The 72,089-nt window shown below is 45.3% G+C and overlaps 1 long non-coding RNA gene across 1 annotated transcript; it reads right to left on the bottom strand.

Moving 5' to 3' along the window:
• Positions 1-35,399: 35,399 nt before the first annotated feature.
• LOC132538968 (uncharacterized) lies at positions 35,400-71,277 on the bottom strand. Its single transcript, XR_009550300.1, has 5 exons — positions 71,259-71,277; positions 67,233-67,296; positions 62,666-62,803; positions 41,308-41,412; positions 35,400-35,918 (listed from the first exon to the last, which is right to left on the bottom strand). It is a non-coding gene; the product is annotated as an uncharacterized LOC132538968 (long non-coding RNA).
• Positions 71,278-72,089: the final 812 nt, after the last annotated feature.

The following is a 72,089-nucleotide window of genomic DNA, read 5'->3' as shown; positions in this document are numbered from 1 at the left end:
GAGAGAAAGATAGACCCCCTGAAGATCTGCTTCACTCCCTGTAAAGTGACTCCCCTGCAGGTGGGGGTCTGGGGGCTATTCCCGGGATTCTTCCTCCTGTCCCCTTGTTTCGTGCCACCACCACTTAACCCTCTGTGATACTGCCCAACCTCCCTGGATTTCCTTTTGACAGCAATATGACCTGTCTATTTTTTGAATCCTCATTATCCTGAGGATCAGTCCTGGAAATAGTGTCATGAGAAGACACAGGGGGATCTCTGGAATCAGAGAGCGCCTGGAACAGCAGCTGGGGCTCTGGAGCCAGGGCATGGGGCACCTACCCATCCACCCTCCACGGAGTCCACCTGCCTGCATCTTGGTCCTGCTCCCTCCCAAAAAGATGTTTTCCCTTGTTTCACTGAGAATCAGGCATCACACAGGAGAGTCAGGCAGCACTAATTAAAAAAAAAAAAATAAATAAATAAATAATTGCGTTTTTTTTTGTTTTGTTTTGTTTTTACCCTTACTGAAGGACCAGCTTCTGGGAAGTACAGGTTTTGAACCTGAAAACTCTGTCTGCCTGTCTCTGAGTCCACAGGAGGAGCCACTGCCCCAGCCAGACCTTGTGTTCAGAGTGGGGTGTTTTCGCCAGTCCTAGGCTTGCACAGAGCACTTGGGACTGGGTGGCTTGAGGCCCAAATGTTACAATGTAGATGGTTTGTTTACAGTTCCGGCTCCCCAGGACATTGGCCAGACCCAACTCCCTCTGGGACACCCAGAGGAAAAGATTCTTCCCATCCTTAGTGCAAATGGAGTGGAGGGGGAGGGGAGAGAGGTGCATGTGTGGGCTGCTCATGCCCAGGTGTGTGTGTGGGGCCATGGCAGGGGTCAGAAGGGGGTTGAGGGGCAGAAGGAGACTGTTTGGGGGGCAGGCTGCAGGCAGGGGAGCCCCTAAATAGGTGCAGAGTTGTGTGTGTGTGTGTGTGTGGGTGTGGTGGCAGGGGGTTAGGGCTGGTCCCCTTGCTGGATGGTGAGATGGCAGCTGGGCTGGCCCAGGGTCCCCAGGGCTGGAGGGCAGCAGCAGGCTGGCAGGAAAGGAGCACAGGGAGGCACACAGTAGATGACTGTTGGGGAGCTGGGGGACAGGGGGCAAGGGGAAAAGGGGGCATCCTTGCGGAGGGGGAGGGGGCTGGACTGGAGAGTGGGTGGAGCTGGAGGCACGCAGGTCCTCCGAAGAATCAGGGACTGACAGGACCAGATACCTGCACCCACCCAATGGATAGCAGCTGCAGCAGCCAGAGCCAGCAGCCCTGAGTGAGTCCCTCTGAGGATGAGGAAGGGGAGGGGGATGGGGGGGAGGAGGGCCGCTGTCAGCAGGCAACTGGGTCCACAGGGGCATCCACTATGGAGGCCTGTGTCTACGTGGCCGCCCGCCAAACCCGGGGCAGCTCGGGGCAGCTCAGGGCTCCCAGGGCCCTGGGGGGTGTCTGTGGGGCGGGGGCTGTCAGTCAGTCAGTGTGTCTGTGTGTCAGTGCACTTGCTTGGACAGGGGCTTGAAGGCCCTTGGCCCCCAGCCCTGGGCTGTCAGATGCTGGCCCCGCCCCCGGACACACCCCCACCGCGCCCCTTACCCCCGAGCCCTGCCCACCTGCACTGGCTTTGGCTTGGGGCTCTGGCTCTGGTGGCTGGCCACCATCCCTCAGATCAAGTTCAGGGTGGGTGTCATTGCAGCCGCCTCCCTAGGGGTCAACTGGGTGGGCGGGGTCCTCGTGACCTAGCAACCTCTGGAGCCCTCTGTGATGTGCACCCCCCCAGGATTCTGTGCGCAGGCGCACTGACACTGGGCAGACCAACTGCCCTGCCACTAGGTCAGGCTGCAGCGCCCAGACCCCTGGGCCCTGGCACAGAGGGACGGAAGGACTGGAGGACAGCGCTGACCAACGACAGACCTCGGGGCTGGCAGCCAAGGGAGCAAAGGAGGAAGTGCACCAGGGAGCCAGGGAGCCCAGGCCACAGCTGCCTGCATGCCTGCCTGCCTTGCTGGATGCCTGTATGCTACCTCTGTCCAGGTGGGTTTCTCAGTTCCTCTCCTCTCCTCTCCCCTGCTCTCCTCTCCTCTCCTCTCGTCTCCTATCCTCTCCTCTCCTGGCCTCTCCTCGCCTCGCCTCGCCTTGCCTCTCCTCTTGTCTCTCCTCTCTTCTGGGTACCCTGCTCACCAGCTTGATCGCTTCTGACATTTTGCTTATAACAGCTGCCCGCACCCCCCCCCTCCGCGCACCTGATGTGACCCAGCTCACAGGCTCACCTGCTCACCCCACCCACACCCTCATCCCCCACCACATTCCCTGGATCAGCTCCTCTGCCCTTTTCAGACGAACTGGCCACTTGGGAATGTATCTGTGCTGGCTTGACTGTCTTTATCATTCAAGGTTATATCTCCTTTTGGACTTAGCTTGGTTGATTGGTGGATGGATAGTTGGATGGATGGATGGATAGATGGATGGATAGATGGATGGATGGATGGATGAAATGATGCACGGGTTGATTGATTGGTTTGGTAGAGGCAGAGAGCCATCTAGGGGTACTTGAGACCTTTGGCATCAGAGCCCTAGTCTGCTGTCGAATGTAAAACATTAACTGCTCAATAAATAAATGAATAAATCAATAAAATAAACTGGGTCAACAAAAAACACGGTGTCTTTGCGCTTTCTGGATATGGTATGCTGTGAGGATCTTAATAAGGAAAGCATTGTCCAAAGCAGCCCCTTGAAATGTTGGGATATTTCATTTTCCCATTTTCTTCTTCTTCTTCTTCTTCTTCTTCTTCTTCTTCTTCTTCTTCTTCTTCTTCTTCTTCTTCTTTTTGTTTCTTTGCTTTCTATTATCTTGATTTATTTTTTGGAATGGACAGTCAGGAATTGAGAGGGAAGGGAGGGATAGAGATTTTGAGAACCAGAGAGACACGTGCAGCACTTCGGCACCACTTGTAAAGATTTCCCCCTGCAGGTGGGGACCAGGGTCTTGAACCCGGGTCCTCCTACAGTGTAACATGAGTGTTTAACCAGGTGAGGCACCACCTGCTACCCTTAGTGTGACATTTGTTTTAGCGATGAAAAGAAATTCTCTTGGCTAGGGAAGAAATAAATAAAATATAAATAAATAAATAAAAGTGCTTTTACATTTACACAGTGGATACACACACTCCGACATATTCATGTATATTACCTGTACTATTTATTTATTTATTTATTTATTTATTTATTGCCACAAGGGGTTATTGCCACAGCTCAGTGCCAGCACCTCGAATCCGCTGCTCCTATGTTCCATTTTTTCCCCTTTTTGCTGCCCTTGTTGCTTGATTATTGTGGTTATTAACATTATTATTGTTGTTGTTGTTGTTGTTGTTGTTGTTGTGATGGTTACTGTCCTTGCGGAGGACAGAGAAAAGGGGAAAGAGAGATGGGGGAGAGAAAGATAGGCCCCCTGAAGATCTGCTTCACTAAATAAATAAAGCGCTGACATTTTACTCAGTAGAAACACAGAGAAACGTATACATGTATATTCCCTGTATTTTTATTTATGTGTTCTTTATATGTTTATTTATTTACTTATTTATGTATTTATCCATTTATTGCCTCCAGGGCTATTGTCAGGGTTAGGGGCCTGCACCAGGAATCCACTGATCCTGCAGACCACTTTTTCCCCTTTGGCTGCCCTTGTTGCCTGATCTTTGATGTGGTTATTATTATTATTTTTGTTGTTGCTGTTACTGTCCTTGCATAGGACAGAGAGAAAGGGAGAGAGGAGTGGAAAGGCAGAGGGGGGAGAGAAAGGTAGACCCCTGCAGGTCTGCTTCACTAGATAAACAAAACATGCATGTATATTTATTTACAAAGTGGATACAGGGACGCATGTATACATATATATTACCTGTATATTTTCTCTATGAGTTTATATATATATATATATATATATATATATTTATTTATTGCTTCCAGGGTTATTGCCAGTGCTCCGTGCCTGTACCAGGAATCCACTGCTCCTGCAGACCATTTATTCTCCTTTTGCTGCCCTTGTTGCTTGATCATTGTTGTGGTTCTTCTTCTTATTGTTGTTGTTGTTACTGTCCTTGCATAGGACAGAGAGAAAGGGAGAGGGGAGGGGAAAGGCAGAGGGGGGAGAGAAAGATAGACCCCCTGAAGATCTGCTTCACTCCCTGTAAAGTGACTCCCCTGCAGGTGGGGGTCTGGGGGCTATTCCCGGGATTCTTCCTCCTGTCCCCTTGTTTCGTGCCACCACCACTTAACCCTCTGTGATACCGCCCAACCTCCCTGGATTTCCTTTTGACAGCAATATGACCTGTCTATTTTTTGAATCCTCATTATCCTGAGGATCAGTCCTGGAAATAGTGTCATGAGAAGACACAGGGGGATCTCTGGAATCAGAGAGCGCCTGGAACAGCAGCTGGGGCTCTGGAGCCAGGGCATGGGGCACCTACCCATCCACCCTCCACGGAGTCCACCTGCCTGCATCTTGGTCCTGCTCCCTCCCAAAAAGATGTTTTCCCTTGTTTCACTGAGAATCAGGCATCACACAGGAGAGTCAGGCAGCACTAATTAAAAAAAAATAAATAAATAAATAAATAATTGCGTTTTTTTTTGTTTTGTTTTGTTTTTACCCTTACTGAAGGACCAGCTTCTGGGAAGTACAGGTTTTGAACCTGAAAACTCTGTCTGCCTGTCTCTGAGTCCACAGGAGGAGCCACTGCCCCAGCCAGACCTTGTGTTCAGAGTGGGGTGTTTTCGCCAGTCCTAGGCTTGCACAGAGCACTTGGGACTGGGTGGCTTGAGGCCCAAATGTTACAATGTAGATGGTTTGTTTACAGTTCCGGCTCCCCAGGACATTGGCCAGACCCAACTCCCTCTGGGACACCCAGAGGAAAAGATTCTTCCCATCCTTAGTGCAAATGGAGTGGAGGGGGAGGGGAGAGAGGTGCATGTGTGGGCTGCTCATGCCCAGGTGTGTGTGTGGGGCCATGGCAGGGGTCAGAAGGGGGTTGAGGGGCAGAAGGAGACTGTTTGGGGGGCAGGCTGCAGGCAGGGGAGCCCCTAAATAGGTGCAGAGTTGTGTGTGTGTGTGTGTGTGGGTGTGGTGGCAGGGGGTTAGGGCTGGTCCCCTTGCTGGATGGTGAGATGGCAGCTGGGCTGGCCCAGGGTCCCCAGGGCTGGAGGGCAGCAGCAGGCTGGCAGGAAAGGAGCACAGGGAGGCACACAGTAGATGACTGTTGGGGAGCTGGGGGACAGGGGGCAAGGGGAAAAGGGGGCATCCTTGCGGAGGGGGAGGGGGCTGGACTGGAGAGTGGGTGGAGCTGGAGGCACGCAGGTTCTCCGAAGAATCAGGGACTGACAGGACCAGATACCTGCACCCACCCAATGGATAGCAGCTGCAGCAGCCAGAGCCAGCAGCCCTGAGTGAGTCCCTCTGAGGATGAGGAAGGGGAGGGGGATGGGGGGGAGGAGGGCCGCTGTCAGCAGGCAACTGGGTCCACAGGGGCATCCACTATGGAGGCCTGTGTCTACGTGGCCGCCCGCCAAACCCGGGGCAGCTCGGGGCAGCTCAGGGCTCCCAGGGCCCTGGGGGGTGTCTGTGGGGCGGGGGCTGTCAGTCAGTCAGTGTGTCTGTGTGTCAGTGCACTTGCTTGGACAGGGGCTTGAAGGCCCTTGGCCCCCAGCCCTGGGCTGTCAGATGCTGGCCCCGCCCCCGGACACACCCCCACCGCGCCCCTTACCCCCGAGCCCTGCCCACCTGCACTGGCTTTGGCTTGGGGCTCTGGCTCTGGTGGCTGGCCACCATCCCTCAGATCAAGTTCAGGGTGGGTGTCATTGCAGCCGCCTCCCTAGGGGTCAACTGGGTGGGCGGGGTCCTCGTGACCTAGCAACCTCTGGAGCCCTCTGTGATGTGCACCCCCCCAGGATTCTGTGCGCAGGCGCACTGACACTGGGCAGACCAACTGCCCTGCCACTAGGTCAGGCTGCAGCGCCCAGACCCCTGGGCCCTGGCACAGAGGGACGGAAGGACTGGAGGACAGCGCTGACCAACGACAGACCTCGGGGCTGGCAGCCAAGGGAGCAAAGGAGGAAGTGCACCAGGGAGCCAGGGAGCCCAGGCCACAGCTGCCTGCATGCCTGCCTGCCTTGCTGGATGCCTGTATGCTACCTCTGTCCAGGTGGGTTTCTCAGTTCCTCTCCTCTCCTCTCCCCTGCTCTCCTCTCCTCTCCTCTCGTCTCCTATCCTCTCCTCTCCTGGCCTCTCCTCGCCTCGCCTCGCCTTGCCTCTCCTCTTGTCTCTCCTCTCTTCTGGGTACCCTGCTCACCAGCTTGATCGCTTCTGACATTTTGCTTATAACAGCTGCCCGCACCCCCCCCCTCCGCGCACCTGATGTGACCCAGCTCACAGGCTCACCTGCTCACCCCACCCACACCCTCATCCCCCACCACATTCCCTGGATCAGCTCCTCTGCCCTTTTCAGACAAACTGGCCACTTGGGAATGTATCTGTGCTGGCTTGACTGTCTTTATCATTCAAGGTTATATCTCCTTTTGGACTTAGCTTGGTTGATTGGTGGATGGATAGTTGGATGGATGGATGGATAGATGGATGGATAGATGGATGGATGGATGGATGAAATGATGCACGGGTTGATTGATTGGTTTGGTAGAGGCAGAGAGCCATCTAGGGGTACTTGAGACCTTTGGCATCAGAGCCCTAGTCTGCTGTCGAATGTAAAACATTAACTGCTCAATAAATAAATGAATAAATCAATAAAATAAACTGGGTCAACAAAAAACACGGTGTCTTTGCGCTTTCTGGATATGGTATGCTGTGAGGATCTTAATAAGGAAAGCATTGTCCAAAGCAGCCCCTTGAAATGTTGGGATATTTCATTTTCCCATTTTCTTCTTCTTCTTCTTCTTCTTCTTCTTCTTCTTCTTCTTCTTCTTCTTCTTCTTCTTCTTTTTGTTTCTTTGCTTTCTATTATCTTGATTTATTTTTTGGAATGGACACTCAGGAATTGAGAGGGAAGGGAGGGATAGAGATTTTGAGAACCAGAGAGACACGTGCAGCACTTCGGCACCACTTGTAAAGATTTCCCCCTGCAGGTGGGGACCAGGGTCTTGAACCCGGGTCCTCCTACAGTGTAACATGAGTGTTTAACCAGGTGAGGCACCACCTGCTACCCTTAGTGTGACATTTGTTTTAGCGATGAAAAGAAATTCTCTTGGCTAGGGAAGAAATAAATAAAATATAAATAAATAAATAAATAAAAGTGCTTTTACATTTACACAGTGGATACACACACTCCGACATATTCATGTATATTACCTGTACTATTTATTTATTTATTTATTTATTTATTGCCACAAGGGGTTATTGCCACAGCTCAGTGCCAGCACCTCGAATCCACTGCTCCTATGTTCCATTTTTTCCCCTTTTTGCTGCCCTTGTTGCTTGATTATTGTGGTTATTAACATTATTATTGTTGTTGTTGTTGTTGTTGTTGTTGTGATGGTTACTGTCCTTGCGGAGGACAGAGAAAAGGGGAAAGAGAGATGGGGGAGAGAAAGATAGGCCCCCTGAAGATCTGCTTCACTAAATAAATAAAGCGCTGACATTTTACTCAGTAGAAACACAGAGAAACGTATACATGTATATTCCCTGTATTTTTATTTATGTGTTCTTTATATGTTTATTTATTTACTTATTTATGTATTTATCCATTTATTGCCTCCAGGGCTATTGTCAGGGTTAGGGGCCTGCACCAGGAATCCACTGATCCTGCAGACCACTTTTTCCCCTTTGGCTGCCCTTGTTGCCTGATCTTTGATGTGGTTATTATTATTATTTTTGTTGTTGCTGTTACTGTCCTTGCATAGGACAGAGAGAAAGGGAGAGAGGAGTGGAAAGGCAGAGGGGGGAGAGAAAGGTAGACCCCTGCAGGTCTGCTTCACTAGATAAACAAAACATGCATGTATATTTATTTACAAAGTGGATACAGGGACGCATGTATACATATATATTACCTGTATATTTTCTCTATGAGTTTATATATATATATATATATATATATATATATATATATATATATTTATTGCTTCCAGGGTTATTGCCAGTGCTCCGTGCCTGTACCAGGAATCCACTGCTCCTGCAGACCATTTATTCTCCTTTTGCTGCCCTTGTTGCTTGATCATTGTTGTGGTTCTTCTTCTTATTGTTGTTGTTGTTACTGTCCTTGCATAGGACAGAGAGAAAGGGAGAGGGGAGGGGAAAGGCAGAGGGGGGAGAGAAAGATAGACCCCCTGAAGATCTGCTTCACTCCCTGTAAAGTGACTCCCCTGCAGGTGGGGGTCTGGGGGCTATTCCCGGGATTCTTCCTCCTGTCCCCTTGTTTCGTGCCACCACCACTTAACCCTCTGTGATACCGCCCAACCTCCCTGGATTTCCTTTTGACAGCAATATGACCTGTCTATTTTTTGAATCCTCATTATCCTGAGGATCAGTCCTGGAAATAGTGTCATGAGAAGACACAGGGGGATCTCTGGAATCAGAGAGCGCCTGGAACAGCAGCTGGGGCTCTGGAGCCAGGGCATGGGGCACCTACCCATCCACCCTCCACGGAGTCCACCTGCCTGCATCTTGGTCCTGCTCCCTCCCAAAGAGATGTTTTCCCTTGTTTCACTGAGAATCAGGCATCACACAGGAGAGTCAGGCAGCACTAATTAAAAAAATAAAGAAATAAATAAATAATTGCGTTTTTTTTTGTTTTGTTTTGTTTTGTTTTGTTTTTACCCTTACTGAAGGACCAGCTTCTGGGAAGTACAGGTTTTGAACCTGAAAACTCTGTCTGCCTGTCTCTGAGTCCACAGGAGGAGCCACTGCCCCAGCCAGACCTTGTGTTCAGAGTGGGGTGTTTTCGCCAGTCCTAGGCTTGCACAGAGCACTTGGGACTGGGTGGCTTGAGGCCCAAATGTTACAATGTAGATGGTTTGTTTACAGTTCCGGCTCCCCAGGACATTGGCCAGACCCAACTCCCTCTGGGACACCCAGAGGAAAAGATTCTTCCCATCCTTAGTGCAAATGGAGTGGAGGGGGAGGGGAGAGAGGTGCATGTGTGGGCTGCTCATGCCCAGGTGTGTGTGTGGGGCCATGGCAGGGGTCAGAAGGGGGTTGAGGGGCAGAAGGAGACTGTTTGGGGGGCAGGCTGCAGGCAGGGGAGCCCCTAAATAGGTGCAGAGTTGTGTGTGTGTGTGTGTGTGGGTGTGGTGGCAGGGGGTTAGGGCTGGTCCCCTTGCTGGATGGTGAGATGGCAGCTGGGCTGGCCCAGGGTCCCCAGGGCTGGAGGGCAGCAGCAGGCTGGCAGGAAAGGAGCACAGGGAGGCACACAGTAGATGACTGTTGGGGAGCTGGGGGACAGGGGGCATCCTTGCGGAGGGGGAGGGGGCTGGACTGGAGAGTGGGTGGAGCTGGAGGCACGCAGGTCCTCGGAAGAATCAGGGACTGACAGGACCAGATACCTGCACCCACCCAATGGATAGCAGCTGCAGCAGCCAGAGCCAGCAGCCCTGAGTGAGTCCCTCTGAGGATGAGGAAGGGGAGGGGGATGGGGGGGAGGAGGGCCGCTGTCAGCAGGCAACTGGGTCCACAGGGGCATCCACTATGGAGGCCTGTGTCTACGTGGCCGCCCGCCAAACCCGGGGCAGCTCGGGGCAGCTCAGGGCTCCCAGGGCCCTGGGGGGTGTCTGTGGGGCGGGGGCTGTCAGTCAGTCAGTGTGTCTGTGTGTCAGTGCACTTGCTTGGACAGGGGCTTGAAGGCCCTTGGCCCCCAGCCCTGGGCTGTCAGATGCTGGCCCCGCCCCCGGACACACCCCCACCGCGCCCCTTACCCCCGAGCCCTGCCCACCTGCACTGGCTTTGGCTTGGGGCTCTGGCTCTGGTGGCTGGCCACCATCCCTCAGATCAAGTTCAGGGTGGGTGTCATTGCAGCCGCCTCCCTAGGGGTCAACTGGGTGGGCGGGGTCCTCGTGACCTAGCAACCTCTGGAGCCCTCTGTGATGTGCACCCCCCCAGGATTCTGTGCGCAGGCGCACTGACACTGGGCAGACCAACTGCCCTGCCACTAGGTCAGGCTGCAGCGCCCAGACCCCTGGGCCCTGGCACAGAGGGACGGAAGGACTGGAGGACAGCGCTGACCAACGACAGACCTCGGGGCTGGCAGCCAAGGGAGCAAAGGAGGAAGTGCACCAGGGAGCCAGGGAGCCCAGGCCACAGCTGCCTGCATGCCTGCCTGCCTTGCTGGATGCCTGTATGCTACCTCTGTCCAGGTGGGTTTCTCAGTTCCTCTCCTCTCCTCTCCCCTGCTCTCCTCTCCTCTCCTCTCGTCTCCTATCCTCTCCTCTCCTGGCCTCTCCTCGCCTCGCCTCGCCTTGCCTCTCCTCTTGTCTCTCCTCTCTTCTGGGTACCCTGCTCACCAGCTTGATCGCTTCTGACATTTTGCTTATAACAGCTGCCCGCACCCCCCCCTCCGCGCACCTGATGTGACCCAGCTCACAGGCTCACCTGCTCACCCCACCCACACCCTCATCCCCCACCACATTCCCTGGATCAGCTCCTCTGCCCTTTTCAGACAAACTGGCCACTTGGGAATGTATCTGTGCTGGCTTGACTGTCTTTATCATTCAAGGTTATATCTCCTTTTGGACTTAGCTTGGTTGATTGGTGGATGGATAGTTGGATGGATGGATGGATAGATGGATGGATAGATGGATGGATGGATGGATGAAATGATGCACGGGTTGATTGATTGGTTTGGTAGAGGCAGAGAGCCATCTAGGGGTACTTGAGACCTTTGGCATCAGAGCCCTAGTCTGCTGTCGAATGTAAAACATTAACTGCTCAATAAATAAATGAATAAATCAATAAAATAAACTGGGTCAACAAAAAACACGGTGTCTTTGCGCTTTCTGGATATGGTATGCTGTGAGGATCTTAATAAGGAAAGCATTGTCCAAAGCAGCCCCTTGAAATGTTGGGATATTTCATTTTCCCATTTTCTTCTTCTTCTTCTTCTTTTTTTTGTTTCTTTGCTTTCTATTATCTTGATTTATTTTTTGGAATGGACAGTCAGGAATTGAGAGGGAAGGGAGGGATAGAGATTTTGAGAACCAGAGAGACACGTGCAGCACTTCGGCACCACTTGTGAAGATTTCCCCCTGCAGGTGGGGACCAGGGTCTTGAACCCGGGTCCTCCTACAGTGTAACATGAGTGTTTAACCAGGTGAGGCACCACCTGCTACCCTTAGTGTGACATTTGTTTTAGCGATGAAAAGAAATTCTCTTGGCTAGGGAAGAAATAAATAAAATATAAATAAATAAATAAAAGTGCTTTTACATTTACACAGTGGATACACACACTCCGACATATTCATGTATATTACCTGTACTATTTATTTATTTATTTATTTATTGCCACAAGGGGTTATTGCCACAGCTCAGTGCCAGCACCTCGAATCCACTGCTCCTATGTTCCATTTTTTCCCCTTTTTGCTGCCCTTGTTGCTTGATTATTGTGGTTATTAACATTATTATTGTTGTTGTTGTTGTTGTTGTTGTTGTGATGGTTACTGTCCTTGCGGAGGACAGAGAAAAGGGGAAAGAGAGATGGGGGAGAGAAAGATAGGCCCCCTGAAGATCTGCTTCACTAAATAAATAAAGCGCTGACATTTTACTCAGTAGAAACACAGAGAAACGTATACATGTATATTCCCTGTATTTTTATTTATGTGTTCTTTATATGTTTATTTATTTACTTATTTATGTATTTATCCATTTATTGCCTCCAGGGCTATTGTCAGGGTTAGGGGCCTGCACCAGGAATCCACTGATCCTGCAGACCACTTTTTCCCCTTTGGCTGCCCTTGTTGCCTGATCTTTGATGTGGTTATTATTATTATTTTTGTTGTTGCTGTTACTGTCCTTGCATAGGACAGAGAGAAAGGGAGAGAGGAGTGGAAAGGCAGAGGGGGGAGAGAAAGGTAGACCCCTGCAGGTCTGCTTCACTAGATAAACAAAACATGCATGTATATTTATTTACAAAGTGGATACAGGGACGCATGTATACATATATATTACCTGTATATTTTCTCTATGAGTTTATATATATATATTTATTTATTTATTTATTGCTTCCAGGGTTATTGGCAGTGTTTGGTGCCTGTACCAGGAATCCACTGCTCCTGCAGACCATTTATTCTCCTTTTGCTGCCCTTGTTGCTTGATCATTGTTGTGGTTCTTCTTCTTATTGTTGTTGTTGTTACTGTCCTTGCATAGGACAGAGAGAAAGGGAGAGGGGAGGGGAAAGGCAGAGGGGGGAGAGAAAGATAGACCCCTTGAAGATCTGCTTCACTCCCTGTAAAGCGACTCCCCTGCAGGTGGGGGTCTGGGGGCTATTCCCCGGATTCTTCCTCCTGTCCCCTTGTTTCGTGCCACCACCACTTAACCCTCTGAGATACCGCCCAACCTCCCTGGATTTCCTTTTGACAGCAATATGACCTGTCTATTTTTTGAATCCTCATTATCCTGAGGATCAGTCCTGGAAATAGTGTCATGAGAAGACACAGGGGGATCTCTGGAATCAGAGAGCGCCTGGAACAGCAGCTGGGGCTCTGGAGCCAGGGCATGGGGCACCTACCCATCTACCCTCCACGGAGTCCACCTGCCTGCATCTTGGTCCTGCTCCCTCCCAAAAAGATTTTTTCCCTTGTTTCACTGAGAATCAGGCATCACACAGGAGAGTCAGGCAGCACTAATTAAATAAATAAATAAATAAATAATTGCATTTTTGTTTTGTTTTGTTTTGTTTTTACCCTTACTGAAGGACCAGCTTCTGGGAAGTACAGGTTTTGAACCTGAAAACTCTGTCTGCCTGTCTCTGAGTCCACAGCAGGTGCCACTGCCCCAGCCAGACCTTGTGTTCAGAGTGGGGTGTTTTAGCCAGTCCTAGGCTTGCACAGAGCACTTGGGACTGGGTGGCCTGAGGCCCAAATGTTACAATGTAGATGGTTTGTTTACAGTTCCGGCTCCCCAGGACATTGGCCAGACCCAACTCCCTCTGGGACACCCAGAGGAAAAGATTCTTCCCATCCTTAGTGCAAATGGAGTGGAGGGGGAGGGGAGAGAGGTGCATGTGTGGGCTGCTCATGCCCAGGTGTGTGTGTGGGGCCATGGCAGGGGTCAGAAGGGGGTTGAGGGGCAGAAGGAGACTGTTTGGGGGGCAGGCTGCAGGCAGGGGAGCCCCTAAATAGGTGCAGAGTTGTGTGTGTGTGTGTGTGTGGGTGTGGTGGCAGGGGGTTAGGGCTGGTCCCCTTGCTGGATGGTGAGATGGCAGCTGGGCTGGCCCAGGGTCCCCAGGGCTGGAGGGCAGCAGCAGGCTGGCAGGAAAGGAGCACAGGGAGGCACACAGTAGATGACTGTTGGGGAGCTGGGGGACAGGGGGCAAGGGGAAAAGGGGGCATCCTTGCGGAGGGGGAGGGGGCTGGACTGGAGAGTGGGTGGAGCTGGAGGCAAGCAGGTCCTCTGAAGAATCAGGGACTGACAGGACCAGATACCTGCACCCACCCACTGGATAGCAGCTGCAGCAGCCAGAGCCAGCAGCCCTGAGTGAGTCCCTCTGAGGGACTTATCTTTTAATTACTAACTCTAGCTCAATTCCCACACTGGCCATAGGTTTTACTGCTAATGCGAAAGGAGTATAGTAAAGCCAGCAGTCCCTCACTCCTGTGACTTGCCTTTGGGACCCATGAGCAGCTCTCGGGTTGCTTTAGGGGCACCCTCTTCCCATGAGTCTTGAATCCGTGTCTCACCTCCTTGAGGCTTGAACTCGGGTCCTGGCCCCTCTATGCTTGATTGAAACTGGGTCTCACTACAGCTAGCTTGAAACCACCCTTCCAGCCATAAAAGTCAGGTGGATATAGGCTGTGTATTTTATATGTGGACTCTCTCAAAACCCTAGACCAAGTAGATAAGAAGCAACCAATAGCACAGCTATATACAAGATACTGGGTACTGTACAGCAAACCCTAACAAAAGGAATTTTCAAAGTTAACCCAATTACCAAATAATGTGATGATAACATTAACTATCCATTGTCTTTTTGAACCCTAAGACAGCAGGAACCTCACAGCTCCACTATAGAGCCTCTACTTCCCCCAGTCCTTGAACCCTTGGATAGGGCCCACTTTACTAATCCATATCAAATAATATTGCATCTCCCAATCCATATCAAATAATATTGCATCTGCCAATCTCAACCTAATCAACACAACAATTGCCACCTCAACATGCTTCACTTCAGACTGTGTCCAGAGACTTCACTTGTGGAATGACAACCTTTCAGCTTCATTACTTGGGTGAGACCTTTCCTTTCATAGTATACTCTAATTCCTTTCATAGTATACTCTAATTCCACTCAGGTGGTTCACTTTCTAACAAAGTCCCAAAACCTAGATATACACCAGTTTCTGTGAAAGAGAGCCTATGTTCACATGTATCCATAAACTACTGCAAAATATATACCTGAAAGCAGAAGTACACTAGAGTTTGCAGTGAGTATCCCCCTAACACTTCCTCTCCACTATTCCAAGCTTTGGGTCCATGATTGCTCAACAATTTGTTTGGCTTTGTATGTTAACTCTCATTTCAGTCACCAGGTTCCAGATGTCATCAGGATGCCAGACAGGCTTCCCTGGACTGAAGACCCCACCAATGTGTCCTGGAGCTCCAATTCCCCAGAGACCCACCCTACTAGGGAAAGAGAGAGGCAGACTTGGAGTATGGACCGACCAGTCAACGCCCATGTTCAGCGGGGAAGCAATTACAGAAGCCAGACCTTCTACCTTCTGCAACCCACAATGACCCTGGGTCCATGCTCCCAGAGGGATAGAGAATGGGAAAGTTATCAGGGCAGAGGGTGGGTTATGGAGATTGGGTGGTGGTAATTGTGTGGAGTTGTACCTCTCCTACCCTATGGTTTTGTTAATCCTTTCTGAAATAAAAAAAAAGTAAAAGAGTTGTATACTGAAAATTATGAGTCACTACTCAAGGAAATTGAAAAAGACACAAAGAAGTGGAAAGATATTCCATGCTCATGGGTTGGAAGAATTAATACCATTAAAACGAATATACTACCCACAGCCATATACAACCTTAATGCTATTCCTATCAAGATCCCAAACACATTTTTAGGAGAATAGAACAAATGCTACAAATGTTTATCTGGAGCCAGAAAAGACCTATAATTGCCAAAACAATCTTGAGAAAAAAGAACAGAACCGGAGGCATCACACTCCCTGATCTCAAATTGTATTATAGGGCCCTTGTCATAAAAACTGCTAGGTACTGGAACATGAATAGACACACTGACCAGTGGAATAGAATTGAGAGCCCAGAAGTAAGCCCCCTCACCTATGGACAATTAATGTTTGACAAAGGTGCCCAGACTATTCAATGGGGGAAAGCAAAGTCTCTTCAACAAATGGTGTTGGAAAAAATGGGTTGAAACATGCAGAAGAATGAAATGGAATCACTATATTTCACTAAATACAAAAGTGAATTCCAAGTGGATCAAGGACTTGGATGTTAGATCAGAAACTATCATATACTTAGAGGAAAATATTGGCAGAACCCCTTTCTACATAAATTTTAAAGACATCTTCAATGAAACGAATCCAATTAAAAAGAAGACTAAGGCAAGTATAAACTTATGGGACTACATCAAATTAAAAAGCTTCTGCACAGCTAAAGAAACCACTACCCAAACCAAGAGACCCCTGACAGAATGGGAGAAGATCTTTACATGCCATACCTCAGACAAGAGGCTAATAACCAAAATATATAAAGAACTTGCAAATCTCAACAAGAAAAAAATAACCCCTTACAAAATGGGGGGAGGACATGGACAGAATATTCACCACAGAAGAGATCCAAAAGGTCTAGAAACACATGAAAAAAAATGTTCCAAGTCTCTGATTGTCAGAGAAATGCAAGTAAAGACAACAATGAGATATCACTTCACTCCTCTAAGAATGTCATACATCTGAAAAGGCAACAGCAGCAAATGCTGGAAAGACTGTGGGGTCAAAGGAACCCTCCTAAACTGCTGGTGGGAATGTCAATTGGTCCAACTGTGGAGAACAGTCTGGACAATTCTCAGAAGGCTAGAAATGGACCTACCCTATGATCCTATAATTCCTCTCATGGGGTTATATCCTAAGGAACCCAATACACCCATCCAACAAGCTCTTTGTAAACATATGTTCTTGGCAGCACAATTTGTAATAGCCAAAACCTGGAAGCAACCCAGGTTTCCAACAACAGATGAGTGGCTGAGAAATTTATTATATATATATACATATATATATATATATATATATATATATATATGTATATATATATATATATATATCAGTTATAAAAAATGGTGACTTTACCATTTTCAGCCAATCTTGCGATCTTGGATGGACCTTGAAAAATTCATGTTAAGTGAAATAAGTCAGAAACAAAAGGATGAATATGGTATGATCTCACTGTCAGGCAGAAGTTGAACAAGATCAGAAAGGAAAACACAGGTAGCAAGCACCTGAACTGGGATTGGCATATTGCACCAAAATAAAAGACCCTGGGTTGGGTGGGTGGAGAGAATCCAAGAAGGATGACAGAGGACCTAGTGGGGATTGAATTGTTATATGGAACACTGGGAAATGTTATGCATGTACAAACTATTGTATTTACTATTGAATGTAGAACATTAATTCCCCAATAAAGAAATTAAAAAAAAAAAAAAACCTTCCGCATGCCCCATCCTCCCTCTGTACAGGGCAGGGAGGGTGTCCTGGGGAGTCATTCCAGGCTGGTCCCTGTCAGCAAGAAAGATGCAGCTAATCAAATCCAACAGGGACCCAAAAGAAAGGAGAAAGGATGAGCTATTAGTCTGTTTTTCCCCCAAGTCAGTATTTGTTGCTACTATGTTTAATATCCTGTGCTACTTTTCAAAGTGGATGAACATTCTTATGAAGTCAAGTCTAAATCTCAGGAAAGTAAGGAGTTTTAGTTCAGGCAAGTGAGAGGAGCCCTGGAAAGTATGACATGGTCTGTGAGGCTGGAGCTCCAGATCTGCAACTTCTCTCAACTTCTGACTGAGAACCCATGGCCCAGGGCTCTGGGGAAGGAGGGCAGGAAACTTGTTTTGAGAATCATGCAAAGGGGAAACCTGGGCCTATTGATTCACTCAACAACAGTGTGTGTGTGGGTGCAGGATTAAGGGTGATGGTTTATGGTCTAGTTGATCTCACATGGGTAAAATTTCCCATCTCACCATGATAAGTGTCTGCAGTTTATGGAATTTCAATTCACCTTTGAAAATAGCTGTTGTCTCCAATCACAAGTTGTAAGGAAGGGAAAATAAAGAGTGCTGACCACAAGTCCCTCAGAAATCAATAATGGAGTATGATACATATGTGAAGGAGGGACCAACACCTGCCTGAGTGGCAGGTGGCTCTAAACCAGAACTCACCACCATGGGGCAGGGCAGGAGAGAGGGCCACACTGCTGTACAGATATCTGCATTATTTCATTACACTTGAAAGATAGAAAATATGTACTGGCAAAAATACCTCTCCAGACAGGAATGCCACTCTTGCTTTTGCTGAACAGACCTGCAATGCAAGAAATTGGGAAGAAATAAATCCAACTCCACAAAATACTGATGTCCATATTTTCTTTGTCTGCTGGCCCTCTCATGCATGATTACACTGTCCCAGATGACCCATGCTTTCTTTTGTTTTTCCCTTTTAATGTTCAGAAGAGAATGAGAGAGAAAAATAAAGACTTCATGCTTGAGCAATTGGCTTTACAAACAACCAGATGAAAATGTTTTAGATGTAAAAGTCATGGAAAACCAAGATGGAGGTCTTACGAGAAAGTGACCACGAAGCTGTTCCTGGACCAGCCTACAATGAGTGACCTCCGGTCTCTGCTGGTGGCTCTCCTGGACCTCTCCAGGTAGGCAGACACCCACAGGCTACGCAGGGGCACCGAGTGCTTGATCATGAAGTTGCTTTCAAACCTGGAGAGACAGCAAGAAGACCTCAGTCACTCTGCCCTGTACTCTCAGCCGAGCCCATGAAGACCTGCTCCTGCAGCTCTGTCCTCATCTGGCAGCTTAGCAAGAGTGGGGAGAAGGGCCTGAGCACTGTGTGTGCTGACTGATCCTGGAGACATCTCACCAAAGGCAGGAAGCAGCCAGCCCTCAGAGCTGAGGCTCCAGTGTGGCCGCACTCTGTACTTCAGTGTTTACAGATGCCACTCAGTGAACAATAAGTGTCCTTTCCTGTTGCTGAAATTCTGAAACTTATATTTTGTTACATTTAATTGTATATAGTATATAATTAAAACTCATAAATTAATAGAAGTGATGCACTTTTTACTTCAGACCTACTAGTTTTAGGACTTCATACAAAAGAACACAATTGGAAAAAAAATCAATTCCTTTTCATAAAGGAATGAAAAAAATTTATTTCCAGTTTTTTTCAAGTATTGATTTAGGATGAGAGGAACAGATCAGCAGGTAGCCTAATTTAAAAATCCATTTGGTGACTGACGAGCGAGACAGAGAGAACAATACATGACACAAGCATATGCAGTGCCACAGACCAGATCTGATATTTATGCTGAGTTGTTTCTACCCAGTGCCAGAAACTTCTCCAGTCACAGAGTCACTCTCCTTCTCCCTCCCCCCCATGTATGTACATTTTTTTTTTGCACTGCTGGGGCCTTGCACATGCAAAACATAACCACTATAGCCAACCAGCCCAGGAGGTGGCACCAGGAGGCAGCATTCAGTGCTGCTTTGGCCCACATGGCCTGCACTGTCCCACCCCCAGGTCATACGTGGAAATGGAGCATCTACAGACTTTGAGCTAGAGATGAGCAAGACGTTGGAGTATAGGTGCAGCTGTCGCGCCTGCCTCCTGCGGCCCCTTTTGACCTTGGCTGTGGTGGCCAGCAGCAGCCTGCCACAGGGCCTCTCCCAAGCATCCTCTCCTTCAGAAGTGGCTGAGTCCTCAGAAGACCGCCTGGAACACATCAACCACAGCCACTAAGGGCTCAAATAGACAGCAGGTTTGTATGCTTAACATCCTCAGTGACATGACAGGCTAGTCATTTACAGAGTGGAAAATAATAAGGTGGGTGGAGTGCACTGTAGTATTGTACATGTGTAAGGCGCTTGGTTAATTCCTCAGCTCAGCACAATAAATAAATAGATAATGCAAACAATATTCTTCATAAGAATGCACCTGTCTCAGGGAAGAGCCAGCTTGTTGGGGACCCTGAAACTTATAATGTCTGATCACTTATGTGATCCATTTCTTTCTTACTGGCAGCTATGTACTAAAAGCAGTTATGTTAGAAATTCTTTTTCATCTTTGTAGTTCTGTTTCCAGCTTCCTCAGTGTTTTGGCCACATCAGGGTAAACTCAGATAGTGGTCAACAGGGCCCTTTCGGCTAAAAGTAAGCCTGTCTTATTTGATAGCCCTGAATTATGCCTACATCATTGGCATAAGGTCAGAATTTGAAAAGTAAACAGAGAATCTGATATAATCACTAAAATGGAGATAACAAGTCTGATATAGAGCAGTTTACAGACTAAGAGTGAGATCATTCTATTGTGTATGCCCTTAAGATGTTTATACTTGACATAGCTACATGCATACACAACCAATATGTCAAGAAAAGAGCTGCCAGTGCAGGACACACACAGGGCAGAATCTATTTTTTTTTTTTTTTGTCTCCGGGGTTATTGCTGAGCGCAGTGCCTACACTATGAATCCACTTCTCCTGAAGGCTATTTTTTCCCTTTTGTTGCCCTTGTTGTTTATCATTGTTGTTGTTGTTGTTGGATAGTTCAGAGAAATGGAGAGAGGAGGGGAAGACAGAGACAGGGAGAGAAAGATATACACACTTGTAGGCCTGCTTCACCTCTTCTGAAGTGACATTCCTGCAGGTGGGGAGCTCAAACCGGGATCCCAATACCCATCCGTGCGCTTCACGCCATGTGCTTCTAACCTGCTGCGCTACCAACTGGACCCCAAGAGTGTTTCTTCAGTAGTTCAAATTCCAATAAAAGCCAAATTATCAGTGTTCTGGGAGGAGGAGGTAGAGTGGATAAAGTACAGGATTCTCAGGCATGAGGTCCCAAGTTCAATCCCCAGTGATCCTTCCTGCTCGTATCTCTCTCCTTAATGAATAAATAAGGTCTTTAGAACAAAACAAAGGAAAACTATCTCTGAAGATGGGTAAGTTGCACAATGGAAGAACTCAGAGCTTCTAAATTGTAGTTCCTGAGTCCAATCCCAAGCACTGCATATGCTAGAGTGCTGCTTCTGTGCCCCTCTACCCCCTTCTGTAGTACATGTAGACCAATGAAAAGAAGCTACTCAGTGTCTTCAAAAAAAAGATTGTATAACTGTTCTCTCCTTTGCCTTGGTTCTAAATTTGTTGATTCTGGATTTTAAGTAGGCCTGGACTACTGTTGAGTCCAGTTACCAGCCTAAATATAGGTGCAGGTTGTCTGTTTCGTAAACAGAAAACACAACATAACATACGTTTCTTAAAAACATAATATAACATAACATAACTTTTTATTCATGAGAGAGAATGAGAGCATCATTCTGGTACATGCAATGCCAGGGATCAAACTCAGGATCTGAAGGCAGCTCAGGGGGTAAAGCACATGCTTTATATAGTATGTGGCTGGGGGTCTGATCCTCGACACTGCAAGTACACACCACAGGCAGGCAATGGGAGGGACTCCGTGCATAGAGGAGCAGTGCTTTGCATGTCTCCCTCTCTTTTTTTAAAAAAAATATTTATTTTATTTATTTATTCCCTTTTGTTGCCCTTGTTGTTTTATTGTTGTAGTTATTATTGTTGTTGTCGTTGTTGGATAGGACAGAGAGAAATGGAGAGAGGAGGGGAAGACAGAGAGGAGGAGAGAAAGACACCTGCAGACCTGCTTCACCACCTGTGAAGCGACTCCCCTGCAGGTGGGGAGCCGGGGTTCGAACCGGGATCCTTATGCCGGTCCTTGTGCTTTGCGCCACCTGCGCTTAACCCGCTGCGCTACAGCCCAACTCCCGTCTCCCTCTCTTAAAGGATACAGAATGGAGACTGGCGGGGAGACTTCTAGCTGTCCCATGCAGGTGCAAGGTTCTGGGTGGGATTGATCCCCAGGCACAATATTTGAGAAAAATTTTTAAAAAGTCTTTGTATTACTTAAAAGATGTACAGTTAAGAGAACAATATTACCATGATTTTTTTCAAAAAAGCCAATCTGCAGCCAGTACTATATTATAATCTTAAATTTTATATCATCTGCAGCTAGTACTATATTATAATCTTATTTAAAAAGTGTTAAGAGATGGAGACAGTTGGAGTTGGGCAGTGGCACAGCTGGTTAAGCACACATGGCGCAAAGCTCAAGGACTAGCGGAAAGATCCTGGTTCGAGTCCCTGGCTCCCTACCTGCCCGGGAGTCCCTTCACAGGTGGTGAAGCAGGTCTGCAGGTGTCTGTCTTTCTCTCCCCCTCTATGTCTTCCCTTCCTCTCCATTTCTCTCTGTCCTATCCAACAACAACGACATTAATAACCACAACAATGTTAAGCAACAAGGGCAACAGAAAGGAAAAATAAATAAAAATAAAGAAAGAGTGGAAAAGAATAGAAAAGAAAAAAAAAGGAAAGGGAGACAATGAGACCTTGATAACAACAACAACAAAAAAATAAAATAACCTATTTATACTCTAGAATTGCAGAATGGCTACGGCAATGGATCTGTCGGCATTAAGTCCTGAATTCAGTCCACAGCATTGCATGTGCCATAGTCATGTTCTGCTTCTCTTTTTTGTATTAATAAGTAACATTTTTTTTTTCCTTTTTAACTTCCTTTGTTTTAAAACCGCGGTTCCTGCCCGGTTCCTACCCAGCTCCAAGATTGGCTCCTGCCTGGCTCTGCCCAGCTCCTAGTGCAGCTCCCACCTGCCAGCGCACTGGCCATCTCATTGTGCACAGGCGGACTGCAGTCCCCCCAGGACTGTCCCAGCAGACACAAGAGCCCCAGGCGCCCCCCGCCCACCCCCACCGCACATGGAGCCCAGCCAGGCCCAAACCTTCCGGAAGGGGTGGGGGGGTAGGGGGGCACTGAGAGTGGCCTCCCTGGACCAGCAGGTTGCAAAGTGCCAGACCCTCAGCCCAGACTCAATTCACAGCCCAGCACAGCTCCACATGGGTTCAAGCCAGCAGGCCTGGGGCACTTCTCTGAAATGCATGTCTCTTCCGAGAGAGACAGAGGCAGAGAAAACACTCCACTTCTAGAAATGCCAGGAGACCCCCAACCTGGACCCACACCCCGAGCCCCAGCCTTCACCCTAGTCTGGGAGCTTGGCTCGCCATGTTGCCCCAGGCCAAACTCGAAGTTCAAGATTCCAAACCATCTTCCCAGAGGACCTCATCGTGGACCACACTGAGAGGAAGGACAGCCGGCACACATTTCGGGTGGGGGGGCGCCCGGAAAGTTCTCTGGGCTTGGCCGCTCCTGAAGCCACAGCAGGCTGGTGGGTTCCTGGGTCCCCTCCTGCCCGGGCGGTTGGGGTGGGCGGGAGGCACACTGTCCGGAATCCTCCTGCGCAGGAGGGTCCTCACCCTCGGGGTGCTGGGAGCTGCTGGCATGGACATGCTGGAGAAGCCCAGGGACCCAAGGACCCCTCTCCCGGCAGGAAGGAAAGGGAAGGCCAGCCTCCCAGACTCTCTGGCGGGGTCCCTGCGCTCCTGCTCCCAGAAGCCAAAAGCAGCTGGATCTGGGGGTGCACAGCCACCCTTCTAGGGTGTCCCTGCCTGGGGACAGGGTCCCGGGGACTCTGGCCCCTCAGCGGCTGCACCCTGACTTCGCCCCTACCCCCACCCAGCACCTTCCCAGGCAGGCACAATACCCAAGCCATTGAGGGCACAGGGCCCCTGGGGCCACTTACTTGGCATTGGAGGAATCCCAGTAGATGGGCTCCAGCAAGATGGACCTGGCCGAGGCTGTCCAGCACAGCACTGTCCCAAGTCCTCAGCAGTACTTCCACGTGGGGGGCCTCCGCACAGTCGTGGCCAGGTGCTCAGGGCACGGGGTCGAGCCCCAGCGCTGGGGCCTATGGGTGCGATGCAATGCAATGCAGCGTGGGGGCAAGGAGGCATTAGGGCGCAGGCCGCTGGGCTCCATGGCGCTGCGCTGGACGCAGCTGGGACAAAGGGAAGAAGAGAAGAAGGGAAGACCAGGAGAGAAAGACACTTGCAGACCTGCTTCACTGACTGTGAAGCCAGACCCCTGCAGGTGGGGAGCTGGGGGCTGGAACCAGGATCCTTATGCTGTACCACTTGCGCTAAACCCGCTGCACTACCTCCGAACTCCCTTTTTTAATTTTTTTATTTATAAAAAGGAAACATTGAGTAAAGCACAGGGGTACAACTCCACACGATTCCCACCACCAGACTCTGTATCCCATCCCTCCCCTGATAGCTTTCTTATTCTTTAACCCTGGGAGTATGGACCCAAGGTCATTGTGGGATGCAGAAGATGGAAGGTCTGGCCTCTGCAATTGCTTCCTCGCTGAACATGGCCGTTGACTGGTTGATCCATACTCCCAGCTTGTCTCTATCTTTCCCTAGTGGGGAAGGGCTCTGGGGAAGCAGAGCTCCAGGACACACTGGTGGTGTTGTCTGTCCTGGGAAGTCTGGTCAGCATCATGCTAGCACCTGGAACCTGGTGGTTGAAAAGAGTTAATACTCAAAGCCAAACAAATCATTGACCAATCATGGACCTAAGCTGGAATAGTGCAGATGATGAGTTGAGGGGATTCTTAAAAAATTGTTTAATAATTTTAAAATAGGCACAGGTGGTGGTGACCTCAGTTGAGCATGCACATAACCATGACTAATGACCCAGGTTCAAGGCCCCAGTGCCTACCTGCTAGGGGGTGGGGTTAAGCTTGACAAGCAAGCAGAGCTGTACGTGTCTTTCTCTCTCTCCATTATCTCCCTTCCTTGTATGAATTGCCTTGTTCTATCAAATCAAAATTTAATTGTAAATAAAAATTCCTTAAAAATAATCTAAGCAAAGTCAGGAGGTAGCACAGTGGGTTAAGTACACTGGCTCTCAAACTGCAGAGGGTTTGCTTCCCAGGCAGTGAAGCAGGTCTGCAGGTGTCTTTCTCTCCCCCTCTCTGTTTTCTCCTCCTCTCTCCATTTCTCTCTGTCCTATCCAAGTACAAGGACATCAATAAGAACAATAATAACTACAACAATAAAATAACAAGGACAACAAAAGGGAAAATAAATATTTTAAAAATTAAAAAATAATTTTAAAATATTTTATTATCTTTATTTATTGGATAGTAACAGCAGAAATCAAAAGGGAAAGGGGAAGAGGGAGAAGAGAGAGAGAGAGAGACCTGCAGCACTGCTTCACCATTCACAAAGCTTTTCCTCTGCAGGTGTGGTGGGGACTCAAATCCAAAACAAATTTTAAGAATCTAACTCAACTCATTTTGTGTTGATGGTGTTAGGGTTTCGAGACAGACTTAAGTTTGAATAAAATCTAGAGACAGGATGTAAAGTTCAAAATCTCAGAGCCAGAAAAAGAAATAGGGCTTTTCCCAGACCCACCCTTGCTACCTGCATGATGAGACTGCCTGAGAGGAGGACAAAGCAGTAGGAACATAATATCCCTTTGGAATATAATATCCCACTGGAATATATAACCCTTTGGAATAGAACTAAAATAGGCCTACTAGCTATCTTCAAAATGGAGAACCCAAATCTTCATCTGCAATATTCCAGCCTTTAGGTTCATGATTGGTCAACAATTTGTTTGGCTCTTCTTTCAGCCACCAGGTTTCAGATGCTACCAAGATGCCTACTGGACTTCCCTGGACAGACGACTCCACCAATGTGTCCTGGAGCCCACTTCCCCAGAGCTCTGCCCCACTAGAGAAAGAGAAAGACAGGCTGAGAGTATGGATCCACTTGTAAACAACCATATTCAGCATGGAAGCAGTTACGGAATCCAGACCTATATTCTGCACACCATAATGTCCCTGAGTCCATACTCCCAGAGGGATAAAGAATAGGAAAGCCATTGGGGAGGGGATGGCATGTGGAGTTCTGGTGGTGGGAACAGTACCCCTCTTATCCTATGGCCTTGTCAATGTTTCCTTTTTATAAATAAAACTTTAAAAGAGAATAGCATATATAGAGAGTTGTATACAAAAAAAATCAGTGGGAGCTTCTTTAAAAGCAAAAAAACAGGGGGGCAGGTGGTGGTGCACCTGGTTAAGTGCATACATCATAGTGCACAAGGACCTGGGTTCAAGGCCCTGGACCCCCACCAGCAGAGGGAAAACTTCACAAGTGGTGAAATGTAGCTATAGGTGTCTCCATCTCTTTCCCTTTCTATATGCTCCTCCCTTATCAATTTCTCTGTTTCTATCTAATCAATCAGTCAATCCAGACATAGATAATTTAAAAAAAAAAGAGGCATCACATGCAGAGAAACTCCCCTCTCCCTCTAAGTTGAGGGGGGACATTTGCAGAGCTTCTTCTGGCCTATACAAAGTGCTGGGTGAAGATTTTGCCTCTTATTTTGTATTTCCTCTCACCTCTAAAGGAATGCAAATGGGACAGTGGGGTAGGTGGGGGTGCACTGGGTTTAGTGCACATAGTATAAAAGCACAAAGACCCATGCAAGGATCTTGGTTGGAGGCCCTGGCTCCTCACCTGCAGAGAGACACTTCACAAGCAGAGAAACAGGTCTCTATCCCTCTCTATGTACCCCCTCCCCTCTCAGTTTCTCTCTGTCTTAGCCAAAATAAATAAATAAATGAATCAATAAATATATGGCTGCCAGGACCAGTGGAATCATAGTGCTGGCCCTGAAACCTGGTGATAAGCCCAAAAGCAAGAAAGAAAGAAAGAAAGGAAAAATAAACAAAGAAAGAAAAGCCAAGAGAAAAAAGGGGGGAGTCAGGCAGTGGTATACTTGGTTAAACACACAACAATGCACAGAGATAGTTTAAAAAGAAAAGGCAATTAAGGAAAGGAAAAAGTTAAGCTACTGAAAACAAGGCTTTCCAGAAGCAGTTTGTTTCCACTCATGTGCTCCGTAACAGGGGACCTCAAAAAAGAGCTTTCTTATTTCAAATGCCAATTTGATGTAGACTTCTATCATGTAAATTAATTTTCTATTATTATCTTTATTTTTATCACAATGTTACTCTACTATACCAGGGTTTCAAGGAAAGTTATTTTATGGTAAGCAGGCAGCCAGTCACCACCACACTCTGAACTGTTGTTGTTGTTATTATTGGATAGAGACACAGAAACTGAGAAGGGAGGGGGAGATAGAGAGACAGAGAGACAGAGACACCTGCAGACTGCTTCACCACTCACAAAGCTTTCCCCCTGAAGGTGGGGACTGGGAGCTTGAACCGGGTCCCTATGCACTATAATGTGAGCACTCAACCAGGCACTCCACCACCTGGCCACCACGGTCTAAATTTAAGGATAACAAATAATAAGGGTAACATGGCACAGAATAACTGGCTCATCAGATGAGAACAAAAGGCAAGATCCACAAATTATCTTCTTCCTTGTGTGCCCTTTCAAGCTCCACAGAGTGCTTCCTAATTTTTTGTTTGTTTGCTTTTTCTTTTCTACTTTTTATTTAATAGGACAGAGAGAAATAGAGAGAGGAGGGAGAGACAGAGAGGGAGAGAGACAGAGAGATACCTGCAGACCTGCTTCACTGCTTGTGAAGCTTCCCCCCTGCAAGTGGGGAGCAGGGCCACAGAGCAGGGGCTCAAACCCGGGTCCTTGCACACAGTACTATGCACTTCACTGGGTGAACCAGCACCTGACCCCTATTATTCATTTTTGTTTGAAAATCAAAGTTGTATTTATTTCTGGTTCTCAAACCATAAGATGACTAATAAACTGACATTTATTTATCTGAACTTTTTTTTTCATATAAATGACTTGAGGTAAAACATTTTCTTTTTTAGTAGATGCACTTCTATATTTATTAGTGAGAGTAAGAAGCAGGTCATCACTCTGGCATACATGGCATCTAGGATCAAGTTTCCTGCCAGCAAGTTCTATGCAGTGTTGCAAGCCACCTCCTACTGTTTCCATAGTTTCTAAACATCACCATAGGTTTATGTTAAAAAAAAAAAAAGCAGAGAGTCTAGCTGTTACACAGTGGGTTAAACACAGGCAGCGCAAAGCACAAGGAGTGGCATAAGGATCCAAGTTGGAGCCCGTGGTTCCCCACCTGTAGTGGGGATGCTTCACAGGCAGTGAAGCAGGTTCTGCAGGTGTCTCTCTTTCTCTCCTCACTCTGTCTTTCCCTCCTCTCTCCATTTCTCTCTGTCCTATCCAACAACAATGACATCAATAACAACAAATAACTACAAAAAAAGGGCAACAAATGGAAAATAAATATATATATAAAAAAGATTTTATAAAAAACCAAACTCATCTATTCTCCAGTCAGATCACCTTTGGAAACTAAAAACTAGGAAGGGTAGATGATAATTTCAGTGTGATAAATAAGTTGTCAATTTAAAATCCAAGGGGTTATATTTTTAATTTTTTAAAATATTTATTTATGTATTCTCTTTTGCTGCCCTTGTTTTTTGTTGTTATTATTATTGTTGTTGTTATTGATGTCATAGTTGTTGGATAGGACAGAGAGAAAGGGAGAGAGGAGGGGAAGACAGAGAGGGGGAGAGAAAGATAGACACCTACAGATCTGCTTCATTGCCTGTGGAGCGACTCCCCTGCAGGTGGGGAGCTGGGGGCACAAACCAGGATCCTTAAGCTGGTCCTTGGGTTTTGCTCCGCTTCCGCTTCACTCACTGTGCTACTGCCCGACTCCCCATTCTTAATGTTTTTTTTTCACAGTTAAAAAAATTTTTTTTGCCTCCAGGCTGGGTGCTGGCACTACATATCCACTGCTCCTGGTGGCTATTTTTTCCATTTTCCATTTTTATTTTTTATTATTGATTTTCCCATTTTTTGTCCTTGTTTTACTGTTGTTGTAGTTATTATTGTTGTTGTTGATGATCTCGTCATTGTTGGATAGGACAGAGAGAAATGGAGAGAGGAGGGAAGACAGAGAGGGGGACAGAAAGAGAGACACCTGCAGACCTGCTTCACCGCCTGTGAAGCGACTCTCCTGTAGGTGGGGAGCCGGAGGCTGGAACAGGAATCCTTCTGCCAGTCCTTGCACTTTGGGCCACGTGTGCTTAACCCACTGCGCTACCGCCCGACACCCACTCTTTTTTTTTCTTTATATGCTATTATTTTTCATTTAATTTGTTTGTTGATTACTAGAATACTGTTTAGTTCTCGCTGATACTGCTGCTGGGAACTGAACCTGGAACTTTGGAGCCTCAGGAGTGAAAGTCTTTTAGCAAAACCACTTAACTGTCTTCCCAGCTCCACCACATATCTTTTAGATGTTTTGATAGTATCAAGAGTTAAACTATAGTGGTATCAACTTGAGAATCATCTGTTTTTTAGGATTGCTTGATAGTGGTCCTTAAAAAATTAAATGTTTTCCCTCACAACTATATGCTTTCAATATTAATTAATTAATTAGAAGATTATATTACCTTTATACAACATGTTAAATTATATTTCTCCTCTAAGAAATGTAAAATACAGGTGGGGTAGATGGCTTAATGGTTATGTAAAGAGACTCTCATGTCTGAGACACTAAAGTACCAGGTTAAATCTCCTGAAGCAGTATCATCCAGAACTGAGCAGTGCTCTGGTAAAAAAAAATGGGAAGAAAGAAAAAAATATATATATATATGGAAAATACTTTGTAAAACTCAGATTATACTTTGATACAATAAAGGAATCTGATTTTAACTGCAAAAAAAAAAAAAACATGAAACAACTTTCCAAGATGACAAATCAGTTGTCAGAATCCAATCCTGAAGATGTTGTGCTGTTATTTACATAACATGAGGTTCTGGTCTCTCTGGGTTTTCTTCTCTGATCTCTGAGAATTGGGCCACCTATTTCCTCTAGTCACAACCACAGATTTCCAGCTCACAGATCTGAATGTCATAAAGCATGTCTTTTTGGGACACTGGCTCAGAACCTCCATGCCCGGTACTTAGTGACCAACCCTACTGGTGCCCTTTGAGGTGAGCCACAGAAGAAGAGAGGGAGAGAGAAAGAGACACCAGCAGCACAGCTCCACCACTTGTGCAGGTGGGAACAGGGTCTTGAGCCCAGTAAACAGAGCATCTATTAGCATCTCTTAGGATGGTAAACGTCACATAAGCACCGCGTACAAGTAGCTCAATAAATATCTCCTAGGTATGCAAAAGTAAACTAGGCCCTTCAGTTCAAACATGCTGGTTTAATATTTCTAATTTTTTATTACTTTTATTTATTGGATAGAGGCAGCTAGAAGTCGAGAGGGTAAGGAGAGGTAGAGAGGGAAAGAGACAGAGACACAAAGCTTTCCCCCTGCAGGTGGGGGATGGGGACTTGAACCACATCCTTGCACCTTGTAACGTGCGCTCAACCAAGTGTGTCACCACCAGCCCCCTCCTTTTTCTGTTTTACCAAAGAACTGTTCAGTTCTGGCTTATGTTGGTGTGGGGTTTTGAACCTGGGACCTAGGAGCCTCAGGAATAAGTCTTTTTGCTGAACCATTATGCTATATGACCCTCTGAAGTTTTTATTAATATTTTTTAAACATGCTGGTATGACTCACCATAGTGTCCAATGTCACAGCAGGTATGTATCACTAGATGAGAAGGTGACCACCTTCTCTCCGGCTCCACATGTGGGTGGGGCGGGGCACTCCCGGGGTCTGCAGTCCACAGACCTGGCAGCCATGCAGGTGCACTGGTGGCAGTTGGCCGTCCATGTGTCTCCAGGCTATGGGTCATGTCAGGTGGACACATGTTATTCAAGTGAGGGGTGACAGCAAGTGTGGACTCAAGCAAAGAGAAATGGGATACTCACCACTTTTTCTTCTCCCAGTGGACCACGGCACACTGTTAATATGAAGTTAATAAAATGGAGGTTACATCTGGCAACATGCAACAGGTTATTTGTGGATAATGATCAGGCAGCGATAGTGGCCAATGGCCTTGGCTTTCAGAGTCCCTGAGTATGTGCTCCCACAGGTGCATAAATGACACCCATCTACCAGGAAGAAACCATCCTAGTCAGCATGCATGAGCACATGTCTTATTTTAATTAATTTTCTTTTTATTTTTACCTCCAGGGTTATTGCTAGGGCTCTCTGCCTGCACTACAAATCCACTGCTCCTAGTGGCCATTTTTATTTGATAGAACAGAGAGACTGGGAGTATGGATCAACCCATGTCAAGGCCCATGTTCAGCGGGGAAGCAATTACAGAAGCCAGACCTTCCACCCTCTGCAACCCACAAGGACCCTGGATCCATACTCCCAGAGAGATAGAGAGTGGGAAGGCTATCAGGGGAGGGGGTGGGATGTGGAGATTAGGTTATGGGAATTGTACCCCTCTTATTCTATGGTTTTGTTAATGTCTCCTTTCTTAAATAAATAAAAAATAAAAAAAAGAACAGAGAGACTGAGAGGAGAGGAAGAGACCAGCAGACCTGCCTCACTGCTTGTGAAGCTTCCCCCTGCAAGTGGGGAGCCAGGGGTTCAATCCCAGATCCTTCACTGGGTTCTTATACTTAGTACTATGTGCACTTAACCAGGTGTACTACTGCCCAGGCCCCTTTATTATTTTCCTTTATATTTTTAAAAATCAGTTTTAAAAATATTTTTATTATTGAATAGAGACAGAGAAATTGAGGGGAGGGAGAGATAAAAAGGGAGAGAGAGATAGAGAGGCACCTGCAGCACTGGCAAAGCTTTCCCCATGCAGGTGGGGACCAGATCCATGTAAATTATAATGTGTGTGCTTAACCAGGTGCACCAACACCTGGCCCCTCATGTCTTATTTTTATACTTCCTTTTTTTCCACTTTATTTATTTATTTACTATTGGACAGAGAAAAAATGAGAAGGGAGAGGGAGGGAGATAGAGAGAGACAGAGACAGAGAGACACCTGCAGCCCTGCTTCACCACTTGTGAAGCTTCCCCCCTGCAGGTGGGGACCAGGGGCTTGGAGCCAGATCATTGTGCACTGTAATGTGTGTTTAACCAGGCACACCACTGCCTGGCCCCCATGTCTTATTCTATAATTTTAAGTAAAGGGAAATTCTTGGTTGCTTCTGGGAGTGGTCACTAGATCTTCTAGCTACCACTTTTTACTGTTTTACAATCCAAATTCTGCCTCTGTAAACCTACAGGTCACCCAAGACTTCTTAAGGATCAGTTCCAAGGGCTTTCTCAGTTTTCAAATTCTGGGCAAGCAGTGAATTTTAAACACTTATGTTGAAACTGTCCTCTTTAGGGGGCCAGGCAGTGGTCCACCTGGTTAAGCACACACACTACTGTGTGCAAGGACCTGGGTTCAAGGCCCTGGTCTCCACCTGCAGGGAAAAGCTTTGTGAATGGTAAAGCAGGGCTGCAGGTGTCTGTCTTTTCTAACTAAATTCTGACCATACAAATGTGTCTTGCTACAATTCAGGGCTTAAAAAGGGGGGGGGGATAAGTTACCTAGTTTTAAAAATATCACTGGGGGTCGGGCGGTGGCGCAGCGGGTTAAGCGCATGTGGCGCAATGCGCAGGGACCGGCGTAAGGATCCCGGTTCGAGCCCCCGGCTCCCCACCTGCAGGGGAGTCGCTTCACAGGAGGTGAAGCAGGTCTGCAGGTGTCTATCTTTCTCTCCCCTTCTCTGTCTTCCCCTCCTCTCTCCATTTCTCTCTGTCCTATCCAACAACGAATTGCATCAACAAGGGCAATAATAATAACCACAACGAAGCTACAACAAGGGCAACAAAAGGCGGGAAAAAAAATGGCCTCCAGGAGTGGTGGATTCATGGTGCAGGCACCGAGCCCAGCAATAACCCTGGAGGAGGAAAAAAATATATATATACATCACTGAGATTTTTTTTCAAGATTTTTGTCGATAGCATCTGATTTCATGAAGCAGTAGTTAAGCTGTATTTTCACTCAAGTCATGAAACCCACTTCTTTTGTCTGACTAGAAAACATAGGACTATAGATAACCCTGCTCAGCTCTGGCTGATGGTGGTGTGGGGGATTGAACCTGGGACCTGTGAGCCTCAAGCATGAGTCTCTTGGTATAGCCATTATGCCATCTACCCCTGTCCACTTTTTCTTTTTTTACACCTTTTTTTTCGAAATTAAAAAAAATTATTTATTTCCTTTTGTTGCCCTTGCTGTAGGACATATATATATATATATATATATATATATATATAAAATATATATATATTATATAAATATAATATATATATATATTTCCTCTGCTAGCAGATAGATAAGGAGAAATTGAGAGAGATGGGGAGATAGAGAGTGAGACAGACCAAGAGTCACCTGCAGACCTGCTTCACCACTCGTGAAGCTTCCCCTGCAGGTGGGGTGCTTGTTCATAGCAACATATGCACTCTACCACAGGCACCATCACCCAGCCCCTGAATACTGACTCTCTATCCTAGCATCCACAGCTCAGATTCCTGGAGTATACAGAGGTCAGAAGCAGCTCTAATAGCAATGGTAACTGAGTCTTAAGTATAGATGGCAGTCCTGTGGTTACAGTGACATATGTATTAATGAAGGGGACCTCAAGGGACAGATACAGAGGGCACAGTATCCCTGTAGCACCCGAGATGGCAGGAATAAACTAGGACCTCAGGTCCACAGGTGAGATGCTCCACCTACCACGCCCACTCCTGGACCACAGCCCTGTTTTAAGGAGAGGCTTCCCGTGTTACATCCTTGATACTCTCACTTTCTGGGAGGGGCATTAACAGACTTTGTGTCTTCAGGTGTGCTGCCCCTTAGAGCTGCTCAGGTCAGAGAATGGATAGGGAGAACCTGGGGAGTATAGACACTCCCTGGAGCACCACTGCCAGAACATGTTTCCCAAGCCAGTGGGGAAGAAAGGAAAGAATGGGGGAGTCTGGCAGTAGTGCAGCAGGTTAAGCACAGGTGGTACAAAGCTCAAGGATTAGTGTCAGGATCCCTGTTCCAGCCCCCAGCTCCCCACCTGCTGGGGTGTCCCTTCCCAGGAGGTGAAGCAGGTCTGCAGGAGTCTATCTTTCCCTCCCCCTCTGTCTTCCCCTCCTCTCTCCATTTCTCTCTGTCCTATCTAACAACGATGATATCAACAACAATAGTAACTACAACAATAAAAAACAAGGACAACAAAGGGAAAATAAATGAATAAATAAAATTGTTAAAAAAGTAAAGAATGCACAGGAAATGGGAGTGGCAACAGGTATGGGCATGGCTTAGAAAGAGGGTGGAGGCAGGGCTTGGGAGTTGATAAGGCTCTGTTACAGGCCCTTTCTAGCTCTGCTAACATGGGGCCCTCAACATATCAGTAACTTACTCCCACACTCATTTCTCGATCTCTCTCTCTCTCTTTCTTTCTCTCTCTCTCTCTTTCTCTCCACACATGTACTCTAAAATGTCTGTTCTCAATTTTCCTGAATAAAGCTTGAAATTTCAGGAGTTGGGCAGTAGCACAGTGGGTTAAGGACACGTGACGCCAAGTGCAAGGTCCAGCGTAAGGATCCCAGTTCCAGTCTCGGTTCCCCATCTGCACGGGAGTCACTTCACAAGCAGTGAAGCAGGTCTGCAGGTGTCTCTCTCCCCCCTCTCTGTCTTCCCCTCCTCTCCCCATTTCTCTCTGTCCTATCCAACAATAATTACATCAATAAAAAATACAACAATAAAACAACAAGGGCAATAAAAGGGAATAAAAATATATATATATTTTTTAAAAAGCTTGAAATTTCTAATTCTTGGTTGAGTTTATGTGTGACAAATCTACACTCATGTAGGTAACAAACTTGGCTATACTCCACCATCACTGAGTAGCAGTGGAAAGGCCAGAAGTGATTAATTGTTTGAAATAGGTGAAAAAAAAAAAAAAAACAGTGATAAGGAGTATGTCATGGACCTACATATTGTAATCTTAATAGATTGTAACCACCATTAATCACAAATGAAAAGGGGAAATAAAGCCTGCAGTATTGATAACACAGTGAACCAAGCTACTAAGTGAGGTCTGTGCTACATCTTATTATTATTAAGCATAAAACAGAGTGGATAGTACATTCTACTTATGGAAGAATAACTGAGTCACATTTAATAATCATTGCTTTTGCACTGCAAGTTCCAGAGGCAGAGTGTGGTTGGATGTATGTGCTATACACAGATTGTTCCTATAGCCACTGGAGTGAGGAGGGTAGGGGCTGAGAACAGGACTGGAGACTAGACAGCCTAAGCTTCAGTCCTCATTAAACCTAAAAATATTATTTCTCGAGAATTCCATTTGAAAGAGGGGGGAAACTAAAGAGCATGTATCACAAGGGTTAGGGTAAAAATAAACTTGTTATGTAGATAAATTATCTGCAAGCATTTAAAATAATTTCATTGTAATGTTGGGTTAAATAAGAACAACTAGCACAATTCTAAATAATATATTGATAAATTAAAAGACCAGAACCTGATGAGCCAGGTCGTGGTGCACCTGGTTGAGCACACATATTACAGTGCTCCAAGACCCAGGTTCAAACCTTTAGTCCATACCTGCAGTAGGGAAGCTTCAGGAGTGGTGAAGTAGAACTGCAGGTGTCTGTCTCTCTCCTCTATGGCCCTCTCCCATCTCAATTTCTTTCTGTTTCTAATAATGAAATTTAAAAAAAGACTAAACAGAACATGATGTATAAATGATGAATATATGATGACCTGACTTAGAATATGAAAGCTTCATTATTTTAAGAAGACTCAGGAAGCCATTAACAGCTCAAAATGGCCTGAAAATACCTAAGAGAGAATGTAAAGGGAAAAAAGACGTTTGTATATACTGTGTGTAGGCTTACCTGCTGGAGCTGTGTCAGCAGAGGATCCCTGAGGAAAAACTCTTGTGGTTGTGACAATGCCCACCGAGGAAGCAGTAGTGCCCAGCAGGGTAGAAGAGAATCCAGTGGTGCCCATGGGTACACCAAGGAGGTTGAAGTGGAATCAGATCCTATGACAGATGAGTCTGTGGATTCAGATCCTTCCTTAGACTGGCTTGAAGTCTAAGAGACAACAGAAGATGGTCCAGTGGTGCCAGAGCCCTGGGATGATGGAGCCGTGGTCTGGCGCCCTGCTCCTGCTGTTCCAGCCCCAGTGGATCCACTGCTACTGCCTGCTGAGCCAGGCTGGGTGGTCCTGGAGTCTTGCACGGATTACCCTGTGGTTCCTGCCTCCATGACAGATAGCCCAGTGGTTCTAGTCTGCACTGCAGCTGGTTGAGAGGTGCCAGGTCGATGGACAGATGAGCTTGTGGACTGACATCCTTACTGAGGCTTGCCTGAGGTCCCAGAGCTTTCTTCAGGTGGCCCTGTTTTTCCAGAGTCATTAGGTGCTGGTCCAGTGGTGCCAGAGCCCTGGGATGATGGAGCCTTGGTGTGTTGCCCTGCCACAGATGATCCAGACACAGTGGAGCCACTGGCACTGCCTGGAGAGCCTGGTCAAGTGGTCCTAGAGCCCTGATTGGACTGTCCTGCTGTGGTGCCCTCTTCTGTGCCTGTGGTCTCTTTCTCAGTTGGTGGAATGGGTGCTGTGGGAGCCCCTGTTCCTCCTGGTTAAGAAACAATGATGTCAGTGCATTGGAATCCTCTGAGCAGGTAATATTCCCACTCCTGGTCAGTACCAATGGCTGGGGGTACTGACACAGGTGTCACAATGAGTTCCATGAAGCTTTCTTTTCTTTGTCACGAGGCCAGGTGGTGGTGCACCTGGTTGGGCACATGTATTACAATGTGAAAGGACCCAGTTTTAGCCCCCAGTCCCCACCTGCAGGGGGAGAGCTTTGGGAGTGGTGAAGCAGTGCTGCAGGTGTCTCTCTGTCTCTCTCCCTCTCTATCACCCCCTTCCCTCTTGACTTCTGGTTGTCTCTACCCAATAAATAAAGATTAAAAGGGCAAAGGGTAGATAGCATAAGGGCTATGCAATCACTCTCATGCCTGAGGCTCCAATGACCCAAGTTCAATCCCCAGCCCCACTGTAAGCAAGAGCTGAATAATGCTCTGGTAAAAATTACATTAAAGAAATAAAATAAAAGGAAGGAAAATTCACTATTAATAAATAAATGCATTTTTAAATTTTTTAAAAAAAATATTAACTATCTGTAACTCTGATGTTTGACTCCTTCCATGAGGGCTTTGGGGTTTGTGCAGAAAATGACCTAAGAATAAACAAATATTTCTTGGAGCATCAAAAAAGTGCATAGTAAGAGAAGACTATCATAAGTAAGGCCAACACATTCTTGGTGTCTCTCCTACCTTGAAAGTAATTTGTACCTTGACAATTGTTCCTGATGTATGTTCAACTAAAAACATCTTTGATCTTCTTGTTCCTTTACATGTGGTTTTATCCATAAAATCTTTGCTGGAGTTCTGATCAGTGATACACTGGATAGTCTTCCATCTCGAGGTATCTGGGAACATCCCTCCAGACTTCCTCAGGCTAGCTATTTGTATGGGTGGGAACTCAGGGTCCTGGCATATGACTAAGGTTCTCCATCTGAGTAGTAGCCATTGCTTCTTGCATTTAATAAGCAAAGTAAAACTTTGAAAGTCTGTGTTTGCATGGGACTACCTAGTTCGTTTCCAGATGGCACATATTCTAACAAAATTACAGATATTAAATACAGGCAAGGGCCTACATGTACCTAGTATAAGCAAGGGACAATTATATACCTCAAAGTAAAAGTGCTTAATAAATAGCCCTTTATGATTAGACTTAGATAGCATAAGCCTGGTATTCTAGTAGAATGTCCTAAAGAAGGCATCATAAATTCTCCAATCACATATTTATTATTTAGGCTTATACACCATCCTCTCCTACCCCTTACTTCACTTCTCTCAATCACTTTATGTAGTTGAGTATCAAATAACTCAAAAAGAATTTAAGTACGATATAGTCTTCCATCTTTTTAAATCTCTTCTGACAGAGCATCAGCATTATTGTTACCCTTAGGTTAATTTTAGAAGAGACACTATACAACTGGCCAAGAGATATACAGGCAAAAATTACACATCAAGTAAAGGACAAGTACTGTCCCTATGACAACCATTATTAGAATCATTAAAAAACGAGGGGGAGATAGCATAATGGTTACATAATCAGACTCTATGCCTGAGGCTCCAATGACCAAAGATCAACCCCCCATACCACCATAAGCCAAAACTGAGCACTGCTCTGGTATTAAAAAAAAAAAAAATCATTAATCAAGTAACTGAAGAAAAACTTGAGGCTAACTAAGACCTCACTAAAATCCTAGGTCTATTTCCTCCCCAACATGAGGCCCTATTCCATAAATCCAATACTGGTTTGGATACAACAAATTACACTCAACATGGGGAGAAAGTCTAATCTTATCAGATAAAGGGACTACAAATAAGGGCAAGAGACTAGCTCACTTATCTATGACCTTTTTGGCCACCATTAGGCCATGTTATCATCACCTGGAGTCCTAGACAGGCAATCCTTGAATACCCCATAGATTCTCCCCTAGACCTCTCTCTATTATCACTGGTCATATCTATTAGGAACAACATCATAAGCCCTTCTGTGGGCTTCTCAGGACCATACCTTCACTATGAACTACTCTCCAAAGGGAGGCTGGATTATCCTATTCTGCCACTCAAAGAAGACTGATTCTGAAGTGAGTGTATCCTAGAATGTTCTCAGATGTGATTATCAACTGTGAGCTAAGCCTGACAGGGACTTGGAGGTTGCAGAGGCTCTAGTGCTAAACATGAATAGATATGAGCCCCAGGTTAGCTCACTGAGGTAAACAGTTAATTGCATTTATATATTTTTTGTTAAATTTGCAAGCAACTCTCTACCCTAATCCTGATTTCTAGTACTACTCTCAACTCTGACACCATCTTTTCAGACAATATTGTTAGTCCACCTCCATGTTAGCTAATAAGCTCAAGCAAAGATTACTAAGACATAAGTTCCTAGGAACACTCCTAAAATAGACTTCCTAGCTCCCTTCTATCCTAAGCTCTGTACTTTCATCTGCATTATACTTACTTTATGGTTCCTGTTAACTAAACATTTTGTCCTGTTTTCCATCTTACTGCCTTTCAGCCACCAAATTGCAGGTGCTACTGTGATTCCATCCTGACTTCCCTGGGAAGATGATTTCACCAATGCTTCCCAGAACTTCACCTCTCCAGAGCCCTACTCTACTAGAACAGTCCAGGGGTAGAGACTGACCGACCAACACCTGCCGAGATAGCCTGAGGGTGCTTCTTCCGGAGCTATTGCTCTCTGGCTTGGAGAGATCTCAACTGGAGCCGATCTAGGCTGCTGCGTGGGAGAGGGATCAGGAAATCTTGCCACACTAACTTCGCAGGAGATACACTCTGGAAATCTCGGAGCCGGAAAACAATTTCCAAGTGTCTTTAATCAGAAGAGCAGCTGTTTTTATACTCTCCAAGTAGGGTGGAAACAGGATATGACATAGAGAGGGTGGAGTGAAAAGTGACTGGTGGAAGATCAGGGTGTGACAAGGAGAGACCTTCTAAGTGGTAATAGGTGTAGGGCTGACCTAGAAAGGAAGTGAAGGTAGGACCACAAAAATAATGGAGAAAAATATATATACATAGATAAAGATAGATCTTAGATAGACAGACAGACAGGCAGATGGTAAGTAGTAGAATCAGCCCATATCGGTAACTTTGGGAGACTGCAGTTTTCAGTGCAGGGAATGGGACACAGACCTCTGGTGGTTGAAACAGTATGGAATTATACCTCTATTATCATACAATTTTGTAAATAAGTATTAAGTTGACAATAAAAAAAAGTCAGGATTTGGTGGTGGTGCACCTAGTTTAGCGCACATATTACTAAGCACAAGGCCCACGCAAGAATCAATGTCCTGGCAGTCGGGCTGTAGCACAGTGGGTTAAACGCAGGTGGTGCAAAGCCCAAGGACCTGCATAAGGATTCCAGTTCAAGCCCCCAGTTCCCTACCTTCAGGGGAGTCACTTCAAGGCAGTAAAACAGGTCTGCAGGTATCTCTCTCTCTCCCCCTCTGTCTTCCCCTCCTCTCTCCATTTCTCTCTGTCCTATCCAACAAGAATGACAACAATAATAACTACAAAAATAAAACAACAAGGGCAACAAAAGGGAATAAATAAATTAATTAAACTAAATTAAAGAATCCAGTTTCTAGCCCCCACTCTCCACCTGCAGGGGGGAATGCTTCACAAGTGGCAAGGCAGGTCTACAGGTGTCAATCTTTCTCCCTTTCTATATCCCCTAACCTCTCAATTTTTCTCACTCCTATTAAATAAAATGGGGGAGGGAATCTGTGTTTAGGGAAAAGGAGCTTTCCCATGTGTCTGCATCATCTCTTTGTCATAAATGACACGTTTACTGCTGGGATTCAGTGCCTGCACCACAAATCCCCACTGTGGATGTGCCTTGGTGAGAAAGGAGTAAGAGGCCCAGAGGTAGTCTGAGCACTAACTACTGTGCCAGGGCTGTGGGGCTCTTCACCCATTCACCATGGAATTAAGTGCCTTATGTATCTTGGGACTGAAAGTCTGGAGCTTTAATTCTAGTTCCATCTCTCTCTCCAGCCTGACACACTCTCTATTCTTTTGCAATTATCTTCTGGATATTTCTGAATGAATCCTGTTATGGTTGGCTTTTCTACCACAGCCTCTGTTTAGATGCTTAAAATAACTAGGTTCAACACTCAGAGTGATCTGATACAGTGCTAAACCCATCCACATGGAGGTGTAAAGATACAACTTACTATCCACAGGCACTACTATATGTATCATTTATCATTAAAATTTTTATCATTAAAAAAAAATACACACACCATGATGCCAACCTCACTTCCCTGGGCAGACAACTCTACCAATGTGTCCTGGAGCCCCAAATCCCCATATCCATGTTCCACCAGGGAAAGAGAGAGACAGGCTGGGAGTATGGATCCACCTGTCAATGCCCATGTCCAGCAGAGAAGCAATTACAGAAGCCAGACGTTCCACCTTCTGCACCCCAAAATGATCCTGGGCCCATACTCCAAGAGGAATAAAGAATAGGAAAACTTCCAAGAGAGGGGGTAGTTTGGAGATATCTGGTGTTGGAAATTGTGTGTGGAATTGTACCCCTCTTATCCAATGGACTTGACCTTCATAATTAAATCATTTTAAAAGGGAGAAAAATACACATAACATTGAGATTCACAGCTACAACATCCTTCTTATCTTACACACCTTCCAATGGCCATAGGCTCCCTGAATTACAGTTCATTTAAAAAAACTCTGTTTTCCAGTTTTAAGCACTTACTTAAGGAGAAAGACATCCTCTGGCAAAGCAACTCATCTCTCACACAAGCAGTGCTGGTTTAGAAGACCTCACACATCCAAGTTCAGTGTCACAAAGGCAAGCCTGAGGCTCTTCTTGCTGAGTTACTGCCAAGGCACAAGGACAACCCCACCCTAACCCCCTTTCAGCTGACCCCTTCACACTGTCCTCAGGATGTCAGTTGTGTCTTCTCACACCATCCAGTTGCATGCCTTGCTGCCTCTGCATTTGCTGCCTATGACTTCTGAGGGATAGCTCTTGCCCAAATGCCCAAATCCACCTCAGTCCTCAACCATCCACCTCAGTGTTCTTGTCGCCAAAAAGGAACCCACTGCCAGCAGCTTCTCTCCTCAAGGTGTAAGCTTTCTACTTTTCACAACACCTCAGTGCACATCTGCCACACGGCTGAGCGGTATCCTCCCCTAGCAGACTAAGGTCCTGCTTTCAAGGGGTCAAATCTGGGAAAACAACAGTCCCTGCAGGGTTCTGGCAGGTTCACTGACCTCACCAGTCACTGGAACGAATACTTAGGAGACAGCATTTCAAGTGCATGAATGAGCACCACCACATCTGCAAACTGGACAAAGCCAGGTTGTCTCTACCAGGCAGGGAGAAGCTTGTCTGCCTACCTTGTCTGCAGCATCTTCTCTGGGCTTGCTTCTCCCCAGCGCTGAGCTGGCCTGGCTAAGGATGCACTTCTGTCTCGAGGCCCTGCTGAACATGGTCACTGCGGGCTGTGGATTGAGGGAAAAGTTGTCTCTGGGTGAGGATGAGCATGAGCTGGGAGTGTGACCCACGCCAAGGGCAGTGGCGAATCTGCTCTGAGCCCAAGGGGCAGGACAGGGACAGAGGCTGCAGTTCTCCATTACCCTCACATGGAGAAGGGCCCATCTCCACCCAGCGCCCTGAATTTTATTAGGTGCGCTCTTCCTGCATAGTAGGAATAATGATGTTTAAGTGCAAGGACTCCAGGATTTTCTCTAAAGGCATTTATTTATTTTGACACCAGGATTACCACTAGGACTTGGTAACTTCATGAACGACGAATCCACAGCTGCTAGTGGTCTTATTTTAAAAAAATTATATTTACTTATTTATTTTCAATTTTGTTGCCCTACTAGTGGTCATTTTTGTTTTATTTTTGATATATATAGAGAGAAATTGAGAAAGGTGAGATGAAAACTCAACAAAAAGAACACAATAAAATGTGGTCAGAATATACAAGTAGGTGACTCTCTAGAGATACCCCTGGCCCACAGACATAGGCAAAAATGCTCCAGTTCACTCATCATCAGAAATGTGCAAATCAAAACCACTTTGAGATACCCCATCACACCTTTGATATGGACTCCATAAGTAAAACAACAGAAGGTAAGTGTTAGAGAGGATGTGGAGAGAGGGGAACTCTACTGCACTGCCTGTGGGATGCAAACTGGTGAACTAAGTATGGAGAATCCTTAAACAAATAAAAAAGGAAATACCACATGACACAGCAATTCCACTCTTAGGTATATACCCCAAAGACAGAAAAGCACTGGTTCAGAGGGATATGTGCACCCCCATGTTCACAGCTGCTTTAGTCACAATAGCAAAGACCTGGAAACAACCAAAATGTCCTTTTGACAGATGCCTAGATTAAAAAAAGAGTATCATGCAGTAATCAAAAAGGATATCCTTGTGTCCCTTGGGATAAAGTGGCTGAAACTGGAGAAGATGATGCTCAGTGAAGCAAGTTAGGAGTAAGGACAACTACAGAATGGTTTCACTCATACATGGGATATTGAGTCTAAATGTGTGGGGAAAAAAACAAACTGTAAACCTATTTCTAAGACTGTGTGAGCACTCTAGTGGTTTATCTATGGGTGTGGGGATGGGGACACAGACTGAATGTTTGCTAAGAAGAGGCTTCAATAACCCCACTAACTCCTGCCCAACTAGACACCCTCCCCCACCACCAGTGGGTTCTCTCTTGTGGAGGCTAAACGTTTTTTTCCCAGGCACAGCTCTGCTGAAAGATAATAATAACTAAGGAAAACAGACCTTGAGCAGTGGGTCCAAGTCCCACCCCTTAACCTTGCAGCCTCTGCTTCTGGGATGACTCCTTTTGTTCTCCAGCCTGTGCCCTGATATAAGGCTGTACCGCCCCTTTGTCTTGTGCCAGACTTATGAGAAAGACCTGAGACCCTGGTTCAAGCATAAATAAAAGGCTCCTTTCCTCCTCCACCCACCTCGACTTCAGTTATCTTGATTATTAATAGTGTTCCTCAGCAACCTCACTCTAGTTCAATCCACAGACCTACAGCACAACTCTACTGTCATGGGGGACATGGCCCAGGGAGGGGCTGGGCTCCGGGATGGGTGGCCGTGATGGCACCCTTGATGCAGCCCACAGAGCTGCAGCCTCATTGCTCATGATGTCTTTGCCTGTGTGCACTGTAACAAGGACCACTTGAGAAACCTCAGACATGGCCACACTGAGCATGTTCTGCTCTTTCCTCTCCTTCCCTGCTGCTGGACAACTCTGTCCTCAGACAACCTCCCACTGGGTCCTGAAATGTCCAGGCATAACACCCATGGGAGGAGAGGTAGGAGCCCAGCAATGCCCAGGGGGACTGATGGCCACATGCCTCTGAAGCTCCAGTTACCATTCCTTCTACAAGGAACATATCTGAGCCAGAAAATAACTAGGACAGAACTGTCTGTGGGATTGAAAGTTGTTGGCCTGTTGGTCTCAGTGTTCAGAAGCAAGGGTGAGCCGCCACAGAAGACCTACTATGAGATTCTGGCCTCTGGATTTGGGAAACAGGATTAAGGCTGGTGTTTTAATTCAAACACTAGGGTGCAGCCCTCTTCATATTTGCCAGGGCCTGGAAGAATGGGTTCAATCTCTGTGAAGGGCTTTGCCTTTATAAAGCTGGAGGCCTATAGAGGAACTGGTCTGACACCAGGACAGCAAGACATGAATCCAACTTGGCTAGTCTAGAGCCAGGTTTGCAACCTCTCTGGGGACAGGGTCATCAGGCATCATTATTAGAGCTGATTATGACTCAGGAAACTCACAGGCCTTCTCCATGTTTCTCTCCCTCTCTCTATTACACCACACACACACACACACACACACACACACACACACACACACACACACACACACACACACCATGCATAAAAATATTGACTTTTCTGTCTAGATACTATGTATTCATTTTCTCATTACTATATTTGTGATAACCAAGAGTACATTTTGCTTAAAGGAAAATATTTCTTTGAAAGGAAAGAGAAGAAAGAAATAATGAAGGCAAAGGGGTATAAACTAGTCCTTTCAGTTCCTTTGACACTCAGATACTTAATGCACACACAAAAAAAGCGGTGTCTAGAATTTAAATAATAGTACCAGATAAACAAAAAGATAATATACCTGAGATACCTTTCCTTCCTAGAAAAACTGAAATAACCCGTTTTAGTGAATCTAATATATTGTCTTGATAATGACTTATAATATTACTTATTTCTAAATGTATAGAGATTGTTCATGCAGTACAAGCACAAGTGTGTTATATAGAGGGATATAAGTAGATCTATAAATTTTTGTACATCTGTTTTCATTCACTTCTATTATTACTGTCTTAGAATATATTGAGGAAGACTGAGAGCCTAAGGGAAGGAAAAAGAGAGTGGTAAGAAAAAGGAGAGAAAATGCTGGAAGACTGACCTTAAAAGAAGACTCAAACTGTGTACAATGATGCTGGATATGTTGCTGGATGGATCGGGGATGTTTTTAGATTTCTCTATTGTCTCAGGCAATCCAGGAAGTGATGCAGTAAGTGTATGTATTAGGCATGGACTCTATTCTGAGACTGGGATGAGGTAGGATTCAAATTCCCATTTGAAAGAAACTCTCTGTTTCATCCCACAGTGCCTAACCATGAATACCTGCTTCAGAACCAGGTTATTTTGAAAGAAGACAGGGATTTTTTTCCCTCCTCCAGGGTTATTGCTGGGCTCGGTGCCTGCAGCATGAATACACCGCTCCTGGAGGCCATTTATTTTTTCCCCCTTTTGTTGCCCTTGTTGTAGCTATTATTATTGCCCTTGTTGACGCAATTTGTTGTTGGATAGGACAGAGAGAAATGGAGAGAGGAGGGAAAGATAGACACCTGCAGACCTGCTTCACCGCCTGTGAAGCGACTCCCCTGCAGGTGGGGAGCCAGGGGCTCGAACCGGGATCCTTACGCCGGTCCCTGCGCTTTGCGCCACCTGCGCTTAACCCACTGCGCCACCGCCCGACTCCCGACAGGGATGTTTTTGACCAGTTTCTTTTTTTTTTTTAATTTCTTAGTAGCCATTTTCTCCATACCATTCTAATACTCTCCCATCAATAATTATATATTGAGAAACTGTATTAGCTTGCTATGTAGTATGACCAGACTAGGATGTCTAGTTAAATAATTTTATTATTCTGAGTTTTTTATTTTTTAACCACCAGTGTTATTGCTGGGGCTCACGCTTGCACTATGATTCCATTGCTCTCCGCAGTCACTTTTTCCTTTTCTAATTTGCCACGCCAGAGAGATATAGACATGGGGAGAGAAGGATAAAGGCAGACATCAGCAGCACTGCTCCACCACTTGGGAGGTGTTCTCCACTCCCTTCCCCACCCAGGAATAGGGTCCAGGGACTTAAAACAAGGTCCTGCCCCTGGCTCCTTGTGTGCGCTACCAGGTGCACCACTGCCAGGCCCCTGGTGACTCTTAAAACAAATACTGTCCATTAAAAGGCAGAAGTCTGACAGACAGTATGTGACAAGACTCAGTGCCCTCTCTGCTTTCTGTCTTTGCTCATAGAGGCATCCTTGATGTAGGACTGTATGTAAAGGAAACATTTCCATGGTGACGTACATCATTCTCCTCCTGGACTTAAGACTGGTTGGGCTTTCTTCCTTTTCTCCTTCTATAATGCTCTCAACTAGAAAGTGGGCCAGGTGGCCTCCTGGCTCTCCACCTCCTCTCGGCACACAGGTCATCAAAGAATGTCCACAACTCATTTGCCAATGGATTCATTCTTTCAAAAATGGTTTTATGAGGATAACATTGCCTTTGTGTATGTACACACAGACACACACACGCACACGCACACACACACACACACACACACACACACACTTATGCTCCTGGAAATAGTGTGTCTGTGACAGCATCCATGTGGATATCCTACAGTGATATTTACTGTTTAGAATTATATAATTAGATGACGATGACCACTGCATGAAATAGGGGCAAGGCTTGTGCAATCTCTATTATTTCCAATAACAGCCTGGAAGTCTATAGTCATCTCTAAAGAAAAAGATTAAAAGACTCAAAGCTGTAGGTGCAACTGGCTTCAGAGGGTAACTCTGTCAACTCTCAGTTATGACACTGACCTTTGACCACTGACATCACAGCCCAGGTTCCTTGGCTACAGCGGAATCTTCAGTCTCGGAGACTGAGCTGAACAGTGCGCACAGTGCTGTGCCCAGCTTTCTCTTTCACATCAAGGAGTGAAGAGTAGAGGATGTCTGTGTCTATCAGAAAGTCTTTGAGGCTTTCAGGGTGTCTGGGCTGGCTGCCCTGCTTAAGGTATAGTCTGTTCACATGGCCTGTGTGACCAGCAGAGGAGGAGGAGGGTGGTCCCAGGACGTGCTCTGTGTGATGCCCACAGACAGAATACTCAGCTTCAGCCATAGTTATCAACAGTTAATTGTGCTCATGAGATTCCCTTCTGCTGATGACAGAGAGCAGGCTTGAACTGTTAGCATCTGAGTCCTGTGGGCTTACTATGGGCACAGCCAAGGAATAGCTTAGTACTTCCTTGAGTTGAGAAACATTTGAATGTTTGGTTTATTCTCGGCTGATCATGGATTCCTGCCCCCCTCAACCCCAAAGTGATGACTGACTTAAAGAAGATTAGAGTCAGTTTTCCAGAATCCTGTTATCTAAGTGTGTATGTTAACCTGAGACCACAATGGAATGACTTCTTCACACTCTTGGATCTATGCAATCTGACCCTTATAGGTCACACATAGATCTGTTTAAAATTATTTTTATTAGAAAGGAATAGAGAGAGAACAAAAAATAAGAAAAAAGAAGCAGAGAGAAATGAAAAGGGGGAGAGGAATGGGTAGGGAGAGAGGCAGAGTCACTGAGGCAAAAACTGCAAATGATACTTGGGGTTGATTATGCTCCACAACACTCTAGACACTGTGCTGCCTTCAGGCCTTGGCCCTGTGTCCCTGAATTGGTTCTTTGAAACATTTCTCATCCTCTCTCCTTTGACCTCTTAGTGTCCCCTTACATTTTTTTATCCTTATATTTTGGGGTCAGTGTTAATTCACTACAGTGTGATTTGCTGACATGGGGTGTCTGCACAACACTCTCACCCCCACTCAGGTCCTCTCCCAGCACCAAGCACCAGGGCCCCTATACCCTCACTCCCCCTTACTCCCTCTCAGTGTCTCCTTTTTACCAGGTCCTGAGACTCTGCTACTTCCTTGTCCCCTGACACTGAAATGACAGGCCCTGTGCCCTGTCCTTTAAGCTTCCCTCCAATACCACCAAGCCCTGAGTGACCTCAACTCTCACAGGAGCTCTGTCTAGCTCAAGACTCCTGAATTGGGTTGCTGAGCCCTTCTGGGGAACTAGACTCCTCTGTAATGCTCTGTGAGTGCTGACATCAGCAGGAGCCCCTGTGTTCCACCTGCCACTGACAAACTGCCTTGTGGGTCTGCTGTGTTGCAGCTCTTCTGTGGAGGAGGGTAGTCCAGAAGAGAAGAACCTAGTGTTGCCTCATGGCCATATCCAGTTCTTCAGCTCTGGCAAATTCCAGAAGGGTCGGAGGTGGCAGAAAAGGCAACTGATCTTATATTCCAAGGTTTTACTCATCTCCAACACAAAGTATGTACCTGCTCAACCTGAAGTTGGTGTAATGCACCAAAGTAAAAAACTCTGGGGTGGAGGAGTGGGGGGGGGAATACAGGTCCTGGAAAAGTATGGCAGAGGACCTAGTGGGGGTTGTATTATTATGGGGAACTCTCAGGGAAAACTGAGAAATATTATATATGTACAAACTATTGTAGTTACTGTTGACTATACAGCATTAATCCCCCAATAAAAAATGACTAAAAGCAAGAAATACACCCACCATCTCCTTAGGAGAAACCCAGATGCTCGCAGATCGCTGGGATAGAAGCTTACAGTGCTGTGCTCTATTCCCTCTCCAGGTACAAGAGTCACTTCAGAATCAAGTACTTGGTGCCCCTGATGGACATGATGGTGGAACCAGCATGAAGAAAGCCGCGAGAGCCCACACATCACTGGTCCTGGGCTGGGCTGAGCGCAGCTTCGTGGTCTCTTTTCAGTAAGACTGCAGCCAGGCCCTGCCTGTCTCCTCATGACTCTTAGGGGGAGCACAGCTCCATCTGGGGGTCTATTAGCCACATGTTCTCTGACCCCCACAAGGACAGCTCTGTGCTCTCCATTGTCCTCCAATGGCTCTGATTCAGGCAAACATATGTAGCTGCTAAGATCTCTGCAAGTAGGGACCCGGGGATTTAAACCAGGTCCTTGTGCATGGTAGCATGTGCAGTTAACCATCTGCACCACCAACTGATCCCAAACCCAATTTCTCCTCCATTTAGAAGATTTCCTCGTCATCCCAGCAAACTGTTAAAGAGCAGGACCCCTCAGCACCCAGTGACCAGGACAGGTATCCTGGATCACACAGTCCCACCGATAACAATCAATGATGCTGTTTATATTGGCCGGCATTATAATGTTTGTTTGAATTTTGTGCATTTTAACTTTTTTTCTCCCCTTCTCTTTGATTTCAGGTCAGTTGAGAAGATGGAGCAATGGTACAACAAGCTTTATGAGTATGTCCTTATTTCATGTATTTCAAATCTTCAAGTTCTCAGAATGCAGAGTCCTAGCAGTCAATGCCCATCGCTCTTGTCCCCCTTCTCTCCACGCTGTGATGGGAGCTAACATCACCCTGCACCATGTATTAAATGGCCCTGACTTAAGGGCAGATTTCTTCATGGGCTGGTACTCAAAGGAAATATACCTGCCAGCCCTACAGCCCAGGGAGGTTCTGGCCTGGACTCCAGGCAGGAAAGCTGCCAGGAGGATGGGATCTGCAGCCCTGGTCTCAGAGACCTGACACCATAGACATGTTTTCTTGGATCTGTCTCATTCTCTGGAAATACATTTGCATACTGTTTCTCTCATTAGATCTTGCATATATCTTCAAAAAGTTGCTATGTTGAAAAAGCATTGAAAAATGCTGAAATGATTAGCCAAACACAAGTTCATTTGAAAATAGTTTAACAGATCATTTTTCCTTCTCTCTTTTGGGTCACTGTGGAATCCATTAGAAAAATTTGCACTGCCGTTCTCGACTACCTGGACACCATCCTAGAGGAGGCAGAAGGCAACTGTGTGAGTGTTTCTAACACTAGAACTCACATCCCATGTTCCTGCTTTACATAGAAAGTGCTCTAGAGATGACGGAAGAATCCAACACTTATCATCCAGAAAGATGTGTTTTCCTACTTACAGACATCTCTATAGACACAAAAAAAGGGAGTCAAAACTGTATGCAACATTCTCTTGCATATACAGAGTGGTTTGCATTGCTCCCTGTGGATTATTTCCCCCTGGAATGGGTGACTCTACTAATTAAAGAGAAAATAACAAGCTCAGTTTTCTTTATGCTACTGGATCAAAAGAAAGCTAGGAGGGACCAGGCAGTGGTGTATCTGGTAGAGTGCACATGTTACCATGCAAGATGACCTGGGTTCAAGTCTCTGAGTCCTACTTGTGGCAGGGGGAGGTTCATGAGTGGTGAGGCAGTACTGCAGGTGTCTCTCTACGTCTATGTCCCTTTCTCCCCCTTCTGCTTCCCCTTTATCAAATAATATGAAAAAAGAAGACAATGACAGCCAGGAGCTGTGGAGTCATGATGCAGCCACCAAGCCCAGTGGCAAAAGAAAGTACATTGAGTATCATTTGTTTTCTGGAATTGCAGTACAATAGCTAAGATATTTACTATGGGGAACTAAGACATTCTCTTACCCACAATTTCAGTAGTGACTGAATAATGGTTAATAAGCTTATACAACTATAGGGGTAGAGTTCCATGCTCATCATCTCCAATTTGTAAATGTACTTCTTTCATTAAGTTAGAATCTTTCAGTCATGTGACCTTGGATATTTTTTCTTTCCCATCTTAAATCTTTCCCCATTTTCAGGTATGGACACCATCTTCTTCCCTTGGAGTTCTTTTGTTTGTTTTACTATTGATAAATACAGAAAGAAATTGAGTGGGATGGGGAGATAGAAAAGGAAAGACACAGAATCACCTAGAGCACTGCTTAACTACTCATGAAGTATTCCCCTTACAGGTGGGGCCTAAGTGTTGAATGTGGGTCCTTGTCCATGGTAATGTGTGTGCTTAATTAGGTATACTGCCTTACCTGGCCCTGAGGAGGGTTCTTTCTTCCTTTCTCTCTTTCTTTCTTTTTTCCAGAGCACTGATCAGCTTTGACTTATGGCTTATAGTGGTCTGGGGGATTGAACCAGGGACTTTGGAGCCTCAGGCATGACAGTCTCTTTGCAAAATCATTATGCTAAGAGGTCCCACTATGTTATTCTCATGAGATCCCACTTACAGATATACTACACCTATGGATTCTGTCTGCATGTCCCTTGGATACTGTGTGCTCTTTTTACAATTCTTTATTGCATTAGGATGGGATCATTTTTAATGATCTATCACAAACCAATTCCTCCTTAATTTCTCATCTTCATTAACAGCTTAGTATGTCAATAAGGCTTTCTGGCAGGGCAGTGGCACCCAATCCTGGCTTCTGAACTTGGTAAGGTGTGTGCCGAACTAGCAGCACAACTGCCTAACCCTCTTTTTTTTATTTCTTCTTTTGCATAATTTGAAAACTGCATCATATCAGGGTTGGCCTTCACTCTGCAGCATTGATGCCATTTTCCTGCTTCTTCATACACCAGCCAATGCTTCTCACGTGGAGGGGGCAGTTCAAAGCATTTGATTAGATAGTTGACATTTTAAATTAAAAAGTATTTAATCAGCTGGGAGTTACCTGTGTGTATATACCGAGTCTAGAAAGCAAGCAGGAAGAAATCCACATATCCTTGTCAACACACTTCTAAACATGCACTGAAAATCCAAGGATTCACTAAAATCTACAGTGTTGACTCAAAACCACAGTCACTCCCAGGGGTCAAGTAGCTTTGTTACTGGACACAGGGCTCTATCTCTCTCTAGGGAAACAGAGCTGCTGGGAAATATGTTGTTCTACTGCTCACTCCATAGGCTTATTGTGACCCTGACTTCTTTCTCTCACAGGAGTTTGAGGAACCTGATCAGGGGTCTGTGAGTTCCAGGATGGAAGAAACCACAGAGCCACCTGCAGGTGAGTGTCAGGGCAATCTACAAAGAGGCTGACTGGAGTGAGACATTAACTGCAAAGGCTCAGGGAAAATGGTTTCCAGCTTAGCTTCAATACCTTCTGACAGGGAAAAGTGCAGGCAATAGGCCTCCATGCATTCAGCAGACACTGACCAACTCACTGCTCTGTAACAGGCTCTAATGACAGCCCTTGCTTCTTTACTTCTCTGTGGCAGACAGGGCTGCTCTATAGAGGTCTTCCTCATGAGGAATTCATTGCATTCTAGGCATAGGAATGTATAAGAGAATCTTCCTCTTTACTTTGTCAACTCTTCTCTTGGGCACATGCTAGGGCAGGGTCTCTTGTCAGATTCATGGACACAGAAACACAGCCTTCTTTGCACAGATGGTCCAAAGAAGGCCCTTCTGTCATCTTCTACAGTGAAGTGAGTCTCTTCATGGTCATCCTGGACCTAGATTCAGTTTCTCTCCATGTAGGTGGCAAACATCTGAATGAACACGAAGTGGGCCAAATGCCAGCCACGGAGGGGCTTCCATTAGAAGCACATGACTCCTGCAGCCTCGAATGTGGAGACCAGCAGGGGAGAGGGGACCTGCTGGGTTCCTGCATATGCCTCCTGCCATGTCATATCTCCTTCATGAAACAAGCTCATGACACTGAAAATCAATCTCAAGGAGGGAGTGGGGGGCAGGATTGGCAAGGACCCAGTAGCCCCAGAGAAAGCCATGCACGTCTCCCCGGAAGACACTGCTTCCTTGCCATACTCTAGCTAAATCCTGTGGTCATGATGGGCTCATCCCAACCACCTCAGCCTAAACATATGCTTGGATTTCTCTCCATACAGATGGTGAATACCACCATGACAATGGAATGGCTCCACTGCCTGTAACTGAGGACCAGTCAAAGGAACAGGAAGTCTCTGGCTTGGATTCCAGCTGCCAGGAGTCCTTCCTGTTGGAGCAGCTATTTGAAGACACCCCAGGTTAGTTCCTCCTCAAGCCCAGATCCCAGGTCAGGACCAGCAAAGGAGAGGGAAATTGAACACTTTGCTGCAAGTGCCACCTCTCTGGAAATTTCTCCCCTCCTGAAAACAAGCTCATGACACTGAAAACCAGCCTCACTGGGGAAATGGGACCAGAATATACATCAGAATAGTGACCTAGCATAAATTCTACTTCCAAGTTTCTAGAAACATCTTATTTCTCCAAAAAAAAAAAAAAAAAAAAAAAAGACAAGGCCAGTTAACACACCTTCAAATCAATAAAAAGTAGGGAGTCCAGGTCTCCTTTCTCAAATCCTCAAAGATTTTCCTGCTGATATGCGGAATCATCTCCTACACTAAAGACTCGATTTGCTTTCTTCATCCGTCCCTCTACAAAGGTTTCAGTTAGGAAGTAGACCCTCCGCCCCTTGGTTCTCTATGTCCTTCATCCTCTCACTGACTCAGCTCCCTAGGGCCCCTCCTTTGTCCATTGCTAATCCCACTACTATGTTCACAGGTCTCTGCACTGGGGGTGACTCTACCAGGACCCTGGGCATCTCTGTTGACAGAGGCCACCACAAGAGCATCTTGGTGGCTGTGGACCAGAGGGATGACACTGTCTCCACCCTCCATGATGTGGAAAGCATCAGGCAGAGCTCCGTGTTCAATTATCTGCACGGGGGCCCCTCATGGCCACCTTTGCTGGACCTCACTGCCTCTGAGCTCATAATTGAATACTTGATGGGTTGTGGGGACAGGGCCACCCACAAGCTGTCACTCTACAACTATGCCCTGAGCCACCCCATCATCCACTCAGTTCTCCTGCATCATGTCCCTGCTTTGTACTGGCAACCACAAAGAGCTTAACAAGGAAGACACGGAGAAGTGAGGCCCTCCATCCTGGTCCCCTTCCTGCTAGATGTAGGTGCCTCCTTCCTGACTGATGCCAGTGGTTAAAAGGTGACCAGGCTCCTGGACACACCTCATCTACACCATGAGTCTGGATGAACCTAGGCCATGTGAGATTAATTCAAGCAACTAGTCTGTGTGAGACACAAGGTGTTCTGGCTGATTAAAACAGGAGAAGAGAATCCCATCCCAACAATGGCAGGACTTTACTCATTCTCCTGGTGGCATCACAGTCTGGGTGGAGGCTGCAGATTTTTGCTGTATAGAGAGGAAAGGTTTCTACTATATGCTGACTAGGCTTTAATATATTTAATTCTTTTCATAATAATTCAATTTACCTAATTGCTAGACACAGAAATTAAGACAGGAGGGAAAGACAGAGGGGGAGAGACACCTACAGCTCTGCTTTTCAGCTCCTGAAGCCTCCCCCTTGGAGGTGGGAACTGGGGCGAGAACCCATGTCCTTGCTCACTGTGGCATGTGTGCTCACCAGGTGGGCACCACTTAGACCCTTCATGTATTTATCTCCTTGGAGAAATTCACTCTTTGGCTTACTTCTTCAGGAATCAAGAGGTAGCTAGTATATGAGATTCTGATTTGACTAAAACAGTTCTCTGTGTTTCATTTCAGGCATGAAAAGAAGACAGCCTCCTAATTCCAAGCCAGGAGAGTGACCCCTACAGAAAGGCTCACTGATGGACCATCTCAGGCCTCTCTGAGCAGGATCCAGACAGCCCCCTGTCTACACCCTGCTCAGCTGATAAGGGCTCAGGGCTCCTCTCAGCACCTTGCTGGGGGCTCCCCTGGGAAGTCTGCAATCAGTGAGGCCACCTGGGTGTCTGTTGGAATGCCTACAGCCAGCCTTCCCCTTTGAAGGACTGACCACTTCTTTTCCCTGTCAGTTTATGATATCCAACTGACAACAATTATTTTCCTAATCCTTTGCAGGATTTTGACTTAGTTCTCAGTCCTGGAATCTATGTGTAAGCTTCCTGGTGGAAGACATGAAGCTCTCTGACTAGGCAGTTCTTTTAAACTTTTTGTCTAGTGGGGTCAATATGAAAAATGTCAACATTCCACATCCAGCTCATTTCATTTGAGTCATCTTCCCTGATGCCTTCTTACATCTTAGTTTGAGAGTCTTTTCACAGAAATCTCTCTCTTATTCCTTTCACTGTATGTATGTAGTTATAGAATCTTTTAATGTATCTTCTTGTTGATTGTATTGCTATAATAAATATCAATCCCTGACTCTGTGCCTTATATGACCCCTCTCTTTGCTCAGGGCTCACATGAAACCTTGGTGGCCTCCTCTGGGCAGCTCTACATTAGCTGAGGTCCCATGTGTCTGCAGGCAGCTAACAGCTCAACTGGATCTACTTTCTGTGTGTTGCCTGTTCCCCAAGCCTCTACAGGGTGGCACTGAGCTTCTTCAATGCTGGAAGAAGAGTTCCCACAGCCAGACAGCCACTGAGGTCTCTACCTCCTTCCCACTTGTCCATGTTCCATGGGCCAGAGCAAGGACATGGCTGAGTCTGCTGTCAGCCCAGGAGGAGACAGTAGCAGAGACTAAAGATGGCGCATTTCCGATTTCTGGATGGCTATTACTGTGATCAGCACATTTCACTGCAAAATTCAAGGTGACACCTCTACTACCATAGGACCTCAGCTACTAGCCTTTTACTCCTTAGCCCAGCACTTCCCAGACAGATGCCAAGTGTGGGGACAAATGGTCATGGAATAGCCACTCATTATGCTGACACTGGTATCTGTGCAACATGTGCACATCAGAAGGTCACAGGTCAAAACTGGCCTCCTGGGGAAATGAAGGTCACTGTTCAACCTGACTGCCCTTTCTCTTTTTAGGATGATTTAGTGCTACACTGTCTACTAAGAACTTCAGAAAATATAACATTCAATGAATGGTCTTTCAAAGAGAAGTGACGTTTTTAAACAATCAAGTGCACATTTTCCAAAATAAAAAGTACAAAATTTCTAAAATGTCAGAATATGCCTTTATCATAGTTAAAAAATGAAAACCTGTGTACACTACTACCACACCTGAAAATTATACAAGTTTAAGGTCGGGAGTCGGGCGGTAGCACAGTGGGTAAAGCACAGGTGGCACAAAGCAGAAGGACGAGTGTAAGGATCCCAGCTCCCCACGTGCAGTGGAGTCTATTCACAAGTGGTGAAGCAGGTCTGCAGATGTCTATCTTTCCCTCCTCATCTCTGTCTTCCCCTCTTCTCTCCATTTCTCTCTGTCCTATCCAACATCAACAAGAATACCAACTACAACTAAACATGGGCACAAAAGAATAAATAAATAAAAAGTTAAAAAGCTCAGAAAGGCAATAAAAAAGATAGAAACAGGGAGACGGGTAGTAGAGCAGTGGGTTAAGGGCATGTGGCTGAAATGCAAGGAGTGGCGTAATGATCTGGGTTCTAGACCCCAGCTCCCCACCTGCAGGGGAATCACTTCACAGGCGGTGAAGCAAGTCTGCAGGTGTCTTTCTGTCCCCCTCTCTGTCTTCACCTTCTCTGTCCATTTCTCTCTAACCTATCTAACAAGGACAACAACAATAATAACTACAAAAATAAACACAACAAAGGCAACAAAAGGGAAAATAAATAAAAAATTTTTAAATGCACCTTAAAAAATCTTCTTTAAAAAAAGATGGAAACAATTATTTCAGTCCCAAATCACTGAGCATGGGAGTTTTTTTTTAATATTTTTCAATAGTGACGCACATTTTTATGCTACTTATAAATACAATCAACATTAGAGTTTCTTTTGCACCTCCTAGATAGTAAATGAACAAGTGTGATATTTTTATGTATTTATTTACTACCTGTACTTTTTCTGTACCCTATTCATAATATTTGAAATCCTCTAGAGGCCAATGTGTCATTTTCTTCTTGATGTTTCATTGTTGTTGTTAATGCTATGGCTTCTGCTCATTAGCTATAGGACTCTATCATCATTATCAGCTGTCTTCATTTAATTTTATTTATTTTATTCATATATAATTGATATATCATTTATGTCATTTTTTATTAGCTACAGGACTCTAACATCATAATCAGCTGTCTTTACTTTATTTATTCATTTTGAATGTATGTAGAGACAAAGATGAAGAACCGAGGTGCAGAACTGTTCTACTATTTATAAAACTTTCCCCCCTCCCCACCTCACGGGTGGAGACTGGGGTTGGAACCAAAGTTACCAACATGGCAACTTAAGTGCTCTACTGGGTGACACACAAACTGCCCACTTTTCTCAATTTTTAAGAACTTCCCATAGTCTTGAATACTCAGATTGTCTCCAGGCATGTCACTCATCTGACTTCCTTATCTTTCACTGTCCCTGCTGGGGAGCCAGCATAATGGTTCTGCATGTCACAGGCTTTCATGCCTGAGGCTCTGAAGTCCCTGGTTCAATTATCAGCTCCACCATAACCTGGAGCTGAGCAGTGCTCTGTTTTTTCTTTTTCTTTCTCTCTCATTAAAAATATAAATTACATATTTATATTTTTAGGGTGCAGGCAGTGGCACACCTGGTTGAGCGCATATGTTACAGTGCACAATGACCCAGGTGCAAGCCTCTGGTCTCTGCCTGAGGTGGAGAAAGCTTCAAGAGCAGTGAAGCGGGGCTGCAGGTGCCTCTCTGTCTCTCGCCTTCTCCATCTCCCCCACCCCTCTAGATTTCTCTCTGCCCTGTCCAATAATAAGTAAATAGTCTGTTAAAAACATATATATGCACTTTAATTTCTAATATTAAATTGTATGCTAATCTCAAGACACACAGCTATGCTTATATAGCTATATAGTTGGTAAGTCAAAATATGGAACCAACCTAAAACAGACAACTAGATAACTATGTTAGAATGGGGCATGGCTGGTGATGCACACAGCTGACACTGCTCTTACCATACACAGGAACCTGGGTTTGAGCCCCTGCTCCCCACCAGCAAGAAGAATGTTTAATGAGTGGTGAAGTACGTTTAAAAGTCCATCTCTCTCTTTTTTCTCTTTTTATTTAATTACCCCCCCCAAGATAATTGCTGGGGCTCAGTGCCTGTACTACAAATCCACTGTTCCTGGAGGCTATTTTTTCCTTTTGTTGCCCTTGTTGTTTATCTTTGTTGTAGTTAATATTATTGTTATTTCTGTCATTGTTTTTGGACAGGACAAAGAGAAATTGAGAGGAGAAGACAGAGAGGGGGAGAGAAACACAGACACATGCAGACCTGCTTCATCCCCATGTAAAGTGACCCTTCTGTAGGTTGGGAGTGGGTGGCACCAATGTAGATTCCTAAACTGGTCCATGAACTTCCTACCATGGGCTCTTAACCCACTACACCTGTCCCCTTCCTTTTTTTCTTCCCAATCACCTCTTAATTTCTCTCTGTTCTAACCCATAAAACAGAAAAATAATGACCATTACTCATTCTACCACACCACTGATAAACTTGGTGATAATAAATAATAATAATAATTTCAGGTATATAGTTAATAGAAAAATATTTTCTAATTTAAAAAAAGAGATAGCACCATGTCCTTTTGGACAAGGAATATAGAAAACTGAAACAAATGAACTTGGAAAAAAGTGAAAGAAACAGCAGCAGCCAAGCTAACTTCTAAGATTTTGTGAAAACTATGGTTGTTCCTCTTGTGGACAGCAGTACAGAACTTTGGCAATAGGTCTGGTGTCACATCATGGCTGTGCATCTTATAATCTTATAAAGCATTACTAAATCCCTAATACAAATGTTAAAAAAGATATTTAGTTATAACTATCATTTTCCTCCTTTATGCCTCTGGTCTTTTTAAAACAGTTTTTGCAGTTTTAACTCAGGAAGACTAAGTGCCATTGCAAAGCAGAATAAATTTAAACCTGTAAGTTATAAAAATGAAAACAACAGAAAATAACTACATATCATACTCAATCAGAAAATACCTTGGGAAGGAAAAAAGACATGCACAGAGCCAGAACAATCTCTACTTATACTAATATGAAAACAGAAAAGAGAAGCATGAAAAGTTGTTTGTGGCTACTAGTGATTTTACAACTGCGTAGTATCAGACACGACTTTTTCCTCTGAGAGAGGAAAGAAAGCACACATCTTCTGCCCACCAGAAGCCACAATTCAAGTGTAAACAAGCATAATGTTAGCAACATTCAAGCAGCAGTGATTCTAAAGAGTTACTGATGAGCTTCAAACCAATGGCAGTCATGATGCTGAGAGTACCATGACGAAAGGAATTCTAGTGGGTCTGAAAAGAGAAGAGTACCAAGCCTCCTTTAAAGGACACTTAGACTTTGATGAAAGCATAATAAAGGGAGGAAAAGCACAGGTGTCTCAATGAGTTCCATGAAGCTTTCCTGACATGGTAAACTAACCTCCAAACCCAGCTTCAGCTCACAACAGCTACATGGCAGCACTCAGGGCTGCTCCTTGCTCCTTCAGGTCCCTGCACCAAACCTTGGTGCTACAAGTCCATTTTGCAAACACAACTGCAGCGACTGGGAGGCATCATAGTGGTTATACAAAAGGTTTTCATGCCTGAGGCTCTGGAGTCCCAGTGGAACCTCTGGCATGACCACAAGCAAAGCTCAGAGGTGCTCTGGTTGTTTTTAAAAGCAGAATTACTGTGACCCAGGAGGGAGCTCAGAAGTCAGAAAGCAGGACCTGCAAGCAGAGGATCCTGAATTTGGTTCCAGCACTGAATGTGCCAGAATGATGCTCTGGTATGTTCTCTTGAGAAGAATTTGACACAAAGAAGTCACTGTTCCAGCAGGTGTAGAGAGCACATTGGTTCTGCAAAAATACTCTCACACCTGACACTCCAAAGTCCCAGGCTCAGCAGCTCATACCATCATAAAATGAGCCAGAGTTGAGCAGTGCTCTGGTAAAACAAACAAACAAATAATACAGAGAGACAGAGAGAAGGAGTGAGGAATAATAAAGAAAAGGGAATTTATAATAAAGAAAAGTAATATCCATGATGTAGAAAACTGAATTTTCACTAATTTGTAAAGAGCAGCTATGCCTATAACTGGCATCTAAAGTCAACCTATCCTCATTCCAAGACACTGTTTTGCAAATGCTACCTGTGAAAAACAGTTTAAAATAATGTGGAAAATGAACCCTTTAACACACATAGTTCACCAAGTAGAGCAGGCTGCCCAGAATTGGGCCCTGGCCCTACATGGGAAGAGAATGGACCAGGAGAAGTTTGAATGTAGTCAGTACACCATCTGTCTCTCTTCACCTCTCTTGTCCCTCTGTCTGAATGAAAAAAGCAGCCTAGAAGTGGTGAAATCAAGCATACAGGAGGTCCTAGATCCACAAAGTTAATAATGCTTGAAGTATAAATGCAGTACAATTCCACTTAACTAGAGAGGGACATTCACTGATGGAATGAAAAACCATAAATGTAAATAAAGCCCTCACACTTCAGGATTATGCAGTACATAAAACAATCTTAAATGTTTCTTAGAACACTGAGTTCCTTAGCAAAAACTTCTCATACAACTATGTGTATGTGTATATATACAGATACACACTTCCTTACAAGCTGAGATTCATTCATGATGCTACCTAATCAAGGATGGTTTTTGTATTGCTACAGCCTTTGAATATTTCCTATGACTAATAGCACTAAGTTAATACTTTAAATTCTTGGAGATAAAATAATTCTAGCAGAGACACCAGATGTACTGCAAAACCTTTCTAGAAGCGATTTCAGAAGAGTATTAATCCTTACTGTGTTAGGGCATTCATAGTCCAGAATAAATGGAGTTTTCTCATGTGTGCCTGGAATGGTATTCTAATCTTTTTTTTTTAAATTAATTTTATTTATTTTTTGAGAGCAATGCAGAGAGAGAGACACACACACACACACAGAGAAACACCAGAGCACTGCTCAGTTCTGGCTTATGGTGGCATGGGGGATTGAACCTGGGACTTAGGAGCCTCAGGTATGAGATTCTGTTTGCATAACCATTATGCTCTCTCCCCTACCCGGTATTATTAACTTTAAGAGAAAGGAAACAACAGTAACTCACTCCCTGGCCCATTTTGGAAAAGGTTGTTACCCACTAGATGATGAGACAAGGACCGGCAGAGTAATTGAATTCCAGCCAAAGCCAAATGGGCAAAATCTAAAACACATGAGGTATTTGTAAAATTAAGAACAATACATTTAGGGAAATAAAAATAAATGACTGAGAGGCTATTACTATGCACTATATACTGATCTAAAAACTGTATTCTACATAACTTCAGTTTAATCCTAACAATACATAAGTGAGCCACCTGAATTAGGAAAGTAACATCTGTCCATAAAATCTAGTTTAAATTAAGGACAGTAGAAGTTCTTTGTGTGGAAAACTAGAGTTTAGTGCTTAGTCCCCAGAGTCTGCAGATGGGGTGCAGGGAGTTCAGTGGACTCCCGTGGAAGACAAGGTGTTGCAACACATTTTGAAAAAGGGAAGATATCAATTTCTGAAACACTGGTTTATGAATCTACCTCAACTCAAAACAGCCTATTGTTAATCTTCAAAATTCCTTTCAGTTTTTTTTTTTCTACTTGAGAAAGAATGATTTAAAAATAGTAGTTATCAAGTGGGCACAATTTCTCCCCGTCTCTGACAGTCACCTGCACACTGACTCCACAGCCATCTTAGCCTTTCTGCCACCCTTGGGCAGAGTGGGTATCTCCAGCACCCACTCTTCCTCTTCCTGTTACAGCACAAGGCCTGGTCTTGTTGCAACAGGCCAAGCCCAGTCTAAATTCTGCCATGTATCTGGCTTTTTTCTTGCTAATTTTTTTTAAATGAAGGGAAAGGGCATTTAAAAAATATAATTATTGGTTTATTCCCTTTTGTTGCCCTTTTTGTTTTATTGTTGTAGTTAATGTTGATGTTGTTGTGGGATACAACAGAGAGAAATGGAGAGAGGAGGGGAAGACAGAGAGGGGGAGAGAAAGATAGACACTGGCAGAATTGCTTCACTGACTGTGAAGAGACTCCCCTGCAGGTGGGGAGCCAGGGCCTTGAAACTCTTCCTTATTTCTTAAGTTCCATCTATAAGTGAGATTGCCAAATACTCATCTTTCTCCTTCCAACAAATGGTACTAAACATGGCCACCTGAAGTTCCATACAGCAGGACGCAAGAGGATGATTTCTCCATCTTCAATGGGTGAGTAGACTTCCCTTGTGTATATGGACCACAAGCATTTAAAACACTCCCCTCTGTTAACCTTCGGGGTTGCTCCCGGATTTGGACCCACCTGTGCACTCATCACTTTGGAGACCTATTTGTCTCCTTTTGCATGACAGTTTTTTAATTCCTCTGCTTATTTCCTTTCTGTGTGTGCCTAAGTTGGGCGCGCGCTCGTGCGCGCGCGCGTGTGTGTGTGTGTGTGTGTGTCTGTGTATGTGTATTTCCCACAGCTAGAAGGCATTGCTGTCTCAACTTACCTGACACCAACATTTCATTCAAATGCTTCTAATGTAACATTGACTCTGACTGGCCCGCTCTGGGCTTCCAATGTGGGAAAGGGCCCACAGTCCCTGTGTGACACAGTGTCTATCTGTCTGCAATCACAAGGCCAGCACTGCCACCTGGTCTCTCTTTAGTGGGGATCAGTCAGATTCCTCTCTTTGACATCAAATGGGCCAGATTGTTCCTTAGTTCTCATTTCTTTTGTTTTTTTATACTTTCCTTCTCTTCCCTCCTTCATGTCTCTCTCCCTCTCCCTCTCTCTCTTCCTCTCTCTCTCTCTATATATATATATATTTGTATACTGCCACATGTATTTATGACCAGAAAGCACCTCATCAATACCCTTTGCTACCTTGTGTGAGTTGAGTAACTATTGCAAAGTTACCAGTCACCAGCAGACTCTAGCAAGTGTTCAGACTGGTCAGGACAGGCAATGCAGACAGGTTGTTTATGGTGACTTCTCAACTGAAGTTGAACAGCCAAGGTTTTAACACAATGGCTCCCTTAATATTCTGTGATGTCTGAACTTAATCCACTGTGGGAGCCTGGACTTGTCGGTCCTCTAGCTACAGCCTGAGCCTTTCACGAACAGGAGGTGATGAACACCTTGCTGCTTTCAGAAATTCCAAAAGGGACCAGGGTGAATCTGGGATAACAGAGAGTACATGTTCCCCAGCATGAAGACTGAGTACAAATCCCTGGGCCCTTTACAAGGGGAAATGCGAGGATTTATGATATGTATACATTTCACTTTCTTGCACTCTGGTCTGGTAAGAGACACAGTGCACAGAGACAGAGTCCTGTGTGAGAGAGGCTCCAGAGACAAAGAGGAGGAGCCACTATCTACCTACAGCCACTGAAAAATAAACACCCTCCCTAGCAGTGAGCTGGGTCTGATTTCACAACAGGAAGTGTCCCCAAGTTGGACTGTGGGTGGGTCTTGGTCCCTGCCTGTACCACCCCCTCACCCCTACAGGTGGCTTTCAATGTCAGGAGCCACATCAGGATGGCAGTCATGGGCCCAGAGGGGACACTTGCAGAATGGCTGGGGTTCACCAGTGCTCCCTGCTGGTTCCTACTCAGTGTCTGGGCCTGAGGACACACTGACCTGAGTTCTCCTCAGAGGTCTGCTCCAGATGGCAGGGCTCTGCGATGATGGGGACAGAAGTGGAGTCTTGTGGTCTCCGGCTCAGCAGCTCAATAGTTGGCAGCTCACTCATTTCCTATCCACAGTCTTGTTGATGCCCTACAGCGAGAACAGTCAACATGCAGACTCAGGCTGAAGAATGGTACCAATCAGGCCAACTCACCTTAAGCTAGTGCCCACATGGTGCCTTAGGTCCTCCCACTGGGCCTCAGGATGGAGCCACTGTGTCTGTGGGAGGATCACTGCACTCAGCCAGGGAAACCCTACAGAAAGCAGGTGCCCAGGCATAGAAATTGCTGAGTCCATGGGAGCAGGCTTCCCAGGTTCCCTTGCTTAGAATGCAGACATCCCTTGGTACAGGGTGCAATAGGAACTTTATATTACGTGATATCTGGGGTGACATTGCACTGGGTTTGTCTTTCTTCCAGTAGAGGAGGGAGATAGATCAAAAATAACAACAAGAGGCTGGGAGGTGGGGCACCAGGCTGAGTGCACACATGACCATGTGCAAGGATCTGGGTTTGAGTCCAAGTTCCCAACATGCTTAGAGATGAAACACGCTGCAGGTGTCTATCATTCTCTATTCTCTTTTTTCCCCTCCAATATATCTTTATTCAATAAAATAGACAAAAAAAAAAGGAAAATGACTGACAGGACCAGTGAATTCATGGTGCCAGTAACCAGCTCCACTGAGTTACAGGATAGCAGAGAGAGAGAGAGGGAGAAAGATAAAGATAGGGAGAGGGAGAGGGAGAGAGAGAAAAGCAGCAACACAACACTGACAATTATTTCCATCATGTGATGAGGATTAAGCTTGAACCTGGATCTGGCACAGGAAAAGCAGGTGACTGTGCAGTAAGAGGGCTCTTCTCCTGGGCCCATTAGTAACTTCTGATAGGATCGTGCCTGAGAACACTCCTGCTCCTCCATGCCCAATACCATTGAGAGCTTTATATCTATGGCAGATTATTGTCAGTTCTGACACTAAATGTGTCCTTCTTTAGAAAAGATTTGATTTATTATTTCTTGTGAATAAAGATAAGAGATATTGAGAGGAGAGATAGGGGGGTAGAGAGATAGACTGGAGCCTGTAGTTCTGTTTCACTGTCCATCAAGGTTCCCTGTTGCAGGTGGGGGCTAGGGACTTGAACCTGGATGCTTGTGCACTGTAATCTGTGCGCTCTACCAGATATGCCACTGCCTGTAAACTTACATTGCCCTTCTAAACTGTTCCTTTACAGAGATCTGTTAAGAAGTCAAACAAATGAAGGTAGGAACACTGATGGCTGCTGTGATTAAATAACTGCAATGCATTGTGTGGAATTGCTCTGCTCACTATACTGACACATGAGGTCAGTCTAAGAGACTTTAAATGTTTCTTTTCTTTTATTATTTACTTAACTGCTATGTCTTGTGACCCACTATTCCAGAAGATCTTTTCTTTTGAATCCTTTAAAAAGAGACAAGGTGGCCGGGCGCTAGTGCAGCAGGTTAAGTGCACATGGTGTGAAGCTCTAGGACTGGCCTAAGGATCCCGGTTCGAGCCCCTGGCCCATAAGTGGAGAAGCGGGTCTGAAGGTGTATGTCTTTCTCTGCCCTCTCTCTCTTCCTCTCCTCACTAGATTTCTCTCTGTCCTGTCTAACAACAATGATAGTAATAACAAAAACTATTATAATAACAATAAAGAACAAGAGCAACAAAAGAGGAAAATAGCCTCTAGGAGCAGTGGATTCATAGTGCAGAGCACAGAGCCCCAGCAATAGCCCTGGAGGCAGAGAAAGAGAGAGAGAGACAGAGGTTTTGAGATAAGAGATCCAGGCTCACTGCAAGCCTCCACTGATCATGGAGTCTCCCCTCTGTGCTGTTTGAGCTGATCTGATGTGCACCTAGGGTGTGAACCTGGGGCTACCTACACAATAAAATGAACTTTGCTGTGGGAGCTCTGTGCCAGTCCTAGAGTGTCCTTCTCCTTGTCAGGGCTACAAAAGAACAGCAGGCACCTTGCTCTATGCTCCCATCCCACTGCTCCTCCCAGCCCATGAAGTCACCAAAGAGAGAACACAGGGGACTGAAAACCCAGAAGCCAAGTACAAAGCCAGAGCTGACACAGGGAGTAACTGTGCATAAAAACAGTGGCTAGTACTTCATGCTCAGGATTGCTTTCCCTTGCCCTTCCCAAATTAGAGAAAGACAGTTTGCTGTGGTGTGGATTTGAGTTTTAAAAATGTGGTACATTTCTTTTTCTTTTTTTTTCCTAAAATGTTTTCTTAAAGACATTTTAAATTATTTATTTATTTATTTCCTTTTTCTTGCCCTTGTTGTTTTTATTGTTGTAGTAGTTATTATTGTTGATGTTCTCATTGTTGGATAGGATAGAGAAATGGAGAGAGGAGGGGAAGACAGAGAGGGGGAGAGAAGGACAGACACCTGCAGACCTGCTTCACTACCTGTGAAGTGACTCCTTTGTAGGTGGGACGGTTCATTTCTTAATGAGAGAAAGAGAGAGAGTAGAGAAAGGAGGAGGAGGAGAAGGAAAGAAAGTTGCAGAACATCATTCTGGATGGGTGCCCCGACCAGCAGGGCGGTGAATAGGGGCTAGGAACCTAAAAAACCTGCAATGAAAGGGACACAAGACACGAACAACGAAGCAAGACAGGTTTCTGATCAAGCTGCAAAATTTGATTGTGTTCACAGGCATTATAAGGCTTTAGGGAAGGAGAGGGAATGCTGGAGGAGGGGGAGGGGGAGCAAACTTCAAAGCAGAATGTTCCTTGCAACAAATGGCAGAAACCAAACTGTGTGTTGACTCACTTGATTACTGATAAATGGTTTACCTGAGGGAAAATGGCCTGCCCATGGGGGAATTAACACTTGTCTCCAGGGATTCCATTGTCTCAAAGCTTATCATCTATTAAGCAGAGAAATGGCTCCTGGCAGATGGGCACTGAGGATGCTGCACTAAGCAGCTCACAGTCCTCTGACATTGCTCTAGCTTGCAGTCTGGGAAATGGAGCTCATTTCTGAGGTATAGAGAGGAAAGTATCTTTCAACTCTGATCTTCTTGAGAATTTAACTTGGACTGTAAATGCACATCACTAAGAGGGCTGGGAACTCAGTCTGAGAAACACCAAGTGTAGGTGTTCAGCACATGAACACCTGAGCCTGGACACTAGCCTCTCGCTATGTTCAAATGCTGAGGACAATTTCCCATGGAACCGGGGTTCAAGAAATACTTCTGTGTAGACTCAGAGGTGTGACCTCATTTGAAAGGAGTCTCAGAAATACAAGGGCCTTTTTTGTAAAGAAATATACTAGCAAGGGCAACCAAAAGGAATAAATAAATAAATAGACTAGCGGAATCCCATACTGAAAATAAAAAGCTGTGAGGAATAGAGAGTGTAATCTGTATTTCTTTAAACATCAAGAAAGAAAGACATGATTAGTGAAGTAAATGAATAAATCAATTAACATTTTTTTTCTTTTCCTGTTTTTTTTTTTGCCTCCAGGGTTATTTATTCCTTGGGCTTAATAAGAATCCACATTTTCTGGCGGCCTATTTTTTAATTTTATTGGATAATACAGAAATTGAGAGTGGAGAGAGAGGGAGAAAGATGGACACAACTGCAGACCAGCTTCCACTATTGTGAAGCAACCCCCCTGAGGTGGGGAGTGGGATAAACCTTGATTCTTGCATAGGTCCTTGTGCTGACTACTATGTGTGCTTAACAGGGTACAGCGCCAGCCCCCTCAACATATATGTTTTTTAAATTTTTATTATCTTTATTTATTTATTGATGGGATAAAGACAGTCAAAAATTGAGAGGGAAAGGGGTGATATGCAGGAAGACACCTGCAGCACAGCTTCACCACTCATGAAGCTTTCCCCCTGTAGGTGGGGAACAGGGGCTTGAACCTGAGTCCTTTAGCATTGTAACATGTGCTCTCTAATGGGTGTGCCACCACCCAGCCTCTCTCTCAAAACATTTTTTCAAGACAGCACTTCTTGGTGAAAAAAAATAGAGAGAAGACTTCACCTCTCTGGCTAGCAACCATCAAGCATGGCTAGAGGTGCAGAGGTGCAGGTCTGAGGTTTGTTTTTTTTTGTTTTGTTTTGTTTTTTCCTGAGAACATGTAGCCGAAAATGTGGAAAGGGGATGAAAAAGACACTGGGAACAGGTGAATTTGGGACAGGGGTATTGATGCCTTTACATTGTACAATGCCTGTTTTCTATTTTCATTATTTTAATAAAGCATTTTACCTAAAACAAATTACACTGTGATGACAAAATGAATAGAAAGACCCAACAACTATATTGTTCCCAAGATTTACAAATTGGTATATTCTTCAGTGTATTAAAGAAAACTTTTAGGAAGTCAGGTTTGACTTTTGTGCCACAGTAAGGGCTGGTCAGGATGGATGAAATGTGTGAAGACAATAAAGCTTAATACTAAACAGCAGCTATTGAGAGAGTTTTGAACTGCTATTTTAAATCTAACCATCCTAACTTAGAATATCTTGACACTTACCCATCAATGTGTCTGGAGTCTCATTTTCCTTAGAAGTCAGACACATCTAATGCTGTGCAGGAACCTTGAATTAAAAAAAAAAAAAAAAAAACTGGAGTTACAACCCACCTTTCACAAGATCTACTTGAAGAAAACTTGTTTTTAGCTTCCCTAAGGTTCACAAAGAATGAATCAACTAAAAATATAAATTCTTTTAGCTCCACAGACTTCACTATGGTTGGAGAGTAAACATTGCTGATTTCAGTAACTCTTTAACTGAATGCATAAGAACAATATATGTTTAAAAGACTAATGTCAACACTTGTATTTCTTCTTGCAGTGTGACTGTTTCCTTGTAAATGAGAGATATATATTCTAGCATCTTTGCAAATCAAGTTTAAATATGGATCATAGTTTAAAATATTTTCTTGCAAGGAAATATATTGTATCCACATAGCAGTCAAAGTGCTCCTTATTGTAGGGGCGAGGAGTAAATGCCTTGAAAGTGTGAGCAACTTTCAAGAGTAGAGACCATGTCTCAAATGATCTAGAATTAATGTTAACTAGGCAAAAAACTGAGGTGGTAATTACTAGGCAGAGGGTCCCAGGACAGGCAGGGAGTAGGGATGAGGACATCTCCTTGGTTGGAGAGAGGGGAGAGAGTTTAGGGAATCATTCCAGCCAGATGGGTGCTGGGTATGCCATCTCTCTGTTTCTCTATCCTTGCCTTTGCCTCTGTCTCCATATATATAAAATCAGGCATCTCATAAAAAATATTTTAAAAGATAAATATAGCTCTGAGCATGATCTAAAGAAATGCATTTCTGAAAAAACTGATCAAATTATTAATCTGAGTCTATATGAGAAATAGTCTCATTATTAGTAAGGTACACCAAAGTCATTAAAGGCAAATACTGGGGGCTGGTGGTACACAGTAGGTAAAACACATATGGCTCAAAGCACAAGGACTGGCATAAAGATCCCAGTTTGAGGCCCCAGAACCTCACCTGTTGTTGGTATGTTTCTAATTCTACTTCTAAAAATCTTTTCTGTTTCATTTGGTTTAAATACCCCCTGCTTAACACTGCATTCTATTTACATAACACTGTATTCTATTTACATAACCTCTGTTAACATGCACCACCCTCCCTCCAGGGCATTGGTGGTTCAGTGGTAGAATTCTTGCCTGCTCCGCCCCCTCTCCTTGTCATACCCTGATTTTCACCAGTCACTTTTCTCTCCACCCTCTGTATGTCACATCTTGTTTACACCCTACTTGGAAAGTATATAAAGACAACATTGTTCGTTTTAGTGAGTTGTGAGTTGGTAGTTGTGTTAGTTTAGCTTAGCTTGGTATAGATTGCGCTGCATCCTGCATGAATAAAGAGATACTGCATACAGCTCAACCATGAGTCCCTTGTCATCTGTTACCCGCCCTTGAAGCCAGCCCTTCGAAAACAACAACCTGAGTATGTGGGAGGTCACTTCACAAACAGTGAAGCAGGTCTGCAGGTGTCTTTCTCTCCCCCTTTCTGCTTCCTGTCCTCTTTAAGATTCTCTTGTCTAATCCAACAACAACAGCTATAACAACAACAACAACAACAACAAGGGCAATGAAATGTGAAAAACAGCTTCCAGGAGCAGTGGATTTGTAACAGATGACAAGGGACTCATGGTTGAGCTGTATGCAGTATCTCTTTATTCATGCAGGATGCAGCGCAATCTATACCAATGTGGCGCAAAATGCAAGGACCTGCTGAAGGATCCCAGTTCGAGCCCCCAGCTCCCTGCCTGTAGGGGAGTCGCTTCACAGGCGGTGAAGCAGATCTCCAGGTGTCTTTCCCCGTCTGTTCCCCTCCTCTATTTCTCTCTGTCCTGTGTAACAATGACGACATCAATACTAATAACTACAACAACAATAAAAAAGGGCAACCAAAGGGAAAATATAAAAAAGAAATAATAAAAACAAATGGGAAAAGATACACTGAAATGCCCAGCAGCATATGGCTAGCGGGCATCTCTAGGGGATACTGACACATATTATGAGGCCAGTCACCGCAATGAAGATGTAACTGGGGCGATGCAGGGCCATCCCGCTGTACTGTGGTGCACTGCGGCACCCAGGCTACTACAGACCCGCACGGATGGGGGACACTGAGCTGCACCCAGGGCCAGCATGGACGGGCACCGCAGTATCACCAGGGCCACGCGCATCTGCATGAACAGGGATTGCTGTCAGGTGGCTTCTTGCTGATACAAGGGGAGAAGTTCTGCTCATCCAACAGGGTTCCCAGGGCCTGGGAGTTCCTGGTAATGCCATGGAATCCCAACCAGGGGACTCGCCCATCAGCAAGGACACCTGTGAACAAGACACTGAGCTCTGGGAGGAGCAGAGGAGGAGGTTCCTGTCTGCTCAGTAGAGGCTTGGAGAGAATGGAGGACAGCTAAATATGGGGCCTGGGGCAGGTCCACTTCCTACTGAGGCTCAGTAGGACAGACAGGAGGGGACAGCAAACTCCTATTTAATACATCAGGGGATTCTCCTACATCATCATGGGAATATTTGTTTATAGATGAGTTGATACACGCATCCTGGTTTTCCTACCTGAGACCCAAGACTTCTAAAATGGAACCCAAATATAGTCTCTTACAAAGGCTTTCGGCAAGAACGCTCTATTCCTTGATGGAACAGAGCCTTTGTGCAATCTTACAATAGTGACTCCAGAACACAGACAGTCAGAAAAGGAGTCTCATCCCGAGAAGGACTGTCAGGCTCAGCTGTATTGTTAATTACAGATAGACATGCCCTGGTGTAGACTCTGATTTTCTGTGACTGATGACAATAGATGGTCTATTTTATTTTTGCGGGGGCAGGGCAAATGGAGATGATTAAACAAGTTAATTTAATGCAACTTCATCCTTCATCATCTGTTAAGGCAAGATTCAAGTACAGTTTCCTCAGGTTTCAGTGAAGTAAGAATGTTATTGACAACAACAACAAGAACAAAAAGCTGAACTATATGTTAATAAAGTAAGAGTCATCTTAATAAAAGGTATGTTATACGATTTTCATTCTTGGTGTAAGATCTTTTTTCTCAAGATAGAGACAGAAAAACAGAGGGGCGAAGAGACAGACAAATAGACAGACAGAGAGAGAGAGATGGTGCCAAAGCTTTTTTCAACATGGAGGGTCTAGGCTTGAGGCTTTGTCATACAAAAGCAAGGTAGTGCTTTATCTAAGAGAGCCTTTTGCCCTTCCACTGATGCAAAAGCTTATCGAATCTTTTTTTTTTTTTCTGTAGTAGGAATATTAGAAGCATAACATGGAATCATGGGGGAATATGAAGCTGTTGAATTAAAAACAAATAGTCCTGACAATCAACATCCAGTCAATATGTGAGAAGTAAGTCAGTGGAGTGAGGTCAGAGCCACATTCTAGCTGAGTCAAGGCCACTTCAGCCCAGGCTGTGCTCAGTCCATTTCACCCCCCCCAATACTCTCTGTGCATGGGAGTTCCCCACTACAAGTATGGATTGACAGGCCTGGCAGTGCATCTGCTCCCAGGGTGGCCAGGATACTGGACACACACTGGGGTGGGGAAGGTGTCTTCCCAGGCCCTAAAGGTCCTGCTCTAATGACAGAACAATGCACCTACAGAGCAGCCCATGGAGGACAGGATCTGGGCATCTGGAATAAAAGCCACCTCTAGCCTGTGGACAACACGAGACCCAGGGAGTCATTTCATCTGGGAATCAAAGTCAGCACATAGCATCCAATGCTCATGTTCAAGCTGATAATTGTAGGGCCTGTAAATTATCTCTTAAATATCCATGTCACCCCTGGCAGAAAAAGGGTTGGCCACACTGACATAGAGCAATTCCCAAAATAAAATACCTTTCTAGAAATGACTTGGGATGAGAATTGGGTCCCTGCCTGTAACCTTCCCTGAACCCCCGCACCCCCCACATGCAAATGGTCCTGTGTCATGATCCTGCTTCAGAAAGGGAGACATCCCAGAGGAGGCACTTTGGGAAGGCTGGGGCTCACCTCTCCCCTGCTGGCTCCTTCTCTACTGCCTGGCCTTGCAGACCTGCTGCCCTGGGGTCTCTGAAGTCATCTGCTCCAGATGGAAGGGTTCCTTAAGGGTGGGAAAAGACCATGAAATGGTGAGTCCAGATACAGTACCTGAGGGGATTCTGAATGATCCTTTTACATTTACCATTTTTTTCTAGGTTACCTCAGTAAATCATAAGGGACAGGGACCTGTGAAAACACCATTTGTAAGGATGACAATTAACTGAGGGAAACTGTTATTTGTTTATGCTGAGGAACTTTTTATTTTTCCCCCAAGGGCTGTTGCTGGGGCTTGGTGCCTGCACTATGAATCCATTGTTCCTAGAGGCCATTTTTCCCATTGTTGTAGTTGTTATAGTTGCTGTTGTTGGATAGGACATAGAGAAATCGAGAGAGGAGGGGAAGACAGAGGGGGAGAGAAAGAAAGACAGACACCTGCAGACCTGCTTCACTGCCTGTGAAGCGTGGCCCCTGCAGGTGGGGAGCCTGCAACTAGAACCTGGATCCTTAACCTGGTCCTTGCACTTCTTACCATGTGCGCTTAACCTGCTGTGCTACCTCTTGGCCCCCAGGAATGATGTTTTGCAAGACTGTAGTCATCTGATGGGTTCACATTCATATCTCCCTAAACTACGTGTAGAAACTCTCACCCTGAGCCATATGCTATCTCCCTTGAACACAGGGCTTTGGGCCTCTCCCCTGCTTTTAGAAAATTTCTTTGATTCTTGTAGGAATTTCCAGTTAGTAAACATCACTCCCTTTTTTAAAAAAAATATGTATCATTGGATAGAGACAGAGATAAAT

Source organism: Erinaceus europaeus, chromosome 6 (genome assembly GCF_950295315.1).
Source record: "Erinaceus europaeus chromosome 6, mEriEur2.1, whole genome shotgun sequence".
NCBI lineage: Eukaryota > Metazoa > Chordata > Mammalia > Eulipotyphla > Erinaceidae > Erinaceus > Erinaceus europaeus.
The sequence above is the reverse complement of the archived record's forward strand: the minus strand, read 5'-3'. Positions and strand labels throughout refer to the sequence as shown.